The sequence below is a fragment of the Pieris rapae genome, chromosome W (genome assembly GCF_905147795.1).
Source record: "Pieris rapae chromosome W, ilPieRapa1.1, whole genome shotgun sequence".
Lineage (NCBI taxonomy): Eukaryota > Metazoa > Arthropoda > Insecta > Lepidoptera > Pieridae > Pieris > Pieris rapae.
Window position 1 is genome coordinate 2,122,426 of NC_059533.1, and position 72,089 is coordinate 2,194,514.

General features: G+C 36.7%; 3 protein-coding genes across 3 annotated transcripts; 2 read left to right on the forward strand and 1 right to left on the reverse strand.

Moving 5' to 3' along the window:
* The first annotated feature begins 19,759 nt into the window (after positions 1-19,759).
* Positions 19,760-32,448, forward strand: LOC123690444. Its single transcript, XM_045633872.1, has 5 exons — positions 19,760-19,886; positions 28,431-29,200; positions 29,837-30,678; positions 31,462-31,639; positions 32,422-32,448. Exons 1-5 carry the CDS (start codon positions 19,760-19,762, stop codon positions 32,446-32,448), a joined length of 1,944 nt encoding a protein of 647 aa, XP_045489828.1.
* A 15,647-nt stretch (positions 32,449-48,095) lies between these two features.
* Positions 48,096-50,291, forward strand: LOC123690445. Its single transcript, XM_045633873.1, has 3 exons — positions 48,096-48,740; positions 48,851-49,742; positions 50,287-50,291. The coding sequence occupies exons 1-3, from the start codon at positions 48,528-48,530 to the stop codon at positions 50,289-50,291; spliced, it is 1,110 nt and encodes a 369-aa protein (XP_045489829.1). The 5' UTR covers positions 48,096-48,527.
* A 17,342-nt stretch (positions 50,292-67,633) lies between these two features.
* Positions 67,634-69,848, reverse strand: LOC123690524. Its single transcript, XM_045633917.1, has 2 exons — positions 68,864-69,848; positions 67,634-68,499 (listed from the first exon to the last, which is right to left on the reverse strand). Exons 1-2 carry the CDS (start codon positions 69,703-69,705, stop codon positions 67,851-67,853), a joined length of 1,491 nt encoding a protein of 496 aa, XP_045489873.1. The 5' UTR covers positions 69,706-69,848; the 3' UTR covers positions 67,634-67,850.
* Positions 69,849-72,089: the final 2,241 nt, after the last annotated feature.

Here is a 72,089-nt window from a genome sequence, read left to right on the forward strand (position 1 = left end):
GGCGTTTACCTTGACGGTGTGGCTTTGGCTCTTAATAAAAATGTAAAAAACCTTGGGGTCTTCTTCGACCAAACGCTATCCTGGGGTCATCACGTAAAGGTAATCAGCCGTAAACTATACGCCGCGTCTAATTCTCTGAGACGTCTTTCTAATTTCCTTCCTATCCGCACTAAAACTATGTTAGCGCAATCTCTTCTGCTTCCTATTCTCGACTATGCGGACTCCTGCACCTCTGATATGAATGAAGAGCTACTCAACAAGCTCGAACGCCTGCAGAACTTGTGCATACGTTTCATATTTGGTCTTAGGAAATATGACCATGTGTCTAAGTTCCGGAGGCAGCTGGGGTGGCTACCTATTCGACTCAGACGTGACGCTCATATTCTTCAGCTTCTATATTCAATTCTTTTCAATCCCAAAACCCCTTCTTATCTCAAAAATAATTTCAAATTCTTAGGTCCTTCTAACTATACGCTACGCTCTTCTAATAGATGTCTATTGGAAATTCCATCCCACAGCTCTTCCTTCTTAGGCAATTCATTTAGAATTTCCGCCATTAGGCTGTGGAATAAGCTGCCTGAGTCTATACGATTGGCTTCCTCCCTATCGTCTTTTAAAACCCTTCTATTCAAATATTTCCTAACCTTATCCTATCCTGATCAATCGTGACCTGTGTAATTCTTGTATCTCCTGTTCGTTTTGTAAATTCTCTATTTTCTTGTAAGATTAGTTTTAGTTAGTTATTATAATATATATAGTTACTAATAGATTAAGGATCTATATTTTAATATAAATTTATTTTGTTTTTTATATAACTTCTGCACTTCTTGCACCCATCATTTTTCTTTATTTATTTCTATTCTTACTAGGGCTGCCTGGAAGAGATCGCTTGTTAGCGATAAGGCCGCCCGTTGCATCCCTTGTAATTTATATATACTGTGTTATTTGTATTTCTTTAGCAACGAAGTGTAAATAAATAAATAAATATGTTATTGAAAGATTTGCATACACGTTTGACGAAGCCAAGTTGTTTATATGCTTTTTCTGTTATATTATCTATTTGATTAGAGAAACACATTTTATCATCTATTAGTATCCCCAAGTCTCTAACTAAATTATAATACTAAACTAATAATATATAAGTAGTACTTACTTTTTTACGTTAAGCATATGTTGAGCAGCTTTTTTTCTACAACTTAGACTCTTCCTTTTCTTGTTACATTTATTTCCCATTTTTGCGAAGTCACAAAATTATACTTAGTAATTAGTCACGGATCAGTTTCTATCACGGAGCGCAAAGCGACACAAGTTTCTCGTACGAAGGCTGATGTCATCAAATATCAGTTTTTTTGTAAAATGTAATCTTACAATAAATGTTATTTCAAATCTGTCAAACTTAATAATTCACCTATTAAATTTACAATTGCATTTCTTTTTTGCAAGCTGTACTTATCTATTCTGGATGACGTCACGTGGCTCTTAATGTGACAAGGTTCCTGCGCATTAGCAATTTAGCAAGGATAGTAACATTAAGAATTTTTAATACTAAGCACGAAATCAATATAAATTTGTTACAATTCTTCAAAAGTAAGTTGCCTACTACAACCGTTAAAATTATACTTAGTAAATTTATTAGTCACGGATCAGTTTCTATCACGGAGCGCAAAGCGACACAGGTTTCTCGTACGAAGGCTGAAGCCAGACTGATTTGGGGCCCGGGAGGCGCGGCGGTCCAAGTAAGAATGGTTTCAACGCCTCCTATATCAGATAATCTTGTTTAAAAGTGTATGAATAATTAAAAAAAATAAAACACTCACAACCTACAGAATGTTGAGTTCAATTATTATGAAAAGTTCTATGATCTAATTCGAAGTATTTATTGAATACTATCGGTTTATTGTACAATCTTAGAGGTCACTTTGCAATTTTTTTCTATCGAGAAAATTTAATAAAATTGGGATTTCGACTTGGTCACTAATCAGTATTAGTTCTTAATTTTATCATATATTTATCACAATGTGATCAATTCAGTATTATGCATAAGCATTAAATAAATCAAAGATTGAAAACTCGGCACTAGCCTTCCTACATCGCCTTAAGTTCGATACTCGCGGGATGTGAAAATCCTACCGGCTGCGCCAGTCAAATCGCGAGGTCGCGCTGGAGCGTTTTTAAAAAGAATAAATTTTATTTCAATTAATATTTTATTGTACCGGTTACAATGGCAATTCGCTTAAGACTAACTTAAAATCTATTATTCGAGACTTCAGCACTTTTGTTGGAATGCGCATGAGAATACGCGTGGGTGTTTCTCGTTAGAGATTATGAAATATGTCTTGTGACTGTGTAACTAGGTATCACTTTAATGTTTCAAAAATGTTTTGCTTATATTATTTTATTTCATACAATATTTATTAACATTGTACTTACATTTAAACGGTAAACAGCAAAAATCTACCGTTATTGAGCTAAGAATATAAAGAAATGAAAACCTAACCTAGGTTCAGCTAACTTAAACTACGATTACCTACTTGAATGTACAATTGTTCTGTAACACCTACCCACGTAGTGGGAGAAATATATTGTAGTATGCTCGTGTTTAAGTTATGTTCCTTTTTGTCTACAAAAATGGCAAGGCTTAAATACAACCGGTGACCGTTAAATCAGTAGGTAGGTACCTGTCTACCTAACTAATGCAGAGTAATTGAATTTGTTTCACTAAATTGAATAAAACTAGGTATGTGGTTGTGATTAATACTGAGAAATAAAAGGGAGTATCTAATCAAAGCAGTTAGAACCGAACTGATCATTAAATTGATGCCAGTAAATAAACAAAAGATTGTGTTGAAACGAATATTTTTTTGATTCATGTCTGTTTTTATAGTGTTTTCTGGTTGATATGAGCTAGGTTGAACGGTTTCTAGGTTATATTATTCATTTTGGTTTTTAACTTTGTACACCCCGCTGCCTAACTCGTACCTGCATAAACTTCCTAATTCGTACCGGTACGACTTACGTGTTACAGAGATATTTTTTGCTAATTTCAATTTTTTTCTTTTAGGTGATCAATATGGCAAAGAAAATTTATAACTCTTGGAAGCAAGATGACATGGATGAGGCTCTGCAGCAACATCGTGACGGTAAATTGGGATTCAATGAAGCATGTAGACTATATTCTATACCTAAACCTACTTTCCGACGTCATTTAAGGGGTTTAAATAAAACGAGTAAATTCGGCAGACCAAATGATATGACAACAGAAATGGAAAAGGAATTAGCGCAGCATATACTTAACATGGAGTCTGCGTTCTTTGGATTAACTGTGACCAATGTCAGGAAACTTGCTTACCAATTTGCTGAAAAATATAAATTACCTCATCGCTTCAACAAGGAAAAGGAAATCGCCGGCAAGAAATTGTTTGCTAGGTTCATGAAGGAACATCCAATCTTAACGCTGCGTGTGCCAGAGCCGACATCCATGGCAAGAAGTAAGGGGTTTAATAAAGAGCGTGTAAATGAGTTCTTTGACAAATACGAAGAAATATTGGAAAAACACATGTTTACTGCCGATAAAGTGTATAACGTCGATGAAACTGCCTTATCCACTGTACACAAACCTTCTAAAATCATTGCTCAAAAAGGTAAACACCAAGTTGGGGCACTCACAAGCGGAGAAAGAGGTCTGGCCACTACATGTTTGTGTGCGATGAATGCTGCAGGTGAATACCGCCCATGTTGATTTACAAGCGCGTCAGGATGCTCGAAATGCTTAAAAGAGGCGCTCCACCCAATACATTGTTCGGTTGCTCGAAAAATGGGTGGATAACATCCGAACTGTTTGTGCAATGGCTGCAGCATTTTATAAAATGCACTAAACTGGAAAAGAGCGACCAAAAACAAATACTGCTGCTGCTGGATGGTCACAGCACGCACACGAAAAATCTGGAAGCCATTGAATTGGCCCGTGATTATGGTATAGTCATGCTGTGTTTTCCTGCACACACAACCCACCGTTTGCCGTACCGTACTGGACAGATCGTTTGTCAAATCCCTGAAAAACAACTACAATCAAGCAGCCTCGTCATGGCTGCGTTCAAACTCTGGGGCTGTTGGGTAAAGCGTACCCCAGATCAGTTCGTATGGACATTGCACAGAATGGGTTTAGAGCGACAGGCTTGTGGCCTAGTGACAGAAATATCTTCACAGAAGAAGACTTTATATCTTCTGTGCAAATCGATGACCAAGGACCAACTGCGGCCATAGATCCCGAGCCTCCAGCAAAATCTATAGTTACACCTGCGACACGAGAAGCACCTGCAACGCCACCCATGTCTGGAATTTCAACGCCACTTGCAACTGATACGCGACCTGAGATTGGAATAACCCTAGCGATGGATAGGCCTACGTCATCTGCGTCTGAAATGACACCTCGGACTGGTACTCCACCTGTGACTACAAAGCCTCCTCCTGTGGCAAGGACACCTACTACTGCTGCAAAATCACCCATGAGAGAATCTCCTCAACCAAGTTCTTCAAGGATTGACGACCCTACAAATAAAAAGCAAATAATGGCTTGCTTGAATATAATATCTCCTATACCGAGCTTAACTAAAGTTGACCAAAAAATGAGGAAAGGAACCAATAAGACCGCGGAATTGACTTCATCCCCCTACAAAACGGAAATTGAAACCAAAGAAACTGAAGAGACCTATATTAAATTTGAAAAACATTAAGAAAGAAAAAGGAACACAAGTCACTAATAAAAAAAGAAAGATAAACAGGAAATCTAACAAAGATAAGAAACTAGACGCTAAAGAAAATTGGTTGTGCAAACTATATAACGAAGATCGTAAAGAAAATATGACCCAATGCATAACATGCAAAGGATGGGTACATGATTTATATGCAGATCTTGAAATGAAAACCAAAAATTACATTTGTGATATATGCATTTAAAAAAATGATAATTGCTCGTTTAAAGATATAAGATAAGACAGTAGTACAATATTCCGTTAGCTTTTTAACTATCGGTATAATTTAAATAAGATTAAGATTTTATTGAATGTAAAAAATATTATTAGTATTATAAAGTGTTTTTCATTAACAATACAAGTAACGAACATGTAAGCAAGCGTCGTTTTATCTCAGAAATAAGTGTATTCTTAAATTCCGTCATTCCTAAGACTTAGCAGAGATTCTTTATGTCCCTCAAATCCTTGAGTGGAGGGATAATGTGAAAAAATCCGGCAGCCGGCCATATTGGGTGGAGAAATTTAAAGATATGCAAATGGCTCGGAAAACTGCCATAATTGAATGAACGAGGCCATTGTGTAGCTTTATCTAGAATGTATTGACATAAAATAAATGGAATTGGAACTATTTTAGTATTCAATGTACAGCAAGAGACGAGCATAGACGAGAAATGTAACATCAAAATATACATTCAGAAATTCATATACTTTAAAGAATTTGTGTGACGGTTTATTACAATATCAATGTAATATTGTTGGATAGTCAACGGAAATTGAATAATTAAACCTAGTCCGGAAATGTTACTTCGTCATTAATTATGGGGATTAGGACAGCTATACAAAAAAAGGCTTATAGGATTCATGCGGTTTTTATTAAATAATTAGGAGAAACACACATTACATAATTTTCGGATAAAAACACTTAGTAGATTAATAAAAATCTAATCTGTTATGTCATTACTTAGTATGGCCCCTCCCCCCTGCCACCTTTGCGACGGAGACAGTAGAATAGGATGGTTATCCCTAAAATTGTAATAATAAAAAAATGACACAAAGTCCATTGTTTTATATAAAATGATAATATGTCATTAATTGTCAATAAAGGAAAGGTTACCGGCCAGTGTTTTTCAAGTTGGTTTACTTAGTCGAGTAGTTTAACTGACTGACTGAGAAGCACTTGTAATTTTCAAGACACTACAATATCTTTGATAAAATGAACTGTTTATTAAAATCAGTAGAGTTTTGTAGTTCAATGCTACATAAGATACAAATGAATTGATGAAATGGTCAAATGGCCCTGAATTATTCCAATCGAATTCCAGTTTGCAGTGAAAATGTGTAGTTACTAATAGAATTTTAAGTGAAATAAAATAGAGATATACTATTACGTCGAGTAAAAAGCTTGATAAGGCTTACTGAGGTATTAAAGGCTCGTATTCGCCACGTCAGCATAAAGAAATTGCGGAAACCGCATTCTCGCTTCGGTGACTAAAACAAATGACCTTAATATTTATTTATTTATTTATATAGTACTCCAACAGCTAACACAAAATACATATAATAACAAACAAATACACCAAGAACATAGCCACAAACGGAATACATGATACATTATAATAAAAAGATTTAAAAAAGGGAACAAATAAACAAGGTATTTAATACAATTAACTGATTAAATTTAATTAATTAAACCTAAATTGATTGTGTTGTGTAATGGTGTGTGTGTGTGTACGTAATGGTGTGTATGTGGGTCGTGCTTATGATGTATATGATTTTGCGCTATGCATCTTAATACATGTTTTAACCACATTCCGCGATAACCTAAACAAATCAATGTCTAAATAGTGGTCATTGTATGTCCGAGCAGCGCGATATAAAACTGAGTTTTTAGCGTAATTTGTATTCATGTGAGGAACATGAAACAATGTACGAGTTCGAGTTTTATAAACAGGAACTAGGAAAGGCAATTTATCCAGAAGTGAGCTGCAGTCAATTTTATTTGAGATAATGTCATGTATATATATATTGTTACGAGCTAGGGGATCGGATAGAAAACGCCGTCGAATTATTCAAGGGTTTATTTCAATAAAATCTATGAGGAATTCGTGTACACTAATATCTGGAAATTACGCACAGAAAAGCACTAATAACACACACAAGAAAACACTGTCACTAATCACTTAAATCACTCAGTACTTTATCACTGGTATCGCACTTGTTCGCACTTTTTCTCTTCGCTGTTTATCGCTTGGAATCGCATTCAAAACTGAACTGAGTGGTCGCGTTTTGGCTCGCTTATATATCCCTGGGAAGAATCTCGAACGATGTTTCCGATGTTTACGAGAACTTTCTAGGCGGGAGCGCTATTGAGTAGCGATCGCCTAATTCTAGAACGCGCGTACTTGCTATCTCTTTCGCACACTGCTACGTGTACGACGTTCTAGAGTTCTCGGTCTAGCTTCGAGAAGGTTCTTATCTTTTCTCTCTTTCGTGTATCAAAAAATGCTTGTCCCACACCTAGAAAATTCGTTCTAGAATATTCCTTCATCAAAGGGGTATAACCAGGCCTGAAAACGCCTGAAAACGGGTCTGCTGAAAAGTGTACCATTCGTCTATACGTGTTCTGAAACCGACTGAAAAAATGTTTCAGCCTCCTGAAAACTACGGCAACATTATGTAAATTTCGATTTTCTAATATGTGATTGACCCTCTCCTGAAACGGTTATAAATCATATTTCAGCCTGCTGAAAAGTTCTCTAAGTAGTGGTAAAATCTAAAAACATTGCAGTTGACCCGTCTTCGTAACACTACCCTCTCCTTAGACATGCTCGTCCCGAGCATCATCACTTCCTTTCATCATTATCCTTTTCCATCGCGACCGAATCTGCGAATCCTTATCGCCTGCACAAGCTTTACATTTCTTGATCCAGTCTTCTACATCTTCACGATAATTAATCCAGTAAAATATTTCTTTAATCTTCCTAAGAGTTTCTTTTACTCCTAAATGTCCACTAGACAATTCAATATGACACATTTCTAGTATGTCGCGAACCTTGGATCTTGGCACCACTAACTGCAAATGATCGCCTTGAGCATTTTTCAATTTGCGACATAACACTCCATTATGTAGAACTAAACTGTCCCATTCAGCCCAGTAACTCTTAGTAGTGTTACTTGTAGATGCAACTTTACTCCATTGTGGCTTGACAGCTGAAGATTTCATCCAATCCAGAATTGTTTTAATGTCACAATCCTCTTGCTGTGCTATCTGCATCAATCTACCACCGAAATCTGAACGAATGGTATCTGTTCTAAGCATCCTCACATGACCATCCCTTCCGTCCTGTTTGGTGACTTTTTCACTTGGCCTTTGAGACGCATCATCTGAACACCTTCTTAGCTCTCTATCATGGGTCGATAACAAATCAGAAAATTTCTTTAATTGTTCCTCTGCCTTTGCTAGATGTATTGACAAGGCTTCCTCATAGTTATCCGGAACTGTTCGAACTGCGTTCAACTCTTGTTGTTTACTAGCCTGTCCGTTCACATCGATTACTCTACACATGTCATAACCACAATTTGAAGAGTTGCCTTTAAAGGAGACTTCCTGTTCTCCACACTTGAATATCCCTTTTTCCAAATCTATCTTACATTTGTAAAACTTCATAAAGTCTAATCCGATTATACAGTCATCCACTATGTCGGCAAGAACAACCTTGTGTCTGTAAAAACGTTCACCAATCTTGAAGGTCGCGATACCTTCTCCCCGATCGGCTATGCGTTGACCCGTAGCTGTAACAAGATGTGCAATTCCTCTAGAAGGGCTTCTAGAAAATGTCTTCAGAAGTTGGTGTCTGATTACTGTTCGTGAAGCTCCAGTATCAAGTGTCACATCACACTTAGTTCCATTGACTTCTCCGTCGATGACTAAGGTATTTCCACGTCTAGCCTTTACATCCCCTCGGAAGTCTTTCTTAGGGCACGAAAACCTCATGTGCCCTACTTCCCCACAGATGTAACAGGTTGGCCCACGTTGACCAGTAGCTCTTTCCGTAACAGCTCTAATGCGGTAAGGTTGAGGATCTTTCTGAATCGCCTCTACCTCCAACGCATGGGCTAGAGCGTCCTTCAGGTTCTTGTGGTGACCAAGGTTCACTCTCAGCCTGACTTCACGATCTCTTATTCCATCCATGAAGGTTTGCACTAATATCTTGTCTGCTACATCTGGTAAGGATGCGTAAGCTTTCCTTACCAGCTTCTCAATTTCCAGACCCCATTCTTGCAAGCTCTCACTTGGTCGCTGCATTCTCTCCCGTAATTGAGCCCTGTAGACTGGCTCTAAATGTGAGTCTCCATAACGTGCCTCCAGCGCATCCAGCAGTCGCGTTAGCGTCACATCTCCTGTCATAACTTCCAACACGTCCAGGGCTTCACCTCGCAACCCCAACATAAGGGCAGCCACAGCCTGATTATCTTTCCAACCGTTTATCTTGCATAAAGCCTCAAACTGTACCTTGTAGGCGTCCCAAGAAGAAGAACCATTAAAAGTAGGTGCTTCCAGCGTTCCAGATGATTCCACAAATCCAGACATCTTAAGGCACTGAACCTCCCTTTCTAAATCAATTAAGCGTTTCTCCTGTTCGGAACACCTACTGTCCAGGTTTTCAAACTTTGATATTAGAGTCTCCGTTTTCTTTGTCTGCATCTCCGCATCTGCTGCAGACACTGTCACGAACTTCTCTTGATTCTCCCTTGGAGTAATTGGCATTTTTCTATCCCCAATTCTGACACCAAAATGTTACGAGCTAGGGGATCGGATAGAAAACGCCGTCGAATTATTCAAGGGTTTATTTCAATAAAATCTATGAGGAATTCGTGTACACTAATATCTGGAAATTACGCACAGAAAAGCACTAATAACACACACAAGAAAACACTGTCACTAATCACTTAAATCACTCAGTACTTTATCACTGGTATCGCACTTGTTCGCACTTTTTCTCTTCGCTGTTTATCGCTTGGAATCGCATTCAAAACTGAACTGAGTGGTCGCGTTTTGGCTCGCTTATATATCCCTGGGAAGAATCTCGAACGATGTTTCCGATGTTTACGAGAACTTTCTAGGCGGGAGCGCTATTGAGTAGCGATCGCCTAATTCTAGAACGCGCGTACTTGCTATCTCTTTCGCACACTGCTACGTGTACGACGTTCTAGAGTTCTCGGTCTAGCTTCGAGAAGGTTCTTATCTTTTCTCTCTTTCGTGTATCAAAAAATGCTTGTCCCACACCTAGAAAATTCGTTCTAGAATATTCCTTCATCAAAGGGGTATAACCAGGCCTGAAAACGCCTGAAAACGGGTCTGCTGAAAGTGTACCATTCGTCTATACGTGTTCTGAAACCGACTGAAAAAATGTTTCAGCCTCCTGAAAACTACGGCAACATTATGTAAATTTCGATTTTCTAATATGTGATTGACCCTCTCCTGAAACGGTTATAAATCATATTTCAGCCTGCTGAAAAGTTCTCTAAGTAGTGGTAAAATCTAAAAACATTGCAGTTGACCCGTCTTCGTAACAATATATTACATAATATATCATATATATGGTAGTATTATATCATATTGTTTTCGTCTAAATTCCAGGGTATTAATATTAAAATAATCACACGCGTCTCTATACGTATTAAATTTATTAAAAGTCTTATAGGAAATAAATTTAATAAAGTTTTTTTGGATTTTTTCGATTTTGTCAATGTGTGCAGAGTAACTAGGTGACCAAACCGAGCAGCCATATTCGAGGATACTTCTTACGTATGTATAGTATAGCACTTTCATACATTCAAGATCATGAAAATGTTCACTGACACGTCTTACAAAGCCAAGCTGCTTATAGGCTTTGTCAACAATTGTGTCAATATGGTTATTGTACGTCATTTTATAGTCCAGCCTTATACCTAAATCACGAACAGAATCTACTTCTTTAACGGGTTTGTTATTGATATTATAAAAAAAGTTAATTTTGTTTTTTTTTCTGGTGAACGTTATCTTCACACATTTTGAAGTATTAACCGATATTCGATTTTGTCTATAATAGTTACAAAGGTTGTTCAAGTCAGCCTGGATTTTGTGACAGTCTTCTTCTTTGTTTATTTTTATTTTATTTTATTTTATTTATTTAAGTATTCCTACAGCTAATACATTAAACAATAACCAAACAATTACATTACACACAAAAGCCAAAACGGAATACACATATAAACAGGAACATAACAGTTTTACAAAGCACAGAATCGAGATCGGTAAATCAAAACATATATTCAACATGAAACAACAAACAAAGCCATTATTGGTAAAAGTTACCTGAATTTTTAAAAATATTTTTTTAAGAATTTTTTAGTCACATTAAATATATCGATTTGCTGGTAATTTATGTTGTAATCTGTAGGTATGCGATACATAACCGAGTTTCGTAAATAGTTGGTCTTAGAACGAGGAATCTCGAATAATTGGATTTGCCTTGTATTGAGTGATGAAGGGGTCTTAAATAGTAAAAGCGATAACAAGTCAGGGCAGTCAATAAAACCATTGCAAATAGCATGTAAAAATATAAGGTCGCATTGTTTACGTCTACATTCAAGGGATTCAATACCAAAGTACTTGCAGGAATCCAAGTAGCTTAAACTTTTGGAAATCCTTAAAACTTAAAAACTTAAGGAACTTTTTTTCAATGTTTTCTATTTTTTTTAAAAATGAAAAATATTTTATTTCTTCAAAAACGGTACAAAAAAACATTCCATGGTTGCGACCCTCAATTAAGTGTAAAAACACCTGTGTTAGAAGGCCACGCTCTTCCATAGCAAAAAGATTTTCGTACCATAGGTATATTTATAAGCAAACTTGTAAACAAGAATGTAGTTGTGATTTCTGTGATTCATGAAATGAAAGAAATGTGTGGTGAGTGTGTGTGTGTGTGTGTATTTGTGTGTGTGTGTGTGTGTGTGTGTGTGTGTGTGTGTGTGTGTGGGTAACAGTGCGGTGCGTGCAGCTTTATCTAGGGTACATCAAAAGATCCTCAATTTGAATTAATTTGAAATTTTTTAGGCGTGAAGTGATGCAATAGGTTTATCCTATTGTACTCGCGTTTCGTTCGGTGAGTGAGACTCCCGTAGCCCATCCCCCCCCCCTTCCCCAGAGTATGACGGTGCAGTTTAAAGAAAGATTACCCCAGGGGGGTACCACACGTGGAGAATCCCCCTCTGGGCGTCCATCATCGGAACAATCAGTATCCGGTGGTGGATGCACAGGCTGCCCTTCGTATTCTGGGGTGGGCAAAAACTGCGCTCTAAACAAAACATCCAGTTCTAGTTTTAGGTTTCGATCTCGGGGCAAACGGAAGAATTCGCCGAAGGCAACCCCTTCCACGCTCACAGTGGACTTCACCAATGTTAGGGGGCTCAACTCAAACCTAAACGCGGTTCACTTTCACCTTGAATCTGCGAAGCCGGCCTTATTCTTCCTCACTGAGACTCAGATATCCTCCCCGGCTGATACTTCTTACCTCTCCTACCCGGGGTACAAATTGGAACATTCATTTGTGCCGCGGGCGGGAGTTTGCGTGTACGTCAGAGAGGATATCTGTTCTCGTCGCCTTGGGACGCTTGAAGGAAGGGACCTATCTAACCTCTGGCTCCGCATAGACTGCGATGACCATCCGCGATTCTATGCGTGCCTGTATAGGTCCCATAGCGGAAATGACGAAACTGACCGACTCATCGAGCACATCCAAATGGCTACAGATTCCCTGCTTGAAAGGGTTCCTACCGCCGAAATCGTGATACTTGGCGATTTTAACGCCCACCATGCCGATTGGCTCGGCTCTGAAACCACCGATCACGCGGGAAGATCCTTTCACGACTTTGCTTTAGCCTACGACCTGACACAAATGGTCCCTGCGATTACGCGAATACCAGATGTGGACGGTCATAAACCCTCTTTGTTGGACCTTCTGCTGACTTCGCATCCGGAGAACTATCAGGTCTCCGTTGACCCGCCATTGGGTTCATCGGATCATTGTGTGGTCCGGAGTACTGTGCCATCTACGCGCCCTTCGCGGTCGCGCTTTTTGGGTTTTCGCCGTATTTGGCACTACAAGTCAGCAGATTGGGACGGGATGCGGTCTTTCTTTGCGTCCTACCCTTGGGGGCCTATTTGCTTTTCGTCTGAAGCTCCAGATTCCGTCGCTGCCTCTGTCGCCGAAGTGGTTCTGCAGGGAATGGAACTCTTTATTCCTTTTTCTGCGGTGCCGATCGGTGGCAAGTCTCAGCCCTGGTTTAAGCGTTCTTGCAAGACAGCCTCGCGTCGAAAGCGAGAATGCTTTAAGGCATGGGCAGAAGCGGCGAAATCTCGTGATGCTAATACCAGCGAACTCAAAAAAGCATATAACTCAGCCTCCAGGTCCTTCAAACGGGAAATCACTAAAGCAAAGTCAGAGCACATTGCCAGATTTGGCGAGAGATTGGCCCAACTCCCTTCGGGGACTCGAGCCTTCTGGTCTCTAGCCAAAGCTGTCCAAGGGAATTTTTGTCAGCCCTCCATTCCACCATTGCACAGGGAGGATGACTCGCTGGCCCACACTGCGAAGGAGAAGGCCGACCTTTTAGGCTGTCTCTTCGCGTCCAACTCGACTTTGGATGACCGAGGGAGATCACCACCGAGCATTTCACGGTGTGATTCTTCGATGCCGGAAGTTACATTCCGGCAACGTGCTGTCCGTAAAGCATTATCTTCCTTGGACATACATAAGTCGAGCGGGCCGGATGGTATTCCTCCAATTGTGCTGCGTACTTGTGCTCCTGAGTTGGCTCCGGTCTTAACGCGCCTTTTCCGGTACCTGTACTCGCTTGGCACTGTCCCGGAGTGCTGGAAGATCGCATCGATACATCCGATCCCTAAAAAAGGCGATCGCTCCGATCCGTCCAACTATCGCCCAATAGCGATAACCTCCTTGTTCTCCAAAATAATGGAATCCATTATTAATTGCCAGCTCCTGGAGTATCTGGAGGGCCACCAGCTGATAAGTGACTCTCAGTACGGCTTTCGTCGAGGTCGTTCGGCTGGTGACCTTCTTGTATACCTTACGCATAGATGGGCGGAGGCAATTGAGTCCAAGGGGGAGGCTCTAGCGGTTAGTTTGGACATAGCGAAAGCCTTCGATCGGGTGTGGCACAGAGCACTGCTCTCGAAGCTTCCAGCCTATGGGCTTCCCGAGAAATTATGCGATTGGATCTCCAGCTTTCTGGCCGATCGGAGCATCAAGGTCGTCATCGACGGAGCATGTTCCGACCTTAAACCCGTGAACGCTGGGGTCCCACAAGGCTGTGTTTTATCCCCGACCCTGTTTCTTCTGCATATCAATGATATGTTGCAACTTAGCAACATTCACTGCTATGCGGATGACAGCACTGGGGACACTCTTTACACTGGCCGGGCAAGTATTTCTCGGGCAGATGTCGATGAGTACCGGAACAAACTTGTGTCTGAAGTAGAAACCCTACTACGTGGAGTCTCTGACTGGGGCAGACTAAACCTAGTCCAATTTAACCCCAAAAAGACACAAGTTTGCGCGTTTTCCGCTAAAAAAACACCCTTTGTCGCTACTCCTCTTTTCGAAAACACTCTCCTTAAAGCCACAGCCAGCATCGGAATACTTGGCGTTGACATATCGAACGACGTTCAGTTTCGCGGTCACTTGGAGGGAAAGGCAAAATTAGCCTCCAAAAAGCTCGGTGTGCTCAGCAGGGCGAGACGGTACTTCACTCCGGGCCACCGCTTGCAACTATATAAAGCGCAAATTCGGCCCCACATGGAGTACTGTTCCCACCTTTGGGCGGGTGCTCCCCAGTACCAGCTTCTTCCACTTGACCGTATTCAACGAAGAGCGGTTCGAATCGTTGACGACCAAAATCTCTCCAAGCGGCTTGATCCTTTGGCGTTGCGTAGAGATGGGGGGTCTCTCTGCATCTTCTACCGCATTTACCATGGAGAGTGTTCAGAGGAGTTGTTCGGATTAATACCTGCAGCTGAGTTTCATCATCGGACGTCGAGGCAGAATACGAAATTCCACCCGTATCACCTCGACATCCGCCGTTCCACAACTGCGCGTTTTTCCAGGCAGTTTTTGCCGCGCACCACCACTCTGTGGAACCAGCTGCCAACTGAAGTATTTCCGAACCAATTCGACTTAGGGTCCTTCAAGAAAAGAGCGTACCAATTCTTAAAAGGCCGGCAACGCACTCGCGAGCCCTCTGGCATTGAGGGTGTCCATGGGCGGCGGTATCATTTAACATCAGGTGAGCCTCCTGCCCGTTTACCCCCTGTTCTATAAAAAAAAAAAAAAAAAAAATTTCAGCATAATCTAATGACTTTAACCATTCAGTCACCCTATGTTTAACATCATGTTTATTTAGCATGTAGATACTAAGCCTTCCATTTACCACTTTATATAGATGCTCTGCTTGTATTTTATATTGACGCCCAGCAAAACTGCTCGAAAAACTGGTCAACATGACAACTGCATCTTTTCTTCTTTTCAAAAGATGGGCGGGATCAGGAATAATGGAACTATGTTTTCTGAGTGTTGCATGAAGAACATATAGTTTTCTAATCGACAACAGGTCACAATCTTTATACAATTTCTCAGTGGAGTACAGTCTAGGTTTAAAGTAGGCAACTTTTAGAAGAGCCCTCTGTGATCTTTCTACATCCAAAAACTTGGTTCTTGCGGCACTGCCCCATACCGTAATACAATAAATTATGATTGATTGCGCAAGAGCCAAGTAAATTGAATTTAGCAGAAGCTTGGATGCCACGTGCCGTAGGTTTTTAAAGATCCAGATAAGTTTCCTTACTCTATTACCTATTGCCTCAAGATGTACATACCACGTTAAGTGCTGATCTAAGTCTGTATGTATTTCTTGTAACTGGGGGACCAAACAGTGCTTGCATATTCTAGTGTACTCCTAACAAAAGCAAAGTATAGTAACATTTTATACAATTTATGTTATTGAAAGATTTGCATACACGTTTGACGAAGCCAAGTTGTTTATATGCTTTTTCTGTTATATTATCTACATGATTAGAGAAACACATTTTATCATCTATTAGTATCCCCAAGTCTCTAACTAAATTCACTTCTTTAATTGTTGTATCTCTTAATTTATAACAAAATTGTATTTTCTTATGTTTGCGAGTAAAAGTAATTTTACTACATTTTCCAATATTCAAAGAAAGTTATTTTTTTCTGTAATAGTTTTCCAATCTACTAAGATCCTGTTGAAGCTGAACACAGTTATCCATAGATTTAATTTTTAGAAATATTTTTTTGTCGTCTGCAAACATGAGAAATTGTGAATACTTGAAACAACTTTTTATATCATATAGATAAGCGTTGAATAACAACGGACCCAGTATGGACCCTTGAGGTACACCAGATGTCACATTTATAAATGTGCTCTTATGCCCCCCCGTAACTACCGCCTGCCTTCTATTGGTTACATATGATTTGATCCACCTGTATAGATCTCCACGAATTCCTAGCGCTAATAACTTATGGAGGAGAATGACATGATCGACCCGATCGAAAGCTTTTTCGAAGTCCGTATAAATAGCATCTACTTGTTCTCCTTCGTCCATTCCCTTTAATATATACTCGGTAAAAACAGTCAGGTTGCTGACAGTTGACCGATTTTTCGTAAAACCATGCTGCTGTTGTGGTAGTTGTCTTAGGATAAGGGGACTTAACGTTTTACTAACTAATTTTTCAAATAATTTGCCAAATGAATTTAGAATCGAAATTGGTCGATAATGTTCTATTTTATTTCTAGATCCTTTTTTGTGGATTGGAACAATGTGGGCTTCTTTCCATTTGGATGGGAAACTACAAAAAATATTAAGCGACTGATTAAATATATTTGTCAAAGGTTTTGAGAGTTGTCTATAGCATTTTTGTACAAAAATTGAAGGTATTCCATCGCTGCCTGAACCTCTATTAATATTTAAAGATTTAAACTCTCTACAGACTTCATCCTCAGTTAGTACTACTTTGTTGCATATGTCGTCAGATTCAGGAAGGTGTTGAAGATTGTAATTAACATCTGGGGCTTGGAAAACGCTTCTAAAAAACTTGTTGAACCCTTCGCAAGCTTCTGCTTCAGTGTAGTACACTTCATCTCCGAGAATCATTGTGCTGGGGTAGCCTGGGCTGCATTTGCGTTTATTTCTCAGATATGACCACAAAGCTTTGGGATCCTTACTCAAATTATTTTGGATACTCTTCTCAAACATATCTTGTTAAACTGAACGCATCCACTTAATATTATGTAGTCTGTATCAGTCAATGTAATCTGTATCTGTCAATGTAGTCTGTTATAATAAATATATCGCCCCTGTCTGTTCCAAGATATTGAGCGGTTCGCACCATTGTCTAACTCAGCTGTTTTATTTATTTCTCTTTACTAAATTCCTACTCTAAAATAGTTTGTAACAGGTTATGGGCCCAGACGCCCGGATAGAAATAGGGAAGTAGGATTTATAAAGTGATAGGCATCACGTTGATGCAAATTGATTTCGTGATACGTCGCGACGTCATTAACTTTTCAGCTTACAATGGCGGACCCCCGTTTTGCTCAAATTGATCGTTTGGCGGGCCGTGATAATTATCCTACATGGAGTTTCGCGGTGAAAACCTTTTTAGAGCATGAAGATTTGTGGAAATGTGTCGAGACATCGGGCATGGCTTTTACGAAGACCGAAGATACGAAGGCAAGGTCAAAAATAGTCCTTCTAGTTGACCCTATGAACTATGTTCATATCCAGGATGCCACCACGGCTAAGGAGGTATGGGATAACCTGAGAAAGGCTTTTGATGACTCCGGCTTGTTGAGGAAGGTAGGTCTTCTGCGAGAACTAATTACAACAGATCTGGAAAGTTGTGGTAGTGTTGAGAACTATGTCAACAAAATCATCACATGTGCACACAAGCTTCGTAATATAAAATTCATTGTAGATGATGAGTGGCTCGGCACATTATTATTAGCCGGGTTACCAGAGTCATATAGTCCTATGATTATGGCTATGGAAAGCTCAGGTGTGTCCATCACTGCTGATTTAGTTAAAACAAAGATTTTACAGGATGTAAAGTCTCCGGACAACTCATCTGTTTTTTTTTCAAATTTCTACAAAGGCAAGGCAAAGAATAGTAAATGTTCAGGTTCTAAAGCAAATAGTAAAGGTCCCAGGTGCTTTAGGTGCAATAGGCATGGTCATTTAGCCAAATTTTGTGCCTCAAACAGCTCAAATCAAAAGAATAAGTCTGAAACTATTAATACTTCTTCTAGCTATGTTGCAGCGTTTCCAGCCTCACCAGGCCTAGAGAGTGGATGCTGGTACATTGATTCAGGAGCTGCAATGCACATGACAAACAAGAGAGATTGGCTTTATGACTACGGACCTGCTTTAGTAACAAACATTAAAGTTGCAGACAACAAAATATTAACAGTAAAAGGCTGTGGTAAAGTAAATATAGAAACATATGATGGTGAAAGTGAATTAAAAATTGGTACAATACAAGTAAAAAATGTTTTATATGTGCCAGATTTGGCTGTTAATCTTCTGTCAGTCCGCCAAATGACACAGAATAACTGTCAAGTAAAATTTAGTAAGAATACATGTAATGTTTATAAAGAGTCTAAATTAATTCTCACTGGATATATAAAGAACAATTTATATGTGGTTCATAATGAAACTTATGCTTTGATGTCATCTGTACATCTATGGCATCAAAGGATGGGTCATCTAAATTATAATGATCTTCAGAAACTTAATGAGTCTACAGATGGAGCAGATATAGAATCAAGTAGAGAGGAGCATGTGGTATGTAATACTTGCTTAAAAGGTAAGCAAACAAGGCAACCATTCAAACATGCTGGCACAAGGGCTTCCGCCCTCCTGGAGTTGGTGCATTCAGATGTATGTGGGCCAATGGAGGAAAAGTCTCTCGGTGGTGCCAGATATTATGTCACTTTTGTCGACGATTGGTCTAGAAAGGTATTTGTTTACTTTATCAGCTCTAAATCACAAGTACTCGAAAAGTTTAAAGATTTTAAGCTACTAGTAGAGAATCAATTAAATGCTAAAATTAAAACACTAAGATATGATAATGGGACAAAAGAAGTTTGCAAATTGAATAAATCAATATATGGTTTGAAGCAAGCCAGTAGAACTTGGAACAAAAAGCTTGATAATTTTTTGAGTAGTATTGGATTTTCAAAATCGAATGTAGATCCTTGTGTCTACTATAAATATGAAAATGAACATGTTATGTTTATAACTATATATGTTGATGACATTTTGTTGTTTCACAACTGTCAGGAGTCAGCAAACAATATAAAAGTAAAAATGAAGAATAATTTCAAAATGAATGAGCTTGGAATTGCTTATTGTTATATTGGACTTTGTATTTCATACAGTTCAGAAGGAATAGCCATTGATCAAACTAGGTACATAGAAAATACATTAAGACGTTTTGGTATGGAACAATGTAACTCAGTAGGAACTCCAATGGAACCGAATATAAAGTTTTCAAGTTCTGAAAAATTTGAAAGTATACCTTACCAGGAAGCCACTGGCTGCTTATTATACATCTCACAAGGAACAAGGCCAGATATATGCTATGCAGTGCATACATTATGTCGATATAATAGTTCTCATACAGAAGAGCATTGGAATGCTGTTAAGAGGTTATTTCGATACTTACAAGGTACAAAGTATCTACAGCTTGTATACAAAAGTAATGTTGATGAAGAAATCACTGGATACTCAGACTCTGATTGGGCTTCCTGTACTGAAGACAAAATCATGTACTGGATACATTTTTAATTTCCAGGGTGCAGCGATATCTTGGAATTCAAAAAGGCAGCAAACTGTTGCCTTGTCTACTACTGAGGCAGAGTATATGGCGCTCTCAGCTGCTACTCAAGAAGCTATGTGGCTGAGACAGTTGCACTGTGAACTGTGGCCTTCTTTAAAGGTTACACCTATTACTTTGTACTGTGATAATCAAAGTGCTATTAAACTTACAGGTACTTACAGTTATCATGCTAGGAGTAAACACATTGATGTTCGTCACCACTATCTGAGGAACAAAGTTGAATGTGGTGATGTCAAGATTGAATATGTGGGCACTGATTCGATGGTTGCTGACTGCCTCACCAAAGCCCTACCGAAGCCCAAACACCAGCACTTCCTCATCGCTATGGGTTTGCGTTCAAGGGAGGATGTTAAACTGAACGCATCCACTTAATATTATGTAGTCTGTATCAGTCAATGTAATCTGTATCTGTCAATGTAGTCTGTTATAATAAATATATCGCCCCTGTCTGTTCCAAGATATTGAGCGGTTTGCACCATTGTCTAACTCAGCTGTTTTATTTATTTCTCTTTACTAAATTCCTACTCTAAAATACTTTGTAACATATCTAAGCACTTTTTGGATACAAGTTTTTGCCTAGCGCGTAACAGCGAAAATTCATCGTAGTCTCTTGGATTCCTATAAGTTTTCCACCGTTTGTGAGCTTTTAATTTATCTTTTATTATATGAATCAAAGACCTTGAGTACCAAATAGGACATTTACTTTTACTAATATTCCGGCTCTTAGGAACAGAACTTGAAATTATTTTATTTAAAATTACATAAAAATTATCTGTCACTTCAACAATAGTATCTCCAATTAAAACATTTACCCAATCAATATTCGACAACGCTTTATTAATATCCTCATAGTTAGCGCGACGAAAGTTGTATTTTATTCGTGCTTTTGGGATGGTTTCACGTAAAACTAAGTCGGTAGCATCGATTTTTAAGCAAGGATGATATATGTCAGATTTTACTAGGGCCATATCAGTTTTTGAACAGTCGATGGAAACGTTACTTAAAATTAAATCTAAGACATTATTACTACTATTAGGCGACAAATTATGTTGTTTTAGGCCGGAAATATAAATTTCATTTAAAAACATTTCGGAAATATTTTGTATTTTAGAGGTTCCTTTTTTTAATAGAATGGGCCCCAAAGGCGTCCAATTAATATTTGAGAGGTTAAAGTCACCGGCTATTATAAAGTTATCGCTTAAATTTGTGTCTATTATGCGGCTATACGAGGAAATAAACGTTTCAAGTCTTTCAGCCTGCATAGAGTCTGGAGGTATGTAGACAAGGCCGATGTGGAGATTGCGCCGGCTATTGACTGCCAATGAATTATGGGGTATAGTTATCCAGAGTGTTTCAACATTATTGCAGTTCCACTCAGGCCTTTCATATGCTTTCAATTGACAAGATACATAGATGAGTAGCCCTCCCCCTATATTTTTACCGGAAGTTTCTTTCGTTCTGTCACGTCGAAACAACTGGTACTCATCACTGCACAGTTCATTGTCATAAAAACTGCTATTAAGCCATGACTCGGTTATCAAAATAATATCAAAAGTACAAGTAAGAAGATTTTGATAAAATTCATTTGTTTTTGTACGCAAGCCACGAACGTTTTGATAAAAAAAGGTTAAACTTTTGTCAAACATTGGAATACATAGAGATTGTACTAACTTTAATGTAGACTTTTAATAGAAATTTGTTATTTGGCTTTGTTATTACGCTGTTAAAACTATATTCTAATGACCAATTCAATCCAAGTCGAAATGAATAATTTAAGTAATCTACAAAACTAATAGTGAATTTATACACCGTTAATATCATAACAAAATATTGGTTCATATGGAACCAGGAAATCTCGTCTAGTAATTTTAAGAAGCAAAAACAAAGGAAGTAGTTTAAGTCTACCATGAAATACATAACAACTCTCAAATGGTACATACGAATAATACATAGTAGTAGGTTTAACGAACTATTTTTGCCAAATACCGTTCGCAATTTATGGTTATAGCAGGGGACTCTTCGTTTCGGCGTAAAAAAATTCCACAGTTACGAACCCATACGTATTTAAAACCTTTATCGATTGCCAGCGCTTTCGCCTCCTTAAGAAGATGCTTATTATCTGGGGTCAAATGCTCATTTACGTAGAATCTTTTCGAGTCTCCTGACATCCCTATATCAGATGTATGGATTCCCCGTTTTTTACGTAGGCCAGATAATATTTTGTCTTTTACTTCGCGTGTCTTCAAGCGCACCACGATTGTTTTTGATTTGCCAGGCATAGATTGCTTCGGCTGTACACGATTGGCGAATTCAATATCGCCCGGTTGCAAATCCACATCAGCATGTTTTGCGATTTTTTGTATTAGTGAGCGTGTCGACTCGTTACTAGTTTGAGGTAAACCTACAATCTCTAAATTATTCATCCGGTTCCACTGTTGCTGCTTCCCGATTTGAGATTTTAGTTCACCTACCATGGCATTGCAATTCAAAAGATCATTCTTAAGTAGACTCAATTCCTCCCTCAGAGATTTTGCCTCTTCGACGTATGGAATAATGAAAGACTTGATTTCTTCTCGCAACTCCACAATAAGATTTTTTTTGATTGTGTGATTCTCCTTTGGCGCGTGAGAAATACAAAAAAGTCCGTAATCGATGCAATACCCTGTGCCGTGATGCTCAGCGGCGTCATATTCACAAATCAGTTGAAGGAGGCGACCCTTCCAAAGTATGGAAATTCCTTAAATCGCTTGGAATCGGGAAACAACAGCAACTGCCACTTTCTGCTGATTTGAATCTTGAACTGCTTAATCAACATTTCTCCTGTCATCCCACTTTTGATCAAAGTATTAAATCTGAAACCATTGCATCCCTTAACTTTTGTCCTACTCGGAATATACCCTCTTTTACGTTTCAGACGATTGCTGATGACGTAGTAGGGAGGAGCATTAAGTCTGTCTCGTCGAAAGCCATTGGTTATGATTGCATTGGTCGGGATATGATCCTTCCTATTGTTGACATTTTAACCCCGGTTCTAGCTCACATTTTCAACACTTCCGTTTTCTCTGGTGTCTTTCCTAATATCTGGAAATTTGCCCATGTTATTCCTATTCCTAAAATCGCTAACCCAGTTACCTATTCTGATTTTCGACCTATTTCCATCCTTCCTTTCCTTTCTAAGGTTCTTGAACGTATTCTTCATCAGCAATTAGCTATCTTTCTCAACGAACACTCCCTTCTTAATTCAGTTCAATCCGGTTTTCGTCCTGGGCACAGTACAGCTACTGCTCTCACTAAGATTACAGATGACATAAGACGTGGCATGGATAATAAAAAACTCACAATACTTACCTTGCTTGACTTTAGTAATGCCTTTAATTCGGTAGACATTGATGTTCTTCTTGCTTTGCTGCGTTCTATTAATATGTCCCCTTCTGTGATTAATTGGTTTAAAAGCTATCTATCGGAACGTCAGCAACGAATTAAATTAACTGAAAGCTTTTCCTCTTGGTCTCATGTTTCTGCTGGCGTACCGCAGGGTGGTATCCTCTCTCCTCTTCTCTTTTCGCTCTTTATAAATTCTATTACTAATCAACTTTCTTCCAACTCTCATCTTTATGCTGATGATCTTCAAATTTACAACCAGTCTACTTTTGATGAATTGCCGGCTGCTATTCTGACGGCAAACTTTGATTTAGACAAAGTTGTGAAATGGAGTAAATCGTATGGTCTTCAGATAAACCCTTATAAGAGCCAGTCTATTATCATCGGAAGTGCATCGTATATAATGAGAATAAATTGGTCAACTTTACCCCAGATTACTATAGATAGTACGGTTGTTCCGTTTTGCTCCACTGTTAGGAATTTGGGCATTACTTTGGATAAAACCCTGTCTTGGCAGCCCCAAATAAATGAACTGAGCAGGAGGATTTTTTCTTCTTCCCACGCACTTAATAGGTTACGCAATTTTTTGCCTATCTCAACTAAAATTTCTCTTGCTCACTCTCTTTTACTTTCTATTCTTGATTATGCTGATGTATGTTATCCTGATTTAACTGAGTTGCAGCTTGATAAGTTAGAGCGCTTACAAAATGTTTGCATCAGATTCATTTTTGGACTCCGTAAATTTGACCATATTTCGGAGTTCCGAAGAAAGCTCAATTGGCTACCCATTCGATTGCGGCGTAGGATGCGCATTTTACAACTTCTCTTTTATATTCTTTTTAATCCCAAAACCCCTAGTTACTTAAAGCAAAATTTTATTTTCCTCTCCGGCGGCAGTTTTGACTTACGTTCCTTAGACAACCTAATTCTTGAAACTCCTACGCATAAAACTGAATTCTATCACTCCTCCTTTACTGTGCAGAGTATCCTGCTATGGAATTCCCTACCAATCGATATTAGACGAGCGCAATCTTTAAATGTATTTAAAAAGCTTCTTTTTGATCATTTTCTTTCTACCTCGTAATTAGTTCTGCTTATATATATTTATTTTTATAGGTTAACCTTTTTATTTGCTTTTAAATTTTTGTCTATAATTATTTTTATTTATTATTATTGCTATTTTTTCTTTGATTTTGATTTATTATATTCAATTAGTTATAGTAACGCATGTTCTAAGTTTAAGTTTTTAGTTTTTTTGTTTTTTTGTTGCTTTTGTTAATTGATTTTTTTTGTACTCTACCCTCTGATGGTTTTTCTTTAACGTTGTGTTTCTCATTAGGGTTGCCTGGAAGAAATCGCTTGTAAGCGATAAGGCCGCCCTTTGCCTTATATCTTTTGTTACTGTTTTTTTTATTTTTTATTTTTTTGTTATGTGTGTTTTTGTATAAGGCAATAAAGGATTAATAAATAAATAATAAGAGAAGCTTTTAGAGTTTCAATCAATTTATTCTGTATATAACCTAGTTTAGTGTCGATTGCCTGGTTTATTCCCTCTGTAATTACCTTCTGCAGCTCATCCCTTGACAAGTGCTTGTCGCTTTGTCCTAGATCCTTTTTATGACGCCGCGTGGAGGCTTGCTGCTTTTCAGGCGATGCATCAGGGCAGCATGAAGCATGCAGGTATGAAGGTGCTGCTAGTTGAAATACGCTCTTAAAGAAAGTACTAAAACCCGTGCATGCTTCCGATTCATTGTTATATGTATTGTACGAGCCCAGGCTGTACATTTTGTATGTTGTTTATTTAGGTTTCTTAGTCTTGTAAGCGTGATGTTTCCCTGTGTACGTGCCAAGGTTCATACATCATGTTCAACTACAAACGTGAATATTTCTAACGTATGTACGTGCCCTGGTTGTATACTTGGATCACTTTATAAGCATGACGATTTTCTATATCGTTGGAGTTACACCCCGAGAGCATAGCCAGACGTCGGCACTCTCTTCAATTGTTTAATTATAATTTTATTATAATTCTATTATATCGCTCATATTCTATTGTTATACGGAAGTGGTGAATATAGGGTAATCTACAAATCTTCTATTATTTCTACCACCTGATGACCCAGGAACCGTACATTTTGGTCCTTCGAGCTATCCGGGAATAGCGGGTCTTTCGCGTACAGTTGATCGCGTTCGCGTTTTTCTCCGTTTTCCTGAAGATCGGCGCCGTGGAAAAACATCCCACTGCTGGTTTGTGGAGTCATCAAGCAAGTAGAACACCATCATCCGCATCAATAGAAAAGAGGAGAGCAACGTGTTAAGTATCCAGAGGGAGCATCAGCATATCGGCGTCCTTTTTAACCTAGAAGAAGGCAGCGGACGTCAATCGTTATTAAAGGGAGGCAAGTGAAATAAGTCCTGTCCCAACATTTATAAGGACCCAGAGTGGTCAACAGTATATCGGCGTCCTTTTTAACCTAGAAGAAGGTAACGGACGTCAATCGTTAATAAAGGGAGGCAATTGAAATAAGTCCTGTCCCAACATTTATAAGGACCCAGAGTGGTCAACAGTATATCGGCGTCCTTTTGAACCTAGAAGAAGGCAGCGGACGTCAATCGTTATTAAAGGGAGGCAAGTGAAATAAGTCCTGTCCCAACATTTATAAGGACCCAGAGTGGTCAACAGTATATCGGCGTCCTTTTGAACCTAGAAGAAGGCAACGGACGTCAATCGTTATTAAAGGGAGGCAAGTGAAATAAGTCCTGTCCCAACATTTATAAGGACCCAGAGTGGTCAACAGTATATCGGCGTCCTTTTGAACCTAGAAGAAGGCAACGGACGTCAATCGTTATTAAAGGGAGGCAAGTGAAATAAGTCCTGTCCCAACATTTATAAGGATCCAGAGTGGTCAACAGTATATCGGCGTCCTTTTGAACCTAGAAGAAGGTAACGGACGTCAATCGTTATTAAAGGGAGGCAATAGAAAATAAGTCCTTTCCCAACATTTATAAGGATCCAGAGGGATCAACAGTATATATAAAAAATAATTTGTTACACAATAATTATTGCTTATTTGGGGCATACAATAAATAATCATGGATAAACTATACCAAGATCAGCTTAAAGTATGGGGGGATATTCAAAGATTGATGAACAATTATAAGAAGGACGGAGCAGACAGAAAAAAACATCCCGACTATTTTAAAAGTCGACTGTCGCATTTGGAAGAATTGTGGAGCCAATTTCGATCCAACCATGAGCACATGTTAAAAGAGCTTAGCAAGGATCATAAGTACTTCAAGGAATGGGAATATGATAGATCCAAAGCCTCATACCACTCAGTAAAGGAAGCATTAAGTCAGGAATACCAAAACATAATACAAATCGAAACGCCAAAGGCAAGTACAAGTGCGAGCGAGTTCGAGACACTAGAATCGGCTCAGCCGCAACAGGGGTTTGATAACGATACTATAGAAATCAAGGGGGGTTCGGAAAAAACTAAAGAACTACTTCGCAGGCAGATAGCATTGTTCAGCTCATTCAATCAACATTGTGCTGAATTTAATATTGATTCCGCCGAAAATTTTGAACTAATGGACGAATTGGCTGATTCTAAAACGCGTTGGGACGAGATTTTTCAAAATCACATAGACATAAACGTCGGTCTCGCAGGAACTTTCTCCGAATATCAAGATAAATATCACGAGCAGGAAAAAATATTTAGGCGCCAAAGGAAGGAGATAAACCTGAAATTGCGTGACATCACCCCGCATGAAAAATTAACCCCACGTATCGAAATACCCATATTTAATGGAAGTTTTGAAAAATGGGTATCATTCCGGGACTTGTTTGAACAAACTATCCACAAAAATTCAAGCCTTTCCAACGCAGAAAAACTGCAATATTTAAAATCAAAATTAAGAGAGGAGCCAGAGAGGCTCATACACCAACTACAAGCTGGCAACGATAATTATGACGCATGCTGGAAAATTATCACTAATAGATACGACAACAAAAAACATATTCTAACATCGTATCTAAATAGCTTTATGCAGCTCCCAAGGATTGAAAAGGACAACCTGCGGCAAATTAAGAAACTTCACGATGTTACTTTGGAGTGCTTGAATGGGCTCAAGAGTCTGGGGATTTGCATAGAACATTGGGACACCATTATAGTTCATATTCTGTCTCAAAAACTGGAATATAGCACCTATCAAGCATATGTTGCATCACTAAAGGATCCCAAAGAGTTACCGGTGCTTAAGGATTTAATGGACTTCCTGGAAAAAACATTTACCGCATTGGAAACAACAAGCAATCAACCTCAGCAGAGTCATATTACAAAACATCAACCTCGGCTAAATAATAAGCCGATCAACAATAAATTCGTGTCATCGCAAGTGTGTAATCGAGGTCATGACAATATGGGCAAAAACACGTACTGTAAAATATGCAGATCGTCAAATCATGTCACGTTTAACTGTAAATCCTTTACAGCCATGAATTATAAGGAGAGGCTGGATACAGTCTTAGGATTGCAGATATGTACCAATTGTTTATGTAACCACGATGTTAAGGATTGTGTGTCAGCAATTAGATGCAAAATTTGTTATCAGAAGCATAATACAAAGTTACATAATGCGTTATATAATTCGCATTCGCCTAATCGCCCATCTACAAATAATTTACAATATAAAAATAATTATTACTATCCACGGGAGCAGTCGAAAAGGGTGCACACGACATCGAAGGATTTTTCAGAAGTCCTCCTAGCTACCGCAAAAATTAGAGTATTAGGGGCTAATGGAAAGAATTACCTCATGCGCGCACTTATTGACCAAGGATCTCAAATATCAATAATAAGCGAAAAGGCAGCACAATTGTTAAAACTAAAGAGGGAAGGCTGTCATGGTGTTATCTCGGGAGTGGGAGTAAACACACAACGGATCAAGGGTCAGGTTACATTGACCTGTGCTTCTATTCACACTAACTATACATTAAAAACAAAAGGTTTTATTATGAATACTTTAGTGCACAAACTACCGAATAACTCCTTTAATATGCCGTCATGGCCATATATTAAAAATATCGAATTGGCAGATCCGGAGTTCAACAGAAGCAGACAAATAGATATATTACTTGGGGCCGATGTATACTCTCAAATTATGATGGGTGGAATATTAAGAGGAAAAAATGCTTCGCAACCTATAGCGCAACAGACAAGACTTGGATGGATTTTATGTGGAAACCTAAAGTCATATCAATGCAACGTCATACTAAATAGCACTGTAGATTTACAGAAATTTTGGGAAATAGAAGACATAGAAGAGTCACCATCCGTCGTGTCCACTGAAGACCAATACTGTCTCGAGTTGTATAAGCAAACCACACTGCGCCAAGCAAATGGAAGATATAAAGTACGACTTCCACTAAAAGAAAATTTTAAACAAAGTTTAGGGCTGTCCAAACCAACGGCTGTAGCACAATTTCACAGCCTGGAACGGAAATTAGCGCAGCAACCCAAAACCGCAGGGCAATATAAGGACTTTATAAATGAATACAAGGACTTAGGGCACATGTCTCTTGTTGAAAACAAGGGCTCGGAGCATGGGTACTACTTACCTCATCATTGCGTAACCCGGGAACATTCGGAAACTACAAAACTACGTGTTGTATTCAATGGGTCAGCGAAGACATCAACGGGACTTAGTTTAAACGATGTAATGTATACGGGTCCCAACCTACAGCAAGACTTACAATCCCTTATATTAAAGTGGAGAAGATTTCGATATGTATACACCGCAGATGTGGAGAAAATGTTTAGAAATATTGACATTTTCGAGTGTGATCGAAAAATGCAAAAAATTATTTGGCGCGACACACATCTTCAACCGTTACAGGAATACGAACTGACAACGGTAACATATGGCACAAAGGCGGCACCCTTTTTAGCCATGATGACGTTAAAACAGCTAGCTATGGATGAGAGGTCTCGGTTTCCTAGGGCAGCGGAAATCACAGAGCAAGCATTTTATACAGATGACCTAATATATGGGGCTCATTCTATAGAAGAAGGATGCAGCATGGTAACGGAGTTACAGGATTTGTTGCATGCAGGGGGCTTTACATTAAGAAAATGGGCCTCCAACGAACCAAGCATATTGAAAAGGCTTTCGGAAAAGATGAACCGAGAGCAAAATCAGCAAATATTTACGTTTAAAGGGGATCCTATTTCAAAAACATTGGGGGTTTATTGGAACCCGAAAGAAGATTGTTTTATGTTTCAATCATCATTCGATTTCTCAAACAAAACGACTAAAAGGGCGTTTTTGTCAGATATATCCAAGTTATTTGACCCACTGGGTTGGTTAGCTCCTGCAATTACGGCGATGAAAATAATTTTTCAAGAAGTATGGAAGCAAAACATTAAGTGGGACGATCAAATACCTACTTCTATTATAAGAAAATGGGAGCAATTTAAAGAAGAATTAGAGCTAAGTATCTCTAAAATAAGGATCCCTAGGTGGTTACAAATTAGTCCGGACAGCACAGTAGAGCTGCATGGATTTTGCGATGCATCAAATAAAGCATATGCCGCAGTAATTTACAGTCGAATAAACGACAAGGTTTCATTGGTGGCAGCAAAAACAAAATTGGTACCCGTTAAAGGGAAAATCTCGATTCCGAGGGGTGAATTATGTGGAGCTGTTTTATTAACAAAGTTATTTAGTAAAGTAAAAACATGCTTAGGGAATAATAATATTAAGTGTTATGGTTGGACGGACTCCATGGTAACGTTGGGGTGGATACAGGGACAGCCAGAGAAGTGGAAGCCATTTGTAAGCAACAGAGTTAAACAGATTGTTCAAGATATGCCGCCAAATATATGGCGCTACGTTAAATCAGAGGAAAACCCGGCAGACTGCGCCAGTCGTGGTATTTCCATTAAAAGGCTTGAAGGACACTCTCTATGGTGGAATGGTCCATCATGGCTACCTTCATATAAACATAGCGAAGAAACTCAGTTATATTTTACGAAGGAAGAAGAGAAAAAACAATATTTAGTTAATATAATACAAAGTAAGGATAGCATAGTGAAAGAAATCATAGAAAATTGCAGCAGTTTCTCACGGGCAATCAGAATAGTTGCCTGGATATTACGGCTTTTACCAAAAAATAAGGATAAAAGGGAACGGCACCTCACATTAGCTGAAGTTAAGGAAGCAAAATTGAAGATAATTAGTCACGTACAAGAAGAAGAATTTTCCTATGAGATAGAAAAAGTGAAAAGGAAGGAAAGCATTCACAAGAGTAAATTAATTGCGCTGAATCCATTTCTTGGAAAAGATGGTCTTGTTCGTGTGGGGGGAAGGTTGCGGAACGCTTTCATTAGTGAAGACATGCAGCATCCCATTTTAATTTCACATACCGGCCGGCTAACTAATTTAATAATAGACCAAGCGCATAAGCTCACGTTTCACGGCGGCCCTCGCCTAACATTATCACTTATCAGGCAGAAGTACTGGATTGTGGGTAATAATAGAGCAGTAAAGAGGCAGTTAAGGTTATGTGTGACATGTGTTAAGAATAACCCTCGGCTGCAATACCAATTAATGGGTGACTTGCCTGAAGCACGGTGTAACCCCGTACGGCCGTTTAAGCATACGGGAGTTGACTTTACGGGATTTATTATGATTAAGAGTAGCAAAGGACGAGGGATGAAGTGCACAAAGGGTTACATTGCCGTATTTATATGCATGGCTACAAAGGCAGTGCATTTAGAAGTAGTATCGGATTTAACTACTTCGGCGTTTCTAGCAGCGTTAAAGAGAATGGCGGCTCGAAGAGGGACTCCAGAACATATTTACAGTGATAATGGCACGAACTTTATTGGGGCAAATCGTGTACTTGACGCTGAGTATGACGAATTAAAACGAGCATTCGCGAGCGAACAATTCGCCACCACAATTACGGACATGGAGATAAACTGGCATTTTAATGCGCCTGCATGGCCCTCCGCTGGCGGATTATGGGAGGCAGCGGTTAAAAGCTTAAAGGCTCATACAAGGAAAGTAATCGGGGATCAAAGATTCACATATGAAGAGCTCTCAACACTTTTAGCACAGCTAGAAACCTGCCTGAATACTAGGCCTTTATGTCCTATTTCAGAAGATCCTGAGGATATTAATTTTCTGACACCCGCTCATTTTTTAACTGGAGGACCCACACTTTCATTATTGCCCACCGAGAGTGATTTACGAACGAGATGGTATTTGGTGGAGAAAACATTCCAAGACATATGGAAGAGATGGCAAGCGGAATATTTACCCACTTTGACATCCCGCAGTAAATGGCAAAGGCCACGAGAAAACTTAAAGGTACAAGATTTAGTTGCAATTCACGACCCAAATTTACCTCCTGGAAAGTGGGCTATGGGCAGAGTTGTAGAATTACATCCAGGCACTGACAATATCGTCAGAGTAGTTTCGCTGAAGACAAAGAACGGAATAATAAAACGTCCTATTGTGAAATTAAGTCCCTTGCCAGTGCAGGACAGTAATAAGGCAGCAGTCGAAAATAAGGAGCCACACAGATCCGTAAAACCACGGCCCGTCGGACGAGAGGTTCTCGGAAACGTTTTAACAATAATGCTTTCATTCATATATTTTTTAACATACGTATCGGCCACGCATCCGGCAAACTATAATATAAGTACATTTAATAATAACAAGGGGGTATACTTAGACAAGATAAGCAATATGCAATTAGTTCAAGAGAAATGGAAAATCATTGTTTACTATGACATGAACCCCTATTGGGAAGGAGAAAAGGCATTCGAACAATACTATAAAACGTTAAATGGCATGTGTGCTGGCTTCAATGAAAAAACACATTGCGAAATTACTATGAACCAATTACGTCACGGCTTCGCAGAACTCAAATACTACGATCAGGTGTTGCTTACACAGCACCCGGGCACGCGCTCGAAGCGGCGTCGGCGCGGCCTTATCAACGGTATAGGTTACGCAGCGCATTCCTTATTCGGAGTATTGGATGAATCATTCGCTGAACAATATCAAAAGGATATATCTTTAGTTAAAGAGAATGAGCAGCATTTGGCGAATCTATGGAAAAATCAGACGTCTGTTCTGGAAGCGGAATACAACCTCATGAAGCGGTCAGAGGAAGAAAATTATAATCTACGAAAATTAATAAATCGACACGCAAACGAAGTGAAGAAGGCAATTGATACTCAAGTTACTGAAATCAATAATTTAGAGCGTATTACTCAGTTTACTCTTGACAGCATCGCAGCAACAAACGTACTTGCTAATCTAAAGAATATGCAGGAGTATCTGATCGACACCATTACCGATATTTATCATGGTCGATTTAATTTTCATCTTATTTCATCGGAGCAATTGCGCAAGGAACTAAACATAATATCTAATCATATTTCAACAGATCTTTCCTTGCCTATTACTAACAGTCAAGCACAGTTTGGTAATATATATAAATTTCTAAGAGTTAGGGCAAGGATGCTTTATGAACAGTTAATATTGGAAATCTCAGTTCCGCTGGTCAGCCGAGATAACTTTGAAATATATAACGTGATTTCTGTTCCTTACAAGAGTGACGCACTGACGATGGTCAAAGTTGTTCCTATTTCAGATCTCGTCGCAATAAACAAGGAAAAGAATTCATATATAAAAATGTCAGAAAATCAATTGTTATCGAATTGTGATTATTATTCTGATATTTATTATTGTAACCTACCTAAACTATTTCATCACATGAAAGCAGAAGACAGCTTATGTAAGACAGGAATAAAAGGGCAATGTCAATTCGAAAAGGTTCCATGTGATAATGAGTGGATTGACCTGAATAAAAAGAATACATATTTATACTTTTGTTGTGACCGGTGTCCATTACATGTCATATGTGGAGATCAAATTTCTGCAGAACAATTAAATACGACGGGATTAATAAGCATAGGTCATGGTTGCATGTTACGAAACAAGAAAGGCGTCATTTATGCTCATAATGATTATCAGAATATGCTCAAGACTGAAACAATGGTGTATTCGCCTTATATGGATTCAATTAATAATCTGATAAATGTGTCTTTATCCTCGGATGTTATTGAAAATTCAAGAAATAACTACACTATTAGTAGTCTTGATAAAATAGGAGTGGATCTGGAACATATGCGGAAGGAGGCTCCGGTGATTAGTGAGGTGACATACCACGACGTACATCAGTATATTGCCTTATACTCAATTTTGGGCATTTTTGTCGTGGTAGGAGCGATTCTACTGCTGCGAAGGTTTCGTCGAACCAGTACGGTAGTACCTGTCCAGCAGACATCATCAGGCATAACAATGATGCCAATGCAGCAACCCACTGACGTGCAGCAGGAAACATCGGTAGCGGCATTAGCAGCAGCGGTGGCAGCCAGTCTTGCAGTAGACTACAAAAATCCCATCCAGGACCGGACTCCAGTATATTTTAGTGCTAGTGATAGTGCCGTGTAATTGTGTCAGAAGTGTTAGAATAAGTTTAGAAACTTTAAGTATTTCCTAGAGACTGTTAAGCATACATTGAATTATTATTGTAAAGCACTACATATTCATCTTGTACTTTTTGCGTGTGGGAGTATGTACGAGCCCAGGCTGTACATTTTGTATGTTGTTTATTTAGGTTTCTTAGTCTTGTAAGCGTGATGTTTCCCTGTGTACGTGCCAAGGTTCATACATCATGTTCAACTACAAACGTGAATATTTCTAACGTATGTACGTGCCCTGGTTGTATACTTGGATCACTTTATAAGCATGACGATTTTCTATATCGTTGGAGTTACACCCCGAGAGCATAGCCAGACGTCGGCACTCTCTTCAATTGTTTAATTATAATTTTATTATAATTCTATTATATCGCTCATATTCTATTGTTATACGGAAGTGGTGAATATAGGGTAATCTACAAATCTTCTATTATTTCTACCACCTGATGACCCAGGAACCGTACATCATGCGTGCTGCCTAATTGCAATCTATTAGGATAGCCAGTGTTATTAGTACGTAAAGATTTTAGATATGACCAGATTTTCTTTGGATCTCTCTTTAACGATGTTTGTATTTTTTGCATATATAATTTAAAACATTTTTTCTGTACTGCCTTCTGCCTTGCACGAAGTAAAGAGAATTCATCGTAATCTCGTGGGTTTTTTTATTGCTTTCCAACGAGAATGAGCTAATCGTTTGTCACGTATTATATGTATGAGAGACTTAGAATACCACACTGGAAACTTGTTAGAAGCAAAAGAGATAGTTTTAGGCACATACTGCTCAATTCCTCGGTGGAGGATTGAGTAAAATTTCTGTACAATTATGTCAATGGTGTCACCACTTAGTGAGTCAATCCAGTCTATGCCGTTAAGATATTCATTTATTTTACAGTAGTTAGCCTTTGCGTAGTTATATCTTGTAACCTTTTTTAATTTAATATTGGGCGTCATAAATTCCGATACATTCAGCTCCAGGCATGGATGGCTTGGGTCTTCTTTAACGAGATAATTACAAGATTTAGACACCTCAATGTATGTGTCACTAAATATTAGGTCTAGTACATTGCCAGAGGAGTTTGCATGAAAATTGTACTGATTGAAGCCTAGGTTACTGCATGATTCAACAAGATTTGAACCCGCATTTTGTAAATTTACAGTTCCACGCCTAATGAAGGTGGGACCATAGGTAGGAGACCAGCCTATGTGGTGTAAATTGAAATCACCAGCTATAACGTAATGATCGTTTGGATGTAATGAATAAATATATAGAAGGGAGTCTGTAAAGGCTGTAAGTCTTACTGACTGCAAATCATCTGGTGGTATGTATACAATACATATATGTAGATCGCATTTATTGCATTGATTCGACGCGAGCGTGCTGGCGGTAATAGTCAACCAGGTACACTCCACACCGTCACACGTCCACTCGGACCTCTCTTGCGCACGCAGTGACTTTTTCGTGCATATCAGGATACCGCCGCCCGACGTTTTAGATGAATTTTTAGAATTCCGATCGAGACGAAGTACGTCATATCGATCATCGCAAAGTTCAGTATTGTAAAAGCTAGGAGTTAACCACGTCTCAGTTATTAGAATTATATCGAAGTCGTACATAAGTATGTTCTGTTTTAATTGCAATGTTTTTGTTCGCAATCCACGGACATTTTGATAAAGCAAACTTAGGTTATTTTTATTCATTGTTACTGTGTGTAAAGGTATAAAGGTGTAGGCATATATTTAAAAATATTACTAGCAATGATGGCCTGTGCAGTTTAGACATGAAATGTTCATGTTTAAACGCGCGCAAATGTTTGTATTTTTTAATAACATTGAATATACATAGGCAGTTGTGTGAGTTGTATTTGTGTTGAAGAGTGTTTCTGTGAGTAAGTATAATGTTCAAGTGATTTTGTGTATGTGAATGGCAGTTTTGAATGCTCAATTTAGGTAGTGGGGCTACAATGTAGAACTTAATTAGATTTGTGTAATAAAGGAACTTAATATTAGAACATATTACTAACAAATTTTCTCCAAATCGCGCCTGTTGTTTATTGTTATAACAGGAGATTCCTCGTTCCGGCGTAAAAAAATGCAACAATTACGAACCCACACGAATTTGAAGCCTTTCTCTGCAGCAAGAGCCTTCGTCTCCTTCAAAAGTTGTTTGTTGTCTGGGGTCAAATGCTCATTGACAAAGAACTTTTTCGAATCACCTGACATTCCTATATCCAGTGTTTGTATACCTCGCTTTTGACGTAAGCCAGATAAAATTTCGTCCTTTATATCACGTGATTTTAGGCGCACTACAATTGACTTTGGTTTACCAGATACTGCTTTGGCTGTACGCGATTAGCATATTCAATATGTTCATCCTGCAATACGACGTTTGCATGCTTTGCTATTTTTTTCACTAAGGCGCGTGTGGATTCGTTGGTGGTTTGAGGTAACCCAACAATCTCGAGGTTGTTATCCTGTTCCATTGTTGTTGTTTATTAATTTGAGATTGCAGTTCTTTAATAAGGGCATTATTATTTTGGACATCAGTTTTCAATATTTTCACTTCCTCTCTGAGACACTCGGCCTCATTAATAAATGGGGTGACTATTGATTTTATCTCTTCCTTATCTCACCAAGTATATTTTCAGAGATTCTATCAGCTTAGATTCTATATGTCCAAGTTTGGAGTCTATTGCCTGGTTTATACCCTCTGTTATGAACTTCTGTAACTCATCTTTTGATACGCAACGGTCGCTGAATCCTATGTCCTTCTTATTGCGTCGCGCCTTTGAGGTTTGTACATTTTCAGGTGAAATACTTTGACCGCGATTCTATATTATATAAGTATTCACTCAAAAGACTTTATTGGTCTCTGAGAAAGCAAGATTCTGTGACTGGGCAAATGAGGAGTTACATAGAAAAAGGTTAAAATTATATGAAATGTATGATGAAAAAGAATATAACACCAGTGAGGAATTTAGGGAAAATGTTAGGTTGTTTTCTAATAATTTAAAAAAAGATTGCAAATTTGCAAAATCACAATATTTAAGTTCAAAAATAAAAAATAGCATGGATAAAGTAAAAGCTACGTGGAAAGTAATAAATGAGGAATCCGGTAAAGCGTCTGACAATCAATAAAAATCAATAAAAGTCAATTTAATAAAAATAAACTCCTACATACTAAACAGTATGGTTTTTCTAAGGGTCGCTCCACAATCGATGCCGGTGTGAAGTTGATTTCGGATATATATAACGCCTGGGAAGAATCATAATATGATGGAGTCGGCGTCTTTTGTGACCTGTCAAAGGCCTTTGACTGTGTTCATCCAGATATACTAGTTGGAAAGCTTCAACACTATGGCGTTGATGGCATAGCTTCCAGCCTGATGAATTCATATTTAAAGGGAAGGATCCAAAAAGTGCATATCAATGGAGTCACCTCTCCGGGTTCGCAGGTGTCAATCGGCGTCACCCAAGGATCGATTCTCGGACTTGGACTCGGATTCTCTTTCTTATTTATATAAAAGACCTCCTATTCTTTGTCAACGAAGTTCATGAGATGGTATTGTTTGCTGATGACACTTCACTTTTATTTAAAGTGAATAGGAAAAACATATTATTAAACGATGTAAACAATTCCATCTCTAGTATAGTTAACTGGTTTAATGTGAATAACTTACTGCTTAATGAGAATAAAACAAAATGTATTAGATTTACAACTAATAACGTAAAGCGAGATATTGGTAACCTGAAAGTTAAGGACAGTGAACTAAACTTTGTTGACAAAACTGTTTTCCTAGGCATAACAATAGATAGTAAACTCCAGTGGGGCCCACACATAGAGACTCTTTCGAATAGGCCGAGCTCTGCAGCATATGCAGTAAAGAAAATCCGACAGCTTACTGATAAGGATACGGCTAAAATTGTGTACCATAGCTACTTTCACAGCGTTATGTCGTACGGTATTCTACTGTGGGGTGCTGCTGCAGAGGTTCAATCCATATTTGTGTTGCAGAAGCGGGCTGTTCGGGGTATTTGTTGTGTTTCCCCGAGGGAGTCGGTACGGAATAGATTTAAGGAACTACATATAATGACATTATCCGGTCAATATATTCTTGAAGCCTTGTTGTAGGTACAAAAAAACTTAAACGATTTTAAAACGTATGGTGACTTTCACCAGTACAATACGCGTAATAGAACTAATTTGAGTGTGCGACCAACCAGACTCCAGAAGATAAACCACTCCTTATATGGAAATTGTATTCGTTTTTACAACAAACTCCCAAGCGAAATTAGAGAACTGTCACTAAATAAATTCAAAGCCCTTGTTAAAAGTAAATTAATTAATAAAGCCTTTTATAAATGTGACGAATACCTAAGTGATCCTAATCCTTGGGATTGATTTGCTCCAGTGCAAACAATTTGTATTAAAAACTTGGCGATTGAAAAGAGTGGCGGAAAGTTTCTTGCCAGTTCTTCTTACCCGCTCTACGCCCTTGACTTGCGAACTGGTGGTAAATGTAAATTTACGATTAATTTAATTTGTTTTCCTTGACGTTCATAAGTGTACATGTTTACCTAAATGAATAAAGATATTATGACTATGACTATCCTTGGGTGAGATAACGCCCTGGGCTTTTTATGGTTATTTAAGGAGATTTTTGTTTCTGGCATTGTTAGTTACGGATACTTATCTTTAGTACATTTTATTTTTTATTTATTTTTATTTATTCACACTTCGTTGCAAAGAAACACAAATGACACAATACATAAAAGTTACAAAGATGCAACGGGCGGCCTTACCTCTTCCAGGCAACCCTAGTAAGCAAAGAAAAAAAATTGAAATGATGAGTGCAAGAAGTGCATAACCAGAAGTTATATATTATATTTATCTATAGAACCTTACTCTAGAGAAAAATAAATAAATAGAATATTAATAACTTACTAAAACTAAAAAGCTAATCTTAAGGATTCATGAATAGCTCATAGCGATGTTATACAAGAGAAGAGGAGATGATTACTTACTTTGTATTATTTCTTTAGTATATTTCCTTAACAACCTGTCTATAAAGCATTCGAATATCGAGCTAATTAAAAATCTAATAATAAATTGCGAAGTTTTATTAAAATGATGATGTGCTTGAACTCGTAGACTTTAGATAATTTGTTTCACATTACGGCTTCTATATACACGAGCGATGTTTAAAAAAACAAATGACTAAGCATTTAAAAAACGTTTCACCCCGCGAGTTATGAGCGAATTATCTATTCGAGTAAGACAATCGCGCTGGTAATATCCTGGGGCAGTGGTACCTAACACTTGTTATGGGGTCATTGTATTATATTTAAAAAAAAATCTTTAATACACAACTTATATCACCTGATATGTGCAAGTACTAAACATAATTTTTCCAACGAAAAGTTTTGTAAATAATGTTATAAATTCGCTCTATTTAGTTACACAGTCACAAGACATATTTCATAATCTCTAACGAGAAACACCCACGCGTATTCTCATGCGCATTCCTACAAAAGTGCTGACGGACTGTCTAGCTCCCAGTCTCGAATAATAGATATTAAGTTAGTCTTAAGCGAATTGCCATTGTAACCGGTACAATAAAATATTAATTGAAATAAATTTTATTCTTTTTTAAAAACGCCAGCGCGACCTCGCGATTTGACTGGCGCAGCCGGTAGGATTTTCACACCCCGCGAGTATCGAATTAAGTGAAAATACCTAAATAGATTTTCATAGTTCTTAAAATACCGTGGACTGTATAATAGCAGAGTGAAAATCCGCGAACAAATAAATAAGTCAATAGAAGAGCATTAAAAGTGTCGGTGCAGTGCGTGATTCGTGACTCAGGAAGAATGAAATTGGGCTGGCGGTGAGTAAACCTTTTCACTTCCCGCTAAAAATTTCATTTTATTCCACATATATATATTATTACATTATCTGATTTTGTGCGTAACCTATACGAATAAAATTGAATTCAGAGTGTAATTAGATTAAGTATCATAGTTTTAAAATTATATTGCACAAGAATAGGCAGTATAATATAGAATAAATATAGATAAATAAAATTTATATTATTTGTAAGAACGGATTTATCGAAAATTCAGAATTATATAAATAATTTAAAGAAGACACAATAGAATAACTGATATTCTATTGTATAATTGTATACTTATATAATCACTAGCAGACTCGGCCAAGCGTTGCTGTGGCTAAGGTTTTTGTTATATTACATAGTAGTAAATTAATCAAGGGAAACCGTAGGAGAACTTATGTGAAACGTTGGTACCACGACACGGACCTAAACTAAACTACCTTTAACTCAGCGCCATCTGTTAGAATTGTATCAAATAATAAACAAATGTTAATGTTATCGTAATTTTAGTAAGGATGCCTATTTTTTTTTTAAATGAAATATAGCCTATGTCACTCAGGAATGATGTAGCTTTCCAACAGTGAAAGAATTTTTCAAATCTGCCAAGTAGTTTCGGAGCCTATTCAATTCATACAAACAAACAAAAAATCAAACCTTTCCTCTTTATAATATTAGTATAATCATAAAATAAAATAAAATATTAAAAATGTCAATGGAAACATTTAAGTTAGTACCAAGGGAGATTTTGTCCTTGATTCCTAAATATGATGGGACTGAAAACTTATTAAATTTATTTATTGCAAAAAGTGAATATGTAATTAAAGAATTTAGAGTCGAAGGTAATGCTGCCCAAAATTTATACTTATTTCATGCAATAACTAGTCGCTTAGTGGGCAAAGCGGCAACTCTGTTAAGTGAAAATCAGAACATCACATCATGGGATCATTTCAAAGACATATTGACCCAGCATTTCGGCGACCCGCGTTCCGAGGAATGCATTGCTATAGAATTGGAATCGTTGAAAATTAAATCAGGAGAGTCCTATATAGACTTTTGTCAGAGAATTCAAAGCATAAAAAGTTCTTTAATCTCAAAGGTTAACAGAGTAACAGATGAGGGATTAAAAGCAGCTAAATTAATAATTTATAATAATACGGCTCTTAACGTATTTCTTTATAATTTAACGGAAGACCTCTTACGTATAGTTCGCCTAAAGGGCTGCACTAATTTAGAAAGTGCTTTAAGCGTCGTTACCGAAGAGGTTAATTTCCAATACCAAATACCAATACTCAATTAAAAATAAATCTTGGAAGAATAATTCACCCCCTCAACAAAATAATTTGAAACCTTTAATCTCTCAACAAAATAATTTAACATCGAATGTGCCTGTACAAAACAACTTTAAATTCGGGATTCCCCCGCAACATAATAGTAGATTCGGTTTACCCCAACAGAATTATAAATTTGGGTACCAGCCACAGCAGGGTCCTAGGTTCGGTATACCATACCAAAAACCGAACCCACAACCGGTTAATACAGACGTGTCTATGCGGACCGCGCCAATAAGGCAAAATATGATTGACTCAGAAAATTATTATGAACCAGACGAAACAGCCGTGTATCAAAATTTTAATTCGGTAGAAAATCAAGACTGTTCGATAAATAATGAAGAAATACAATCCGAAATAATAAATTAAAATTATTGTGATAGCATTCTAAAGCTACCACACATATTAATTACAGAGTTAAATTCCAAATTTCTTATTGATACGGGTAGTAGTCGCTCGTTCATTAGTCCTTCTAAAGTAAACGAATTTTTTAACGAATATAAAAGCTATGAACCATTTACAGTAGTTAGTACTCATGCTCAAAGTACACATAATGAAGTAGTATATATCCCTTTACCGTATATTTTCAATAGTCCTTTAATGCATAAATTTTATGTATACGATGTAGATGCGAGATATGATGGTTTAATTGGCTCAGATTTATTGAAAGAATTAGAAGCTAGCATTGACATGAAAAATCAAATACTATATACAACTGGTTCTGCCATACCTATATTATATAGTCCTCCGTACGAAGTTGTAATTGAATCCAGAACAGAATCAAAAATTAAAATCCCTACTAACCTGCAAAATGGAGATGCCATAGTAGATCAAGTAGATTTCGGTAATGGAGTTCGTATGCCAAATGCTATCGTTACATGTGATAACTTCTTTGCTACCAGCGTAATACAAAATGTTACCGAGAAACCATTTAAAATAACATTTAAAGAACCTATTCAAGTCTCTGTTTTTAAAAGAAATGAAATTTGTAAAAATTATTTTATTAATGAAACTTTAACAAATGATAATATTTTAAAAGAAAATTTGTCCAAGCTTCGTTTAGATCATATGAATAGTGAGGAACGTGATATAATCTCTAAACTATTTTATGAGTTCCGTGATATATTTTATTCAGAAAAAATTCCTTTATCATTCACAAACCAGGTAAAACACAAAATTAGAACAGTTAACGAAGATCCTATTTATATAAGACCTTATAGACACCCTCCTTAGGTTCCGTTTCCGGCATCAGAACTGTCAACACCGTAGTGATAAACTCCGAGTAAAATTAAGTGAAATAAAATAGTAAACGTAATTTGTGGCTGCTAGTATCCGTCGATACAGTACTGGGACCTCTGGAAGTGACTATAAAAAACAAACAGGGAAGTGTGATCACTGGAATCCACCGTAAATCTACAACCACAATATCAACTATTGTATAGGTTGTCATGTGTAAGTTGGCGTGTGGCAGAAAAAGGTACTAATTTTGACAGTTGTGTTGACAGTTCTAACAGCTTGGTAGCCTCACGTGTGTCGGTGCTAATAATTTGTGTTTTAAAGTGTAAAAATCATTACGAAACATGCCAAAAGTAGTGCGGAGTGCAGCTAGAGAAATTATTCTAGCTGTAAAACGTTTTTGTGAAGAGGAGAAATGTAACAATGGGCCGATTATTCCATTTCAACAAGTGAATGCTCGAACAGCGGCTTTGACAGGTAAAGTATTGCCAGTTAAAAGTGATATTTATATCCCCAAATTTAGGGAAAAATAATAATTGCTTTTGAAAGTAAATGTGATTGATGGATAACTTAAAATATTTTTTGTTTTATTTAAGGTGTTTCTGAAAGAACCGTGAACCGTATAGTTTCAGAGGGAAAAATCATGGAAAGTAATTTTACAGCGAGAACTGAAGTCAGAAGAGAATGTTGAAAATAATTATCGTATGACAGACAACCGCCTTGAAACAGTAATGGAACCATTTTTAATTGATTTGAATAGCAGCGACTCAGATTCTTCTGACACAGATGACTCTGAAGAATTCATGGAAGGAATAATGCCTCTAACAGACCATAATTACTATAAAAAATAATTTTTTGTTATTGAGTTTTTTATTTACCTTTAATGTAATATCTAAGAATATCCATCAATCCAAACTAAACAAAAAAAGTGGCAACACAGAGGGTTGTAGGAGGCGCCGCCACTGGAACGCCAACTTATACTTGACAGTCTATATTGGAGGTTAGAAAACACAAAAACAACAAATTGTTACTCAGTGACACTTGCCATAAACGTCAAGTAATCTGACATATCAAACAGTGTTGCCATTTGTGAGAAATATTATATAGCCATATTCTACTATTACGTTCCGCTACACGTAAACAACAAATATAAGATGGAAGGTCAATTCCAAATATTATTTGAAAAAATTAAATTAGAGATGCATAGTCAAAACGCTGAATTGAAGGACAACAAATAGTATTATGGAAAAAATAGATGATAAACTAATCCCTATAATAGAAGAAAATAAGAACCTGAAAACTAAAGTAGAAAAACTAGAAAAAGAAATAGATTATCTTAAGAGGTCTGAGAAAAACAATAATATTATTATATTCGGCTTAGACGAAAACGAAAAATCCTCTTATGAATTAATCTTAAAGCTCAAAGATACCTTCAATCAAGATTTAAATATTAAAACGGAAAGAATATGATTTCAACAAAACTTTTCGCTTAGGAAAAATAAAGAAAGAGAGCAACAAACCGAGACCGATACTGTGCTCATTTACAAGCAACTGGAAAAAGACTGAAATTTTGAAAAATAAAAACAATCTAAAAACTATACACATTGCGGAAGATTACTCAAAGGATGTGTTACAAAAAAGAAAGGAGCTGCAAGCCAAGTTAACTGAAGAGAGACAAAAGGGCAATATAGCATATCTGAAATACGACAAACTTATTGTAAAAGAGAACAACTACAGCCAAGAGAAAAGGAAAAGGGAAATATCCGCTTCACCCTCTTCAGGTAACAATCAACCAAAAAAGCAACAAACCGAAAACGCAATGAAGACTAACAGGACAAATGCTTTTGATCTAATGCGATACAGATCCAGCTCCTTATCGAACATGCCTATTACTAATAAAAACCAATAGCAACTCAAGAACGACAAACGGAAACCAAAACCAAACAATAAAACAGCCAACAAAGAAACAAAAAACAACGAACTCCCCCAAGCCGACTGGTCCTCGAGGGGGAAAGCGACCACAACCCTCCAACATATAAAGACAACAACCACCAAAAATTAGTAATTTACATAGCATCCCTCAATGTACACCTTGAGAAAAGAAGAAAATCTTACGGAACTGAATAGAAAAGGTTGGAGGAGGCCTTTGCCGACTGGCAAACAGATCTAGGGAAGATAACAAAACAAATACTACACTAAATTTAAGCATAATATAAATCTTTAGAATTTAATGTTAACTTAACAAATCCATGTACCTAATTGATCTGAATAAAAGGCTATTATTATTATTATTATATTATAGACACCCTACTTCTCAAAACCAAGAGATAGAAAAACAGGTAAATAAACTCTTGGAAGATAATGTCATACAAAATTCGTTTTCCCCTTATAGTGCTCCGGTTCATTTGGTACCAAAAAAACTAGATGCCTCCGGCGTACCTGGACGAATTAGTTGTGATCCCGGAGCCGAGTTTAATAATGCATTATTGAGAGATCTTCAGTCATTTTACAAAATCAATCTTCACATTAGTACTCCACACAATCCCAACTCGATGGGAATAGTCAAAAGATTTCATTCCACTATCATTGAAATATATAGAATAGCTCCGTACGAACGGAAGATAACTGATGCGGCGGATGTAATGACTTATGCGGTTATGTCTTATAATCATTCAATCCATTCTACTACAGGCTTAACACCTTTTGAAGTCGTATTTGGTCATACCGAGTCTAATCATATATTTTCTGCAGATTTTCATAAAATATATACACAACAACTAGTTAAGGAACACGCTCGTAAAACTAAATTCTTATATCAATATTTAACTGATAAAATCATACAACAAAAACAGCATTTAATTGAGAAACAAGGCGGTGAAAAAGAATTAGAAATAGATATAGGCGATACCGTGTTTATAAAAGGAGTTAACACGCGACGTAGTAAGGATAAGGCTCGTTATCAAGAAGCCCGAGTAGCGGGTCCGATTCATAGAAACGTAGTTCCAGTGGTAACCCATAAACGAAAAACTAAGGTACACACTAAAGATTTAAAACGCCCTTCACAGGTTGTTACTTCTGCTGGTACATCTGATCCAAAGCCAGGCCCTTCAACTGCAAAAGATTAATAGAAACCCAGGTCTCCTACCCGTCAAAGAAGGTCAAGCAGTGGTAGCTCACGACAGATGGACTGTAATTAAGATTTTAGATTTTAAAGCTATTAACGACGATTTAGAACTAAATATAAATAACTTCTTAACACTTAAAACGCAAATCCAAAGTTGTTTCGATACTAGTTTATTCAATTTACATTTCCAAGAAGTACAGTCACAAACGATTTTCATAATGAATATAACAGTGGAAAAATATAAACAATTAGTTCCGACTTCAAAATCTAAACGTGGTTTATTGAACCCTATTGGTACATTCATTAAAGCAATAACTGGTAATCTTGACAATGAAGACGCCATCAGATATGAAGATTTAATTAATAAATTAAAAACTAGACAGGACGCTATTAGTAATAAAATAACCATAGTTGCCGAAATGATGAGTACTGTCACGAAAATTGTTAATGTAACACGGAATAATTCCATTCAAATTAAAGAAAATTTAGAGGACATAGACCTCAGGTTAAATAAATCTAAAATGTTACAAATGAGCAATGAAATTATTCATTTTTATAATATTTTTACACATAACTTTCAAACTATTTACTCAAGGTTAAATTAAATTGAAACAGCTCTCGCTTTTGCTAGGATTAAGATATTACATCAATCTATCATTGATACTAAGGAACTTCTATCCATTTTAAAAGAAATAGAATCTATGTATAATTTAGTATTTCCAGTGAATATTGAAAATATTGTAAAAATTGAACTGAATATTGAAATGGAAGCGTATATCAAACAAAGTCAGATAAAGTTTATTATGCACATACCTTTGATTAAAAATGAACTTTATAATTATTATAAATTAATGCCTTTACCTGTGCATAGTAATAGTTATAATATATCTAACATTATCCTTCCTAAGTATCCCTATGTCCTAGTGAAAGGGTTGAAAGTCGAGCCGCTCTCACAACCATGTCAAGAAATAGATGAAAACCGATTTTTATGTCCTGAAGCTGAAACTACACCGGTATTGAAGGACGAATGTATCTCTACACTGATGAAATTTTCCCCCAACACGTCTTCATGTCTTCCTGTACCCGTTCAAATTGAAGATGTTAAGATTTATTTAGTACAACATAACCATTGGATAATATTCTCTAGAACAGAAACCGTTATGTCCAAAATGTGTGGTAACGACGTTTCATATGAACCATTAATGGGCACCTACCTGTTAACCCTAGATGATGATTGCTGGGTAAAGATTAAAGACTTCAACTTGAAAAGAAACGAACACAAGGGAATCGATATCACGTTTACCCGATTTCCAATCGTAAACCTACCATTAATCTCCAGTGAAATTAAGCCACAAAACAAGCGTCTGAATCTAGATGGAATTGACCTTGCAGACGTTCAACTGTTAAATCTCTTGGTGAAAAATAGTGTTCCTACAAGTGTTAGTGACAGTGAATTTAATCAATGGACCTTTGGGTTAGTTAATATAGTAATAAGCTTTTTACTCATGACATGTGTCATTTTACTTGCATTTAAAAATAGAATTAAGAAAATTATGTTTCAGCCTAAGCAGAATCTTCGAGATCATCCAAACCCTGAGGATAATCTCGATTCTAAGGAGAGAGGAGTTACACAGTCACAAGACATATTTCATAATCTCTAACGAGAAACACCCACGCGTATTCTCATGCGCATTCCTACAAAAGTGCTGACGGACTGTCTAGCTCCCAGTCTCGAATAATAGATATTAAGTTAGTCTTAAGCGAATTGCCATTGTAACCGGTACAATAAAATATTAATTGAAATAAATTTTATTCTTTTTAAAAAACGCTCCAGCGCGACCTCGCGATTTGACTATTTAGTATATAAAAATGAATCGCAAAATGTGTTGGTAAGCGCATAACTCAACAACGCCTGGACCAATTTGGCCAAATCTTTTTTTAAAATGTTCGTTGAAGTTCAAAGATGGTTTTTACGGCGAGAAAAATTAGAATTATTGCTTGAAAAACCCTAAAAATAGCCCTTTTCTTTTTCCCATACAAATGATTTGTAACTAAAACGTAGTCAATTTGAGCTTTATTGCTATGGTATAAAGTTCATATTAAATTACAAGCACTCACTGTTGTCTAAGCAATGTATATGTGTGTTCATAACGTAAAAGATCATATCTATCAAAACAATGTGCGTGTGTGCGTTGGAGCGTTGGAGTTTAATGTCGCGTTCCGAAACTCGCGTTTCTTTTGTATTAGTTTCGGCACGCGAGATAAAATGCATCAGTTTCCACGTCATTACATCAGTAAAAAAAATCGCGTTACCAACAGTGTTTTGTTATTTTTAATATCCAATTTTTAAATAAATGAAACAATCCGTACGGCTTAAAAGGATTTGACTTCAAGTCATATCAAATTTAAAAAAAAAAAGTTGTCTGTTACCTAATCTACTGAGTTTGCTTTTGTCAACTGATACACGAAACAAATTCGTTATCGTGTTTTGTGCAGAGTGTTTAGTTAGTTAGTGTTTGTTTAGTTCGTGATTAGTGAAAAAATAATTTATATTTGATATACCTCCTATAAGACGAAGCAATTTAGGTAGAAGAACCAGAAATGCTACAAACCAAGCTAATTACCCATCGTGAAACGTGAAAGAATTCGGATATCACAAACGCGTAAAGCGCGAGCGCGACATTCAACTAATAATCGCGAAAGTTTGAATCGAGCTGCTTTCAGTTACGATGTGTCAATTGACTACAGTAACTACCAATGTGTTGTTATTGGTTCTATGAACTCGGTTTGCTCACACTGTCAGGGTGACCATTTGTGGCAGATTTCTGCCATTTGGGCAGATTTGGTACCTAAATTTTAACCCTGGCAGACCAAGCTGACGATTTAAAAAAGTGGCAGGATTTGGCAGATTTCAAAGAAATCCTAATTTTTTTTAAATACGTTTGAATGTATGTAATTCTATTTACTTAGAATACTTATAATTTTCTGTCTTATTATTTCCTTTATTTTTTATTATGCATTTATTTGGTAGGAAATCATTTACTGAGGTGGCAACTTTTGTCCTATGCCAGATAACACGGGAATCCCCGTTTATTCTGTTTTTATGTAGGTACGCCTTACGATTATGAACGGTAATGAATCAGTAATAAGGTTTATTTTCTTAATGATATAACTGATCGAGGTTCAAAACAATGTTTGTTGTTTTGTCTACTGCCACGTTATTCTCATTTGGCGTTGTGGTGCAGTGTCAGTGCGTTGTGTATTCCGTGCATGATGAAGAGAAAATACGAGCGTTCGTACCGACCTGAATGGGAGCAAGATCCTTTGCTTTCGTCCTGGATTTCCAGAGCAAAGGAGGATCCTGATGTTGCGTTTTGCAAAGCTTGCAATTGTAAATTAGTTACAAGATTGTCTTCATTAAAAGAACATGTGTTATCCCAAAAACATAAGAAGCATATGATTGGGTATAGCGGCCAATCATCGGTAAGTACTTTGCAATAAATGGAAATATTTAATAGACGTAAATATGTAATACGTTTTCAATAGATACCTATTGCAAGTTTAGAAAAACTAATATCAAACAATTATTTCAGGTGCAACAGTTTTTTAAGAAATCTCCAATAGAAGAGGAAGTGAAAAAAGCAGAACTTAATATCTGTGCTATGTTAGTGGAACATAATTTACCGTTCCGATTAATGGATCATTTAAGTGAAATTATCTCAAAATGTTTTCACGATTCGGAAATTGCCAAGTCCTTTTCCTGCAAGAGAACTAAAGCAGCAGCGGTAACGTATAATGTTTTAAAGCCAGAGCTAGAAGCAGAGATGCTTGCCGATTTAAAATCATGTGAAAACATTAAAACTCGTACACCAATGTTTTCCTTAGTTATAGATGAGACCACAGATGTAACAACCACATCAACGCTTGCAGTTGTTACCAAATATTATTCCGAAAAAGATCTTCAGGTAAAAACAAAATTTTTAACTTTGGTGGACTTGCAAGGAGCATCAGCCCAAGCTTTGTTCGATTCACTTTCCAAGGCGTTAATCAATGCTAACCTTAACATTAACGATGCAATTGGTTTCGGAGCTGACACTACTAACGTTATGTTTGGCGAACAAGGTGGTATTATTGCCAAAATAAGATATGAAAATCCCCATTGCATATTCATTAAGTGTGTATGTCATTCTACTGTTTTGTGTGTATCTCACGCCAGTAAAAACTCTTTACCAAGGGCTATTAACCAAATAGTGCAAGAGGTTTATGGATATTTTGCACATAGTAGTAAAAGGCAAAGGGAATTTGCTAAATTCCAAGACTTTATTGGCACTGAAAAGCATAAAATATTAAAACATTACGAAATTCGATGGCTATGTTTGCATGCATGTATTAAAAGAATTTTGGAGCAATGGGATGCCCTCAAACTTTTTTTTCAATCGCAGTTTCTGGAAGACAAAAATATTTCAGCTGAATTTTTATATAATAGTTTGAATGACAAGATATATCAACTTTATTTTTATGCTTTGGATTATATACTGCAAACAGTTAACAAACTGAACACTATATTTCAAGGAGATTATACGACAGTCCACACAGCATTTAAAGACATTTCCGAGGTGTATATGAGCCTTTTGAGTTGTTATATGAAAGGTAATTATTTGAAAACCACAGATCCACTTTGTATAGATCCAAAATCTAACGTCAACTTTTTACCTTTAAAAGATTTGTATTTAGGTGTGAACGTTAGTAAAGAAATCGGTCGTCTATCTGCAGATGTTAGTCTTAAACCTGGAATTCAATCTTTCCTTCAAAGAATGCAAACATTTTTTATTGAACTCTGTAATCAGTTAAAAACACGTTTGCCACTGACGAATCTTTTTAAAGACTTACAATTTTTAGACCCGCAAAATGTTGTTTACAAAGATTTTGTATCAACAGTAAACATTGCAAATAAATTTCCCAATATAGTAGATGAAAATAATCTTCAAAAAGTTGACGACGAATTTCGACAAATTAAATTTGACAAAAGTGTAACCGATTTGTTGGAATCTGGTGGGAGTAGCACCAGTACAAATTTAAGTGTGGATAAATTCTGGGGAAATGCGTGATGCAAATGGAGCTCCAAAATATACTAATATTGCAAACTTTGCAAAAGCTCTATTAATTTTGCCATTGTCAAATGCCTCTTGCGAAAGAATATTCTCCCAAGTAAATTTGAACAAAACAAAAATAAGGAACAGGTTCCAAAATTAACATGTATCCGCGTTAATAACAACAAAAGACGGTATAAAGGAACATGGAGACTGTATCTCCTTTAAACCAACAAGGAATATGATTAAAAATATGTCGTCAAAATCAATTTACGAAAATGAAGAGTGCGGAGAAAGTTTTGATACTTTTATAGTTGAATAATAAAGGAATTCCTTTGAATAGTAGTATTTTATTTATTCATACCCGTCTTCAATGTCATTAGATGCTATAATATGATGGCATATTTTTGGCATTTTCTGGAGTTAGCTTTGGCAGATTTTTTGCCAATATCGGGCAGATTCGCTATTTTTGAAATGGTCACACTGCACACTGTAAGTCATTAAAATACAAAAACGAAGCCAATGGATTGTGTTGCGCAAATGGTAAAGTGAAATTGATACCATTGGATCCACCACCAGAACCATTGTACTCATTGGTTTCAGGAGAAATCACCACCAGGGTGACGGTTCTGTTCAGGAGAATTTTTTAAAGTACGTAGGCACAAGAACTGCCACATTACAAATCTTTTTGACAGGACGAAGTCTGTCGGGTCAGCTAGTTTAGTATAAATATTTTAACCGGTAAGAAATGTAGTTTCGAAAAACCTTTAACTGTCACTGTTACTCAAAATACCTAATACACTCTGTATTTATCGGTCCGGGTACATTTTATATACAGGTTTAAGAGTAATGGTAATAATTGCCAAAAATACAAAGGAATAAAAACCTTTACTGTAATAAAACATTATTTCTCAAGCATTTAGCTTCCAATAATGACTAATGCCTAATAATGTAAAATCTAAACTAAGATAAATTTGCGCGCCACTGTGTGTGGCAGAATATGCGAACGACTGACAATTGTACCACCTTGACATTTTGTACCATATTCGTGCAATGAATAAATAATAATAATAATTATTATTATTATTAATAAAGCATCGATCACAAATCCTCGCTTATAACAAAGAACCAATACGAGAAATATAGGTTTTAGATCGAGCCGGTCGATTCTGTAACTCACTTTACAAATTCTCACAGCGGATTCCGCTCTCAAATCACTCCTGAAGGTGTCAGGTTGCAATATTTTGGTATTCTGATAAACAATAACCGCGACAAAAGCGCCGCTCAAATGAGATTGTTTATATTTGGAACTAAAATTTAAGACTCACATCACTTACGCTCAAAAAGTCTTGCTATTTTGCATTCTGATGAATGTCCCTTAGACACAAGGTAACCTTGTACAAGGCCTGCGTCCGACCGTGCATGACATATGCTAGCGTAGTCTTCGCGCACTGTGCCCCCTCGTTTATCCACCGGTTACAGGTGCTACAGTCGCGTTTCATGAGAATCGCGACCGGCGCACCCTTCTACGTGAGAAACGTCGATCTCCACTATGACCTGGAGCTCCTATCATAGCCCAATGGATGAAGCTGGCGTCCAAACGCCACTTCGACAAGGCTAAACACCATCCCAACCCATTGGTGCGTAAAAGCATCAATTACTACCCCTTCCCGACTAAAAAGGCTCGCAGGAGGCCCCGACACATATTAACGGATCCGGATGATCCAATCACAGTAGCAAACGATAAATTAAAAGCCGCCCGCGCGGCCAATAATAATAAAAGTACCAATAAACAGATTAGGGTTAAAAACCGCCTTCACCGGGGAAGGCGAGGACCTTTACTTCGTACTTCGCTCACTCCAGTGAGCTTCCGTCCTGCCCTTCAGGCGATTGACCCCCCCGCGACGGCCCAAGCCGAGGTTCGAGTCTCACAGGAGACGCCCTTGCGCGAGTCGCGGGAAACCCACCCATTCAGGCTGAGCTAAGCTTGCCAAACAGCCCGTGCTGAGCTGTAAAGGCCCTTAAGGCCAACAGCGAGATTCCTTTCAAAAAAAAAAAACATTCTGATGACACCATTTGACATCTCATGTGATTTAAAATCGGCAGTGAACTCGATTTTTTACGTCAAATTAAAAGTTGCTTTTTCCTAGGTGAAATCATGATTTACAAGTGAGTTTTTTAGCGAAGTTAAAGGTTGTTTTATGTGAAAATATTCTAATATAGGACAATCTATATATATGTGGTAAGTTTATAAATTAATATTTATAAATACAGCATTTTTTTACGAAATTCAAATTTATATCTATAAGCAGTAAGTTTAGTAAAATAGAATTTTTTTTATTATTACAGAAGGCCCGTTTCCACTTTAAACCTCTATTTCAATAATGTTTTGAAATTATTACGGCAAAATGGGCTCACTTTAAAATTATCTAAATGCCGATTCTTCAATAATACCCTGGACTATTTAGGCTATGAGATTTCTTCAGAAGGCATACGTCCTAACGAAAGTAAGATTCTAGCTGTTAAAGAGTTTCCTGTTCCTCAGAACGTACATGAAGTCCGTCAGTTTTTGGGACTAGCAGGATATTTTAGAAAATTTATCAAAAGTTTCGGTGAGATAGCCAGGCCTCTTACCAACTTACTCAAGAAGGGTAATGTTTTTAAATGGACAGATAAAGAATTTCATTCGTTTAATACCTTAAAAGATAAGTTAATTGACCGACCAGTTTTAGCTCTATACAATCCTAATTTTGAAACTGAGTTGCATACGAGTGTGTTATAAATTTTATTATAAAAGATATTTATATATAACTAGAATCTTATTATTATTAGTTATAAAGGGGAAATATAAATAAAAGGGTTAAATTCATAATCATATTTTAATTATCTCGTAGTACATAATCAGTGTTTATCGCAATAGTGTATATAACAATATGCCTAATCATAATCAACTACAACAACTGTTTGTATTAACCGTATTTTTAAATACACCAGTCATCAGTATATAATGACGTTACATAATAACATTATATGATTCCTCAATCTATACTAATATTATAAAGAGGAAAGGTTTGATTTTTTGTTTGTTTGTATGAATTGAATAGGCTCCGAAACTACTTGGCAGATTTGAAAAATTCTTTCACTGTTGGAAAGCTACATCATTCCTGAGTGACATAGGCTATATTTCATTTTCAAAAAAAATAGGCATCCTTACTAAAATTACGATAACATTAACATTTGTTTATTATTTGATACAATTCTAACAGATGGCGCTGAGTTAAAGGTAGTTTAGTTTAGGTCCGTGTCGTGGTACCAACGTTTCACATAAGTTCTCCTACGGTTTCCCTTGATTAATTTACTACTATGTAATATAACAAAAACCTTAGCCACAGCAACGCTTGGCCGAGTCTGCTAGTATGACATAAATAGACAATATACAAAATAGTCAAAAATATCGTACCTTAGATATTACCAAGTCAACGAGCCACTTAGATGTTATCACCTTTGAATGTCAACGAGCCACTTTAGATATTACCACTTTGAAAGTCAACCAGTCACTGAACTACGCCACCGTAGCTCCGCTCTTTTATACCCGTTAACAAACAAATATGATTCACAAATGAGGGTAGTACAAAATAGGTTTGTTTAGAATTATTAGTTTTAACCATAGAGTGTAAAATATTAAACAGATAATAATTATGTCTTGCTTAGAATTATAAGTTTTAACCATAGAGTATAAAATATTAAACAGATAATAATTATGTCATTTATCACAATAGGTACATCTAGCATTTATTTTTAAATATTAGTTATAATAATTACATTTATATATTACGGCCATACTGACAAGTACTTCGCTCTCGAAGTACATTACATTTTACTTTTGTTTTGCCAAGTGCCTAGACGTGTCAAGTCACCTCCACCCGCTGCTAGTGGAATAGACTTGCACCAAGCAAATGACCGACCAGCGGAAACAATTTTTACCGTTTACCTCGTCATGCAAGTCCCATTCACCCACTGCTGGTGAGATAGACAAGCACCAAGTAAACGATTGTCCAGTGGATCTTTTTTAATTTATATATAAAATCACATATTATCACATATATTAGGTACCTAAAGTATTTTTTATAATATATCTCTACAATCAACAGAACAATAATACATGTCTATCTAATTAGATAAAGTAAATATCTATACAATCAACAGTCAGTACAATAATGTAAACGTAATTAGGTAAAGTACTTAATTATTATAATAACTTGGAGTTAATGTGCCATATCATTTTCGACATTTATATTTTCATCAATTAATTCACCTGGCCATAATCTTAACTTTTCTTTTGCTACTGAAATATTTCGTAAACTACCTATACCTTGTAGAGCAAAACGATCATTAGGAAGGATAGAAGATATTTCATAAGGCCCTTTAAATTTAGGTGCCAATTTATCATTACGCCTATGATTTTGAGAGACATACACTATATCTCCTACGTTAAAATTCACATTGTTACGACGAGTGGTGTCGAAACGTTTTTTGAATTTTTCTGCTATTTGTAATAGGCGTAGTCTAGCTATTTCTCGGTCACTCTCTAAATTATTTGAACTTTGTCTATCATTTTCGTCAAGTACGTCGTCTAAACGAGCTTGGACAGATGGAATATTTGCGTCTACACCGATAAGTAGTCGCAAAGGGGTAAAGCCTGTGGATTTTTGTACAGTTGTGTTAATTGATTGTTGTACTTTCCACAGAACGTTCGGCCAATCTGACTGTTCATTGCACATAGTGTTAAGCATATCAGTTATAGTAGACACGTAACGTTCTACTTGACCATTACTTCTGGGAGTACCCGTGGAAATCAAGTGATGTTCTATATTTAGGTCATCAAAAAATAACCTAATTGGACCACTATTAAAATTAGTTCCCCTATCAGAAATTACTATAGATGGAGTTCCAAATAAGGTAATGATATCACGTAAAACTGGTACTAATTCTTGAGCGTTAAGGGTTTTGAGTGGTTTAAGCAAACAAAACTTGGTAAACCCATCTACTATTAATAAAATATGTTTAAAACCTCCATTTGACTGGGTAAAAGGCCCTGTACAGTCTAAGTGTATTGTATGGAACAAGTAAGTGTAGTGTATGTAATTGTGCGGTTTTTTGTATTGGGTGTAAGAAGCCTTGCTTAGGGCCATGGTGACTTTTGCGTTTGATGCAAACCAAACAATGAGACAGAAGTTATGTGCCAGCCCTGCATCAGTTATGTGCCAGCCCTGCACCTAACGATATAGGATTTCTGCTGATGAAGGACGCCACCGGCGACGCTAGATATAAGACTTAGTTTTAAGAATTCATTCTTGTAAGCATCGCGCTACAGATCACTCTATTAATTTGTAATTATAATAAATTAGTTTGATATTAAATTGGTTTTTTTTGGAGTGCACCGGCGGGTGAAATATAATTGGCGCAGTCGGTAGGATACTCGGGTCGCGCCTCGCGGGCAAGATTTTCCGGAAAATTAAGAAAATATAACGGTTTCGAGGCCCCGCCTGGCCGACCGGTTTTTCTAAAAACCGCAAGCGAGTATCGAGTTAAGAAGAAAGCCCCTGGAATCCAGAAATCGATGCAGCAGTCCAGAAAACCAATGTGAGTTGCACAAATTACTTATTGTGTTGTTAAATATCCTAGTTTCCTAGTTGTTCCAAAATTTTCCATCCGAGGGAATTAAGTAATAAGGAGGCTGTTACTTACCAACAGTCTTCCAGAGGTAATTTTATTGATAGATTAAGAAACATAGAAGAAATGTCTTTCGACCCTGATATTATTTTTAAAGCTTTACGGGTGGTGCCCGAATTTGACGGGAACCCACATGTATTAACTAGATTTATAAGAATTTGTGATGAACTGGTGAAAAGATATTTAAAAATTGACGCCGAATCAACTCTATCGAATTTATCTTTGATTAACGGCATTTTAAATAAGATAACGGGACCGGCCGCTAGCCTCATAAATAGTAATGGCATCCCTGAGAGCTGGGGTGGCATTAGGGAAGCGTTAATTAACAACTTCTCTGATCAGAGGGATGAGACGGCGCTGTACAATGACATTTCTTTGCAAACTCAGGGTAATAGTACCCCTCAGGAATTTTATGATAGGTTACAATCCCTATTTAGTACAATGATGACTTATGTCACCTTACACGAAACCCTTTCTACAACAATAGAGGCCAAACGGCACTTATACAAAAAATTAACGAAACAGGAATTTATTCGTGGCCTTAAGGAGCCACTTGGGTCTCGTATAAGGTGCATGAGGCCCGAATCTATTGAAAAGGCTCTCGAATACGTTCAAGAGGAATTAAATACTATATATCTACAGCAACGTAACGATGCTTCATCTAAGCCAAATCACTCATCTAACTATAACAGTAATGTACCTAAGCCTACATATAACACTAACAATTCGTCAAACAGATTCACTCTACCACAAGTACCATACACTTTTCCGCCACAATTTAAACCTAACCCACCTTACCAATTTAGAATGCCTATTCTAAACCAACAATACCCACCTAGAATGCCCACACGTACCCAACAAATGTTCCGTGCCCTTCCACCTAATTATAATCCTCAAAGTAATGTATTCCGTGCACCCCCACGTCCTCAACCGAAACCCCAAACTGGCCCAACTCCAATGAGTGGCGTGAGTCATTATGTGACAAAGGAATCCGTACCTAGACACGATTGGCGTATACGAAGACATAGTGCCTGCAAACAGTTCAAAATTAATTAGAGTTCCTATTAATACATTAGACGGTGAAGTCTTAGTGCATGAGCAATTAATATGTAACTGTATTATACATGAGTGTTTAACCACAGTTAAAAATAATCGCGGATTCTTAGAAATTGACAATCCCACAGATAATGACGTAATTATTTCATTCGATCGCCCTGCAACCGCGGAATTATTTAATATTGAAAGTTTTGACAGTCGTTCACCAAATAAAGTCGAAGAGGTTATTTCAAAATTACGTATGGACCATTTAAACCCGGAGGAAAAAGCGAATTTAATTTCAGTTTGCTCTAAATATGCAGATGTTTTTTATATTGAAGGGGAATCGCTTACTTTTACCAACAAAATTAAACACCGAATTAGAACAACCGATGAAATCCCCATATATACTAAAAGTTATCGCTATCCGCAAATACACAGGCAGGAAGTTAGGGAACAAATTGAAAAAATGCTAAATCAAGGGATAATTAAACCTTCTGATTCAGCTTGGAGCTCACCAATTTGGATAGTACCAAAAAAGGCAGATGCTTCTGGAAAACAGAAATGGAGATTAGTCGTCGATTTTCGTAAATTAAATGAGAAAACTATTGATGACAAATATCCTATACCAAATAAAACCGATGTCCTTGACAAATTAGGGAATTGCCAGTACTTCACTACTCTCGATTTAGCTAGTGGTTTTTACCAAGTGGAAATGGACCCAATCGACATTTCAAAGACCGCATTTAATGTAGAACACGGGCATTTTGAATTTTTGAGAATGCCCATGGGACTTAAGAACTCACCATCAACCTTTAAAAGAGTTATGGACAATGTTTTACGTGGCTTACAAAACTTTATTTGTCTAGTAACTTGGATGATATAATTGTATTTAGCACTAGTTTACAAGAGCACATAATTAACCTTGAAAAAGTATTTCAACGTCTCCGCGAATCTAACTTTAAAATACAAATGGACAAATCAGAATTCCTTAAATTAGAAACAGCATACCTAGGACATATAATAAGTAAAGAAGGAATTAAACCAAATCCGGACAAAATTAAAGCTATAACAAAATACCCAGTCCCGAAAACTACAAAAGAAATAAAACAATTTTTAGGTTTATTAGGCTATTACAGAAAATTTATTCCAGATTTCGCACGTGTTACCAAACCATTAACTAAATGTTTAAAAAAAGGTAGTAAGATTATTTTAAATTCAGAATATATGGATTGTTTTGAAAAATGTAAAGCTCTTTTAACTAATGACCCGATTTTGCAATACCCCGATTTTACAAAGGATTTTATACTGACCACAGATGCATCTAATTTAGCTATTGGCGCCGTTCTTTCTCAAGGCCCAATAGGCTCAGATAAACCTGTCTCATTTGCCTCGCGTACTTTAAATGAAAGCGAAATTAATTATAGTACGATAGAGAAGGAATTATTGGCTATAGTTTGGGCTACAAAATACTTTAGACCCTATTTATTTGGCCGTAAGTTTAAAATCGTTACAGACCATAAGCCTTTACAATGGATAATGAATTTGAAAGAGCCTAACTCACGTTTAACCCGTTGGCGATTAAAACTTAGTGAATATGACTATACGGTTGTGTATAAAAAAGGTAAGTCGAACACGAATGCTGACGCTTTGTCACGTGTAGAATTAAATAACGAGACAGTAGAATCATTAGTAGTTAATATATATGACTCCGAATCGACTGTGACATGTCCTGACGATAGACCTCTTATTAGCCTTTCATCGACTGATACTGCACCAACTTTAAGAGCCTACAGCAATGACAAAAGCGACGACGAAGCTGATATAAATCAGGTAGGTACAAAACATACTAGTCGCGAAAGTCCAATACTTGACATCCCCATAAGTGAAGACCCTCTTAACTTGTTTCGAAAGCAAATCCTAATAAAAATCACAAATAACTCACCCTCAACTAAACCCGTTCTTAATAGACCTTTTGAGAATTTTTCGCGCATCTCTGTACAAATTAATGAGAACAGCCTTCAACAAGAAATTATCGCCATAATTAAAAAATATGTAGATCCGAAAATACGTACTGCTATACTCGTCGAACCCTTAGGAAAAATGTTGAGTATAGTACCTATTATTCAAAACACTTTTCGAAGCTCATCTATGAAATTATTACTTGTTAAACGGCAAGTTGAAAATATTAGAGATTATTTAACCCAACAGGACACGATTAGAAAATATCATGAAGGTAAAACCAACCACCGCGGAATAAATGAAACATATATGTCCTTATCCCAAAGGTATTTCTGGCCTAAAATGAAACAAGATATAGTTAATTACATAAGCATATGCCCAATCTGTAACTCCGCAAAATACGACCGTAATCCCGTACGCCCAGAGTTTAAAATTGTACCGCCGCCTTCTCGACCATTTGAAACAGTTCACATAGACGTCTTGACCTTAGAACAAGATAAATTTTTGACTTTCATTGACGCATTTTCTAAGTATGCTCAAGCATATCGACTTAATGACTGTACAGCTCCAAATATAATTGACTAGCTGACCTGGCAAACGTCGTCTTGCCACCTACACTACTACCTTTAACTCAGCGCCATCTGTTAGAATTGTATCAAATAATAAACAAATGTTAATGTTATCGTAATTTTAGTAAGGATGCCTATTTTTTTGAAAATGAAATATAGCCTATGTCACTCAGGAATGATGTAGCTTTCCAACAGTGAAAGAATTTTTCAAATCTGCCAAGTAGTTTCGGAGCCTATTCAATTCATACAAACAAACAAACAAAAAATCAAACCTTTCCTCTTTATTATATTAGTATAGATAAACTATTAACTTTCATGACACATCATGGATCACCTATGACTTTAATTTCCGATAGAGGAACAGAGTTCAGAAATCAAGTATTTGCTGAATTCCTACGCCTACATAAAATAAATCACCATATGATAGCACCTCACAGTCCTAATGAAAACGGAATGATAGAGCGTTTACATAGCACCCTTATAGAACATATTAGAATATTAAGATTAAAACACAAAAACGAATCGGCAGCCAATTTAATTTTATACGCTATTTTAGCATATAATAGTTCTATACATAGCTTGACTAAATGTAGACCATATGACATTGTTACTGGACATTATGACCCTAGAGACCCTACAGATTTAAACTTAACAGAAAGACTTTTACAACAATACATACAAAGTCACCGTAACAATATGCTAACAGTGTATAGTATGATACATGACTCATCGTTCGCAGAACGCCAAGCGATAATGCAGAGACACAATTCCCATAGGGAACCCGAGACTGATTACACACCTGGACAGGATGTTTATATAAGTAATCCGATAGCTGCGAGACAAAAGTTAGCTCAACGTTATATACAAGACAAAGTTGTTACAAATTTACCCATACATATATATACCTCTAAAAAACGATTAACTGTATCGAAGTCCCGACTAAAACGTGTTCCAAAAAGTAGTAAATTGTTACAGGATGCTGCTGACAACCCTGATGTTGTCCCTGGACATAGCAATGACCCAGGAGATAAGACTTGAGAATATGGACAACGGACCTGGACTATTACCGTTTAATATCGGACTTACTGACATAATTACCCATTATCATACCTTTTTGCATTTCATTGACTTGAATGAAATTGGCCTGAAGATTGAAACATTAAAGGCTCAAATTCATGACATTGAGGGTTACTTTGACAACCACAGTTTACCTATTTCTAAAGCTCGTCTTCAACATTTAACGGAAAAATTAGATAAAGCATCGTTGTTATTAAGTACATTAAAACCTGGTCGCGTTAAAAGAGGTTTAATTAATGGTTTAGGCTCTATTATTAAAAGTGTAACCGGTAACTTAGACTACAGCGATGCCATTAAATATGACGAGGCCATTAAGATTCTTCAAAATAATCAAGATAATATAATTTCCGAATTTAATAATCATATAAGTCTTAGTAAGGCGTGGATGTCCGAGCACGCGAAAATTATTGATAAATTAGTGGAAAATCAAATTGATTTAAATAAAACAATGTATTTTATGATTTCGAAATTTAATACTGAACATGTAGATACAGTAATCTTCGCAGAAATTTCCCAATTATTAAATTCATTTGATGATAATATTAATGAGCTACTATTAGTTATAAGAAATATCGAAGATAGTTTAGCTTTTACGCGCACTTATACAGCGCACCATATTATGTTAGATATAAGTATGTTACGTAGTATGTTAGGTACTTTAAGTTCTGTTTATAAACCGGAACAGTTATTAGATTTAGAACTCCGCGAATACTATAGCGTAATTCGCACTGGGTCTAATAATAGAATAGTTATAGTGTTACGGTTTCCCATAGTATCCCCTAATACTTTTACCCTTTTTAAATTATCCATCTTACCAAATCATTACCAACACATTATTATACCTCCCTTTCCTTATATAGCAACCAATAATGATAATTATGTGTACATAGAGGCTGAATGCCCGAAGTCAAGAAATCGGTTTCTGTGTGAAGAGACACTTAATCATCATATAAAACGCTCACCTGATTGCATAGCAGACCTTGTCATCAGCCAGAAAGTGTCAAATTCATGCATACCTACCACGTTGACACTCGCCAAGCCTGCCATGGAAAAATTAGACGACCAACATTACTGCGTTACGTTTCCAAGTTTAACTAAAATATCCCTGTCATGTAAACGAAGAGAATATCTGAATCTGCAGGGCAGTTACCTTGTAACAATACCGCCGAACTGTTCTCTGCATACTAAGGACCTCACCATTGTTAACATAAATAATCAATTAAAAGGGAAGCCTTTGAAGATTTTGCTACCAATGAACTCTACCCCTACGACACCACAGCGATCCTTAAAGATACATACGATTGATTTGAATGGATTACAGAATTTAGAGAAGCAAATCGAAGTACAAATGCCTATTATTCCGGAAAATCCAACCATCATTTACCACACCACTTTACCCTTCTACGTAATGCTCCTGTGTTCAGCTATTTTTGTAATATACGTCGGATATCGTCGACTCCATAAAAGTACCCAGAATGCTGGAATTCAAGAGCAACAGGGACACCCAGAAGGTGATCCAGCCGCAACATTTTCCCTCAACGTCCTCAAATAGTTGCGGATCTGCGGGGGGAGGAGTTATGTGCCAGCCCTGCACCTAACGATATAGGATTTCTGCTGATGAAGGACGCCACCGGCGACGCTAGATATAAGACTTAGTTTTAAGAATTCATTCTTGTAAGCATCGCGCTACAGATCACTCTATTAATTTGTAATTATAATAAATTAGTTTGATATTAAATTGGTTTTTTTTGGAGTGCACCGGCGGGTGAAATATAATTCAGATATTTTTTTACAAAACTTGTTATAGCAGGAAACCAGAAATGCTCACGTATTTTAGAGACAGTTTTTTCGAAGCCAACGTGACAATTTTCATCATGGTAGAGACGCAAAATACTTAATCTTGTACCCTTTGGAATGTACAACTCTAATTCCCCATTTGGATTAACTTTGTAAAATTATTACGAACTACATATTGGTTTGAATCATACTCTCCCGTTTGTACTCCATGAATAATTGATAGTATTTCGGGGTCTCTTTGTTGTGCAAGTTCTAACCAAGATTGCGGGTCATTTATTAAATTTACTGTGATATCAGCAGACATGGGGTCCCCAACAGGATTGCGACTGAGAAAATCGACATGGCTTATATACTGTCCTTTCTTGTAAGTAATTTCAAATTGGAAATCCTGCATATATGTCCACCAGCGAGCTACACGTGGTGATAAATCTTTCTTATTCATTGTTGATTTAATAGCGTTACAATCTGTGATAATTCTAAAGTTGATTCCTAGTAAATATACTCGGAAATGTTTCAAGGCGTTGTAAATAGCTAGAGTTTCTAAATCATAAGAACTATATTTTGACTCTGCAGGTGTAGTTCTTTTACTAAAATAAGCGATAACTTTAGAATCTCTATCTTTTTTCTGGGTTAAAATAGCACCATATCCTATAGCAGTAGCATCAGTATATAACTCGGTTTTTAAAGTAGTATCAAAGATTGACAACAATGGTCTGGATACTAAGTAATTCAGTACATAGTTCCTCGCAATGTCCTGTTCAGAACCCCATTCCCATTTTTGATTTTTCTGTGTTAATTTACTTATACAAGCAGTACGTGTTGCAAAATTTGGGATAAATTTCCTAAAATAAGAGGCCAGGCCCATAAATTGTCGTACTTGTTTAATGTTACGAGGAATTGGTGAATTTATTAGGGCCGAAACTTTAGATGTACATGGCCTAACACCTTCTTCAGATATTTGTCTACCCAAATACTCGATACAGTTAACAAAGAATTGACACTTTTTAGGGTTAATTTTAAAACCAGAAGTAGTGAGAGCTGATACTGTTAGTTCTAGGTATTTTAAACCTTCATTAATATTGGCTTAAAAATATTGGCAACACTGGCTAATTGGAAAACAATTCACTATTTACTCAGACCACAAACCTCTAGAGAACATGAATATTAAATTATTGAACAATTCGATAGAAAAAAGCCAAACAAAAGCGCCTATTTAGAATTACTCATTCTGGTATTTGAAGGCGAAACTGTCGAATTTTGATACGAATTTTCAAACAAATTGAATGAACGAAATCGCTAAATCCAAGGTCACGTGGAAACATAAATTGGCGGCTTCATTCGTCGTTATGGTATGAGCGACGCATCTCAGTTGTAGGTTGTCAATAGGGTCACAATAAGAGATCATGGTAGGCCCCTGATGTAACAGTTAAGTCAGTACAAAAAACATAGGCAGTCTAATAATCGTTTTGTATTGTCCGGCGCTCAGTCGCGACGTCAGAGGGACACAGAATTAAAAATTGTAATATGTACTTACCTATCGAGGTGTCACTGTTTATATTGAAAATTTTTGGCGCAAATAAAGTGAAAAAAAAATTGGAAATTTACGAAAGTATGTTGTATGTAAAAGAACATTCAAGCGAAATGAATGCTTGAATATTAGCAGTTATTTTCCAAGCGGCCTTCAATAATATTTATTTCTACTAGATACTACGGATGAATGAATTTTCTAAGATAAATACTTGTTATATAAGAGCCTACGTAACATTTTCATAACGAATAAAACTCGGCTAAGACTCGGAGAAAGGCGGGTTACTGGGTTAGAGACAATCTCTGCGATGGCTCATTCACTGCTGCAACGAGCCGAGCAGAGAATTGAATTGGAAGCAAATGTGCCGTACGATACGGCCCACGAATATAAACTGAACCACTCTAAGTACTCTAAGCCAGATCAAATGACAAAAGGAATCGAAATTCCATTTTAATTTAACCTTCTGACATACAATTTTCGAAAAAGGTTTGTGAGTATGGCAACGATTCTTTGTGTTTATTATCATATAATATGTATAAAAACGCTTTTGAAGTCCTGAAAATCCCTAATTGAGCATGCAAATGTCTGTTTGACTGAATATGACGAAAAGTAAATTAATTTTTCCAAGATCCATATCCAACTCAGCCACGTAGTAGTAATCAAACTACTGAACTTCATCTACTATAATATAAAAATATATCTTGACAAAAGTTGCAAAGAGTAGTTGATACGAGTCAGAACCATCGTAAACATTTCATAGAAACTTTCAATTCTGTGTACGTTTAACAAGGTTAATATCGTCCATCTTCGTCGGACATTGACGTACGTTCGGTCATTCGTTTACGAGTACTACGAACTACGGGGGAACACGGAAGTGTCTGCGGGTTGCTTCTTTCCGCGCGGGTGCGCGGCCGCATCCCTATTTCCTCACAGTTTATAGCATGGCATTATACCTTCTGTGCGGGAATTTGTTGAACATGTTTTCAGCGCTGTTAAGTTTATTTTGCCGATGTTAAGAGCAATTTCCGCACGAAGCACTATAATATCCTATCTCGTTGTTGTAAGACTACATAAAATGAAAAATATAATGAAAAGTTTACATCAAGTAGATTCCGGCGAAATCAAAAGCTAAGTTAATAGTATGATTTGGAATTTTTATACAATCTAAATCGTTAATTAACTCATATTAAAAACATTAATTTAATTATTTAGAAGACTATACCACACGATATTAACCAAGTAGGTTCGAGCGCGAAGGAATTCGCCACATCTTTATTCAAAAACAACGAAATCAGAGTTAACAACGACTGTTTTAAATAAAGTCCACATTCGTCATCTATAATAATATTTCTTTTCTTCTTTTTTTTTGACGTTCATAAGTGCACATTATGTTATCTATATGAATAAACGATTTTTTTGTTTGTTTGTTGGTTTTATAATAAGTTGAGTTGAGTTGAGGAGGTTTATAATAACCTCACCAGTGTATGATGTACATATTTTTTTTCAAAAATTTAATCTCTTATTTCTCATAGTGCTCATTATATTACAAATTTGCAAATATTAATTGAAGTGAAACTAACGAAGTTTGTAAGTTTAAGAGACCTGTTGTAAATTAATTTAATTGCAAGAATTCCAGAATAAATATTTGTTGCAACAAGCGGTTAGACTTCATTTAGAGTACAGACAGATGTAATTAGTAAACCCTTTTCAGTCGCTTGTCTCGTATTAGTTACTTTCCCAGGGCCGGGAGATTTATTCTACGAGAATGTACTTGTGTACATTCGCATCCAGCATCTAAATTTTAATAATAGTAGCAACATAATTCTGTTTTTTAGATTTTGCGTAAACTTCTCATTAACTGAAGCTATAACAGTAATTTTATGTAGTTTTCACTTCTTGCGCTAAATAAAATAAATCAATCAGTGGCGCTACAACCTCTTTAGGTCTTGGCCTCAGATTTCTGAATCTGTTTCGTGATCATTATTTTTTTAATTCTAATAGGCAAGTAGGTGATCAGCCTCCAGTGCCTGACACACGTCGTCGACTTTATGGGTCTAAGAGATGTCGGTTTCCTTACGATGTTTTCCTTCACCGTTCGAGCAAAATGTTAAATGTGCACATAGAAAGAAAGTCCATGGGTGCAAAGCCGGGGATGGAACCTACGACCTCAGGTATGAGAGTCGCACGCTGAAGCCACTAGGCCAACATTTCTCTTGCGCTAAAGGTCACTCGAAATCCTTCCGTTACCCTCCTTACTATTTTTAATTATTGTAAGTTGTAATGATTGTTGCAACAAAGTGTTAAAATAATAATATAGTAAGCCGAACAAACGATCGCTGTTTGTTCTCGCCTCGTACAAACGATACAAACTTTATTCGATACATTTCATTACATCTTAGCAAATAATACACAGTCAGTAATGACCCTGGGATCTTAAACTGTTATGTTCGCGACGCAAAAAATTGCTGATTAAAACAATTTGAATTGTATTTTTTTTCTTTATTTTACAAAATAATATAGTATGTATATCACAAAATGTTACATTAGAAAACCGCTGTGGTTTGTATGAATGTAACAATAGCAGTCTTGTTTAGGAGAGCGACAAATGCATGTAAAAGTAGTTATTTAATTTAATATTAAATTTAAGTTAATGGTTATAACTGTATCCGAAAATTTAATTAAACTGGTTTTATTTATCGGATTCATATTATGATAATTTCAGCTAATTACCATATTAATAATGGGAACTTGTATCGGCATTCGCCAGTTCACATTATCTGACTTTTGATTGTTTTGATTATTTTGACTTGTGTGCATATTGAGAAATAATTTTAATAATATTTATTCTAGGCTTAATAGTCAATATATTTATTGCTCATCATACATGTCCCTGTGGCAGTGATGTCGACAAACTAGGACATCACGGACTATCATGTCAAAAAAGTGCTGGCCGCTTCTCGAGACATGCTGCACTCAACGATATCATACATCGGTCCCTTGCCACCGTCAACGTGCCAAATCTACTTGAGCCGACTGGAATTGCTAGAGACGATGGCAAGAGACCGAACGGTATGGAGTTTGATTCCATGGAAGATGGGTCGGGTTTTGGTATGGGATGCCACCTGTTCAGACACACTGGCCCCTTCCAATCTTCATGGAACTAACAAGAGAGCTGGTGCGGCTTGTGATACGGCTGAAAAAGCTAAAGTCTGCAAATACAGGGGTCTAGGCTCTGAATATGATTTTGTCCCATTCGGTGTCGAGACCCTTGGTCCGTGGGGTCCTAGCGCATTAAAGCTTTTTAGGGAATTACCAAAAAGGTTAGTCGACATCACAGGAGATCGAAGAGCTGGCAGCTACCTCGCACAAAGAATTAGTCTAGCTATTCAAAGGGGGAACGCTGCTAGTATCTTCGGAACTGTTCGGTCACTTAAGGTTCAATATTCAATAACTACCACTATACTAATACCACATATTGTTAAATTAAATTTAAACACGTCTTCTCTCTTCAACTCATTTATTGCAACTCATGACTAAACATACCGCTCACCAAAACATATTGTTTTAACTTAAAGCTTTACATTATATTATATTGAACTTAAACTTCTTACTTAACTTTATACAAAAAATAACAATGCTTATTAACCTTATAAAAAAATGTAACAATACTTGAAAAACTTCCTTTCGAATAGTGGACTGTATTAATAAAAAATATCATGCAGATTACATGAAATCTTTCTCTTTTGGTATATGGGGCGGGAGTTTAGACATGCTTCTATTTATGCTAGTAACGTCGAAACGTTTACACTTGTTGAGATAAAATAATTGGATGTTGAATAACTTCAGAAATTTCTGCATTCTGCAGTTTTCCTCCTTCTCTTAATATACCATCTAGAAAAGGACACAATGTTGACAGTGAGCTTTTGGGTCTGACTTTTCTTTCTTTCTTCAAGTCTCCTATGTCCTTTTGATATATTCTTTCTTGATAAAAATGAACACACCTTTGTAATGTATTTTCCATTTCTTCGGTTGTTATATGTAACTTCTTGCTTCCTTTCTTCATTCTCATACAGTACGATATAACTCTTTTCAATCTGTTTAAGGTTGAAAATCGTTCCCATATTGGTTTTTCGTCTTCCTGTAATATGTTGGTATGATAAAAACCTTCTATTTCACTTCCTTCTTTTTCTTCTTCATAGGTCTGAGGTATAGAATAATTTCTTAAGATTTGTATTCTTTCATGTTTAAGCCATTCTGGCCCATTCCACCATAACTCAATGTTGTTAAGTTCACTGGATTTTACTCCTCTGGAGGCAACGTCAGCTGGATTTTCATATGATTGTACGTGATTCCACTTGCTACTATTAAGATATCTTTGTATTTCTGCCACTCTGTTGGCGACGAATGTGTGCCATCTACCCGGCTGAGATTGAAGCCAAGATAGCACTACCATGGAATCGGTGTACACGTAAACATTATCGATGGAAACTTTTAGTATTTCAGTGACTTCTTCCATTAATTCTGACAGCAATGCAGCAGCACACAATTCAAGTCTTGGAATAGAAAGCTGTTTTAGAGGAGCCACTTTTGTTCGAGATGCAATCATTGATACATAGATTGCATTATTTTCATCAACTACTCGCAGGTAAGCAACAGCTGCAAACGCCTTTTCTGAGGCATCTGCGAAGCCGTGAATTTGTACTTCTTTCGTGTGTCACTTTAATGTGTTGTAGAGCTGGTAAGTCATTTCTATAATCTATCCATTCTTTAACTAGCTTTTCAGGAAGTTCATCATCCCACTCAAATTTAAGAAGCCATAGCTTTTGTATAAAAGTTTTTGCTATGATGATGACAGGAGATAACCACCCAAAAGGGTCAAATAAACGGGCAATGTCAGACAGGATAGATCTTTTTGTTATAGGATAGGTAAGTAAAGGTAAGTTAACTGTTATTTTAAATGCATCTTCTCTTCGATCCCAAGTAAGTCCTAAGATTTTAATAACTTTGTCTAATTTAATTTCCAATGAATCTTCAATTTTGTTGTTTTCTTGAATGTGTTGTAGTACTTCTTCAGAATTACTTGACCATTTTTTTATTTTGAAACCGCCTTTTTCTAATATCTCTTTAATGTCAACACATAACTTTTTTGCCTTCTCTACATCTTCATGACCCCCCATTAAATCATCAACGTAAAATGACTCTTTTATTGCTTTCATAGCTTCAGAATACTTAATGTCACTAGAACATTCATCGTCGGCTAACCTTAATAGAGTTCTTACAGCTAGGAATGGAGCTGCAGCCGTTCCAAATGTTACAGTCGTTAATTGGTAACTTTTTAATATTTCATCTGAATTGTCTCGCCAAACGATGCATTGTAATTTTGTGTGTTCCTCGGACATCTTCACCATTCTATACATCTTCATTATATCACCGACAAAACAAATATAATGTTGTCTCCATGTGATAATTAAACTTCGAAGGTCTTGTTGTATTACAGGACCAACCAACATTGTATCGTTCAAGGAATACCCTTGAGAACCTTTTGCTGATGCATCAAAGACTACTCGAACCTTCGTAGTATCTTTGTCTTGTCTTACTACCGCATGATGAGGTAGATAAATTGTATTGCAGTCATTCTGATCTTCAAGCTCTTTCATATGACCCAAATCGATATATTCTTTTATAACTTTTGTATATTCATCTTTTAATTGTAAATCTTTATTTAATCTTTTCTCTAGATGCTGAAATCTCTTTATTGCTTGTTCTTTAGTATCTCCTACTTGCTTAATAGTATCTTCTTTACTTCACTTTAGTGGTAGTTGTACAATATATTTACCGTCAATGTCTCTTTGGGTTGTACTTGAGTAAATGCTTTCACATTCTTCTTCTTCTTTTGTGTATATAACTTTCTTCTTAAATAAATCTTTGTCAATTTCCCAAAAAGATTTCAGTAAATCATTGTCTTGTTTAATGTGCATACTTGTAATATTTATGTTATAGTTGGAGCATAGGGTTTTCCCAGACAGTATCCAACCAAGACTAGTCTTCTGAGCTACTAAACCGCATTCAAGACGGATTAACCCATCTTCTATTATTTTTGCAAAATCACCAGCACTCAATAATAAATCAATTCGACTTGGCATGAAACAGGTAGGGTCAGCCAACTCAATATTTAGTAAATCACTTTTATTCATAATTACTTTCTTCGCAGGTATTAATGATGAAATAGTTTTTAGAACGTAGGCTTCAGTGTAAATGTAAGTAGAATTAGCTTTAATAGATAGCTGGACTTTAGACTTAAGGCAATGCTTTTCTTCACCGATACCCGAAACTGTGCCGTTGACTTTCTCTTTCTTTAAGTTAAGAAGTTCAACGACTCTGGATGTTACAAAAGTCGCTTCTGAACCCTGGTCAACAAGGGCACGGAGTGTATGATAGTCACCCGAGCTTGATTTCACGTGAACTAGTGCAGTAGCCAATAAAACACCTTGACTCGATTTTTCTTCGCTGGAAAAATGTGATGCTACTTTTGTTTCAATGTCTTGTGATGTTAATGAAGTTGTTTTTAGTGATGCAGGAGCTTCTTGTTTCGTTTTTAAATGCAGAAGAAAATTATGTTTTCTTCCACATAACTTACATGAAATGTGTCGCTTGCATTCAGTCACCTTATGGTTTGGTAGCAAGCAATTAAAACACAGGTTATTTTTTAATGCAATATTATGTCTGTCTTCCACACTTTGCTTCATAAAATCTTTGCAATTATGAATGTAATGGTCCTTATTACATAATGAGCATGAGGGCTTAGTATCAACACCTTCTTTAGCCACGTAAAAACTCTTTTGTACTATTTGTCTTAGATCTTTTGAACAGTTTGTGTTAGTTGTGTTTACTAGCTCCAAAGTTCGATACTTGGATTCTAGAAAATTCTTTAGGTCTTCCCAAGTTGGTAAGTAGTCGGAGTCATCCTTGTATATATGTTCTTCCCAATTTTTATGCGTATCTTGATCAAGTTTATTTACCACTATATGTATTATAATCGGATTCCAAGACTCGGTAGATATTCCTAAGTTATTTAAATTATTTAAGCACTCACTTGTTGTATCCAAAATTATTTTAATTTGATTTGATGTCTGTGTGTTGACTTTACGTAGGTTAAACAGTCTTTTTAATATGTAATTTATAATTATTATCTTATTTCCGTAACGCTTCTTTAAAATATTCCATGCTTGGTCATAGTTATTTTCTGTTACACTAATATGTTTTAATAAGGCAGCTGCTTCGCCGGTAACACTTAACTTCAGATAGTGCAACTTTTGTACATTGGCAAGCGAATTATTATTGTGGATGAGGGTTAAAAATAAATCTTGAAAAGTTAAGAAATCTTCATAATTACCGGAAAATACGGGTAATTCGATTTGAGGCAGTTTTACACAAGATGAATTTGTTTCGGTGCTTAACCTCTGGTGGTTACTGCAACTTTCTTGGCTACCAATTACATTCTTACTTAATAAGTCCAACATATCGGCTTTAAAATACAAATACAACTCTTCATATTTATAATATTCTTCGTTTAGAAAATAGGGTAATATTCCCTTTTGTTCCCTTGGAGTGCATGACGACAAATCTTCATGTGCTACATTAAATAACCTCCAATAATCTTCCTTCATTCCAGCCTCGCACGAATATATCCAGTAGTTATTCTTGACTTCGGACTTTTCTTAAAATTTACTTCGGTTTTTTTTAATTTTTGAGGCTAAATCTTCTAGTTTATTTAAAAGCACCTGCTGTTCAGCACTAACTGTTGTCGTCATTATTATTTATATATATATATATCATGTTTATATTTTAAATATATCTTAAAACTTCAAAACGTCTTTATTCTTCACTTATTCACATTTATTATTTCTATGCGAAAAACGACCACTCAATACATCAAAAACCGGTTTCTTATCTAAGGAATGCGGCCGAGCTCACTATTTTTTGTTTTGCACGTTTACTTCATCCGGCTCGATTATAGACCAAATGTTCGGTCACTTAAGGT

What these genes read in the sequence shown, in the direction of transcription:
- LOC123690444 (XM_045633872.1), top strand. Translation starts at nt 19,760, where the DNA reads ATGGCGCTCTCAGCTGCTACTCAAGAAGCTATGTGGCTGAGACAGTTG. An exon ending in TAGAAGAAGGATGCAGCATG is followed by an intron (nt 29,201 to 29,836) that starts GTAACGGAGTTA and finishes TTATTAACAAAG; the next exon opens with TTATTTAGTAAAGTAAAAAC. An exon ending in GCAGTAAAGAGGCAGTTAAG is followed by an intron (nt 30,679 to 31,461) that starts GTTATGTGTGAC and finishes GACATCCCGCAG; the next exon opens with TAAATGGCAAAGGCCACGAG.
- LOC123690445 (XM_045633873.1), top strand. Translation starts at nt 48,528, where the DNA reads ATGATGAAGAGAAAATACGAGCGTTCGTACCGACCTGAATGGGAGCAA. An exon ending in GGTATAGCGGCCAATCATCG is followed by an intron (nt 48,741 to 48,850) that starts GTAAGTACTTTG and finishes CAATTATTTCAG; the next exon opens with GTGCAACAGTTTTTTAAGAA.
- LOC123690524 (XM_045633917.1), bottom strand. Translation starts at nt 69,705, where the DNA reads ATGAAAGAGCTTGAAGATCAGAATGACTGCAATACAATTTATCTACCT. An exon ending in ACTTTTATACAAAAGCTATG is followed by an intron (nt 68,500 to 68,863) that starts GCTTCTTAAATT and finishes CACCGATTCCAT; the next exon opens with GGTAGTGCTATCTTGGCTTC.